Source organism: Onychomys torridus, chromosome 13 (genome assembly GCF_903995425.1).
Source record: "Onychomys torridus chromosome 13, mOncTor1.1, whole genome shotgun sequence".
Classification (NCBI taxonomy): Eukaryota; Metazoa; Chordata; class Mammalia; order Rodentia; family Cricetidae; genus Onychomys; species Onychomys torridus.
In genome coordinates, this window is record NC_050455.1 from 62,556,170 (window position 1) to 62,627,658 (window position 71,489).

At 44.5% G+C, this 71,489-nt stretch overlaps 2 protein-coding genes across 4 annotated transcripts; one reads left to right on the plus strand and one right to left on the minus strand.

The window, feature by feature from the left end:
• Nucleotides 1–17,497: 17,497 nt before the first annotated feature.
• Ska1 (spindle and kinetochore associated complex subunit 1) lies at nucleotides 17,498–28,476 on the minus strand. Its single transcript, XM_036205002.1, has 7 exons — nucleotides 28,298–28,476; nucleotides 27,701–27,796; nucleotides 24,231–24,355; nucleotides 22,508–22,605; nucleotides 19,974–20,111; nucleotides 18,908–19,077; nucleotides 17,498–18,405 (listed from the first exon to the last, which is right to left on the minus strand). Exons 2-7 carry the CDS (start codon nucleotides 27,783–27,785, stop codon nucleotides 18,257–18,259), a joined length of 765 nt encoding a protein of 254 aa, XP_036060895.1. The 5' UTR covers nucleotides 27,786–27,796; nucleotides 28,298–28,476; the 3' UTR covers nucleotides 17,498–18,256.
• A 28,692-nt stretch (nucleotides 28,477–57,168) lies between these two features.
• Cxxc1 (CXXC finger protein 1) lies at nucleotides 57,169–62,576 on the plus strand. 3 transcript variants are annotated; one of them, XM_036204793.1, is made up of 15 exons: nucleotides 57,169–57,483; nucleotides 58,181–58,299; nucleotides 58,402–58,502; nucleotides 58,798–59,033; nucleotides 59,125–59,331; nucleotides 59,699–59,725; nucleotides 59,803–60,048; nucleotides 60,207–60,326; nucleotides 60,473–60,657; nucleotides 60,888–61,095; nucleotides 61,172–61,282; nucleotides 61,410–61,459; nucleotides 61,600–61,696; nucleotides 61,899–62,051; nucleotides 62,136–62,576. In XM_036204793.1, the coding sequence occupies exons 1-15, from the start codon at nucleotides 57,481–57,483 to the stop codon at nucleotides 62,280–62,282; spliced, it is 2,010 nt and encodes a 669-aa protein (XP_036060686.1). In that variant the 5' UTR covers nucleotides 57,169–57,480; the 3' UTR covers nucleotides 62,283–62,576. The 3 variants fall into 3 exon arrangements, with proteins under 3 accessions (XP_036060686.1, XP_036060687.1, XP_036060688.1); XM_036204794.1 differs by having other exon boundaries at nucleotides 57,170–57,483; nucleotides 60,207–60,314; XM_036204795.1 differs by lacking the exons at nucleotides 57,169–57,483; nucleotides 58,181–58,299; nucleotides 58,402–58,502 and adding an exon at nucleotides 58,515–58,709.
• Nucleotides 62,577–71,489: the final 8,913 nt, after the last annotated feature.

The window sequence follows — 71,489 nt, forward strand, 5'->3', positions numbered from 1 at the left end:
TTTCTATTAATCTATACTTTGCCACGTGGCTTGTGGCTTACCAGTGTCTTTACACGTTGCTTCTCATGGCGGCACCTGGCAGTGTCTCCTCCCAGCCTTCCTGTTCTCCGCCTTCTCCTCTTCTTTGTCCCACCTACCCTATCCTTCCTGCCTGGCTACTAGCCAATCAGCACTTTATTTATACAGAGTGATATCCACAACACTTCCCCTTTTCTTTTTTGTTAAAAAAGGAGGGTTAACTTTTATATAGTAAAATTACAGATAACAAAACAACTATCAAGCAAGAATTACAGTTACAATATTAAAGAAGACATCCTATCTATCTTATATTTGTGAGTCTAAGCTTTTATATCTAACTTACCTTTTATCATAACTGAGAAAATTATAACTATCTAGTCTTCAACCACCTCAAAGACCTCAGAAGGATATAATATTACCTGAGAACCGGGAGAAGGATGTAAGCATTTTTCAGGAGTCGTGCAAGAGTAGACAGAGACAGCTGGCAGTCTGGACAGTCACCTAATGTTCCTTTGTAAAGTTGGGGCATTTGTCTTCAGCCCACAGGGCTAGAGTCTCTCGGTCACTTCTCTCAGTGTCCTGTAGAATGTCTGGTGATTTCCTCTGTGAAGCAGGAACATGAAGGACCATTTTGTCAAGCAAAGTTTAGTGGTCACCTTTCTGTGGGTCCTGTATGTCCAGTTGATCAAGCAGTCCAGGCAAGAACAGTTTCTTGTCCAAATGGCTGTTTTTGCCAAGGTGAAGATAAACTCCATATGAAGTGTCTTTAATGTCCATCCTCCTCTCTGAAGTAAATCGGTGCTGCTAGGAGCAGACATGTCTCACTGTCCAGAAAGTCTAAATTTTAAAAATATTTTAAATGCCATATTCTGTAGACCTTTGAAGTGTTTGAAGATTACCTATCTATCTAAAATATCTCTGTGTATACCTAGAAGACTTAACTAACATGGCTATGAGTATGATTATCATAGATGACCAGTTATTAATCTATTTTTAATTATCCATTACAATTTTAAATGAGCTGTACAAACATAATACCTTAAACAAGAGTAGAAATATACACACAGTATAACAAAATTAACTTTAAGTTTGTATCAATAGACTAAAATCTATACCAATGTAAAACATTTTAAACAAGTTGTTGCTCTTTAGAAGTAAATTCCTTAATCTACCTTTTCAGACTATTATATCTATATCATATCCTCTTTTCTTCTTTAGAAAGAGATCACATTTATAATCAATCTGTTTTAAATAAAAATATTGGTTTTTTTCTGTCCCACATCAGAGGGCCCTTCTGATTTGGGACATAAGAACCTCTTAACCCTTTTTTTTTAAAACAATATGCCTGGGTTTAGAGAAGGAGTGAGCCAATTTTATCTCCAAAGCCAGCTGGGAATTTGGGCGTAGTTTTTTCTTACTTCTTCCTGCTGGAAGGGGGCGCTGTATCTTATGGGGACATAAAGAAAATTTTAGGATTATGGAGTAGTCCATAAGGGTAAACCTCTGAGCCAGTTGTCTTAAAACCATTTTGGATGTTGGATCATCTGGGCCATTGTGTCATCAGAGACCTTTCAGGTGGTCTTGGCTGATCAAACCTGATGTATCTTAATCTGGAACAAATCCACAGCCTTTGCTTTCTGTGGAAACAAAATCAGAGACTTTTTTTCAAAGCAACATATCCTTATATCCAAATTTTGAAGTCAAGGTACCTTTAAAATTTACATATTTGTTTAACTCAACAGCTTTTACAATCAAATCTTTTTTTGCAGTTAAAAATCCCAAAGACAAGACAAACCAGATTCTCTGTGTAATATCCATCTTTGTAAGACTGAAACACCACTGTGGCTGCTGGCTCCACCCACCTCAGCTTTCCAACATGGCGGTGGTACAGTTTATCGCCAGCTCTGGCTCTGGGTCTGGAGCCATGTGTACCATCAACTCTCAGAAGCAGTTCTGTCAAAGCAGTGCATAGCCCAGAAACTTTTTTTTTTACTAGCAAAGGCGAACTCCACCATGTAGCAGAGTAAAGTGTCACTTGTAGACTCCTCATTCCCGCCACATGGCAGGTCAGACGCACATGCCAGGAACCCGCCATAGTAGCTCAAACCGGCAGGCTGCCGCTAACTTGAGAGAGACAGTTAGGAAGCTGTTTTTAGCTCCGTTTAGAATCTTTTTTCTCAGGTTTTAGGCGGAAACTCTTGCCCCACGTTGGGCGCCATTTGTAGCTGGAGAGCTTTTCTCCAGGTGCCACTAAGCCCCCGGCAGTCCCACAACCCACATATAAAGTAATCATACAGACACTTATATTATTTAAACTGCTTGGCCATTAGCTCAGGCCTACCATTGTCTAGCTCTTACTCTTATATTTAGCCCATTTCTGTTAGTCTATACTTTGCCACGTGGCTTGTGGCTTACCAGTGTCTTTACACGTTGCTTCTCATGGCGGCACCTGGCAGTGTCTCCTCCCAGCCTTCCCGTTCCCTGCCTTCTCCTTTTCTTTGTCCCGCCTACCCTATCCTTCCTGCCTGGCTACTAGCCAATCAGCACTTTATTTATACAGAGTGATATCCACAGCAGGTAGGCATAATACGTGCATCACAAAAACAGAGAGAAAGTTTAGGTATTGAACCCTACTGAACTGGAGGGGCTCCCAAACATCTTTGGCTTTTTATTAGAACACCAGAAAGATCTTAGATGTTAATAACATATGTCCCAGGAACTAATGGAACAGGTAGAGACATGTAGTGAGAACACCAGTAGGGAAAAAAGAATGGAATAGAAGAAATAGTTGATAAATAATTTGAGGCAATGTCTGAATACACCCCGCAGTCATATATTCAAGTTGTATGTATGTCTTTCTGTGTGTGTGTAAGAGAAAGAGAGAGAGAGAGAGAGAGAGAGAGAGAGAGAGAGAGAGAGAAAGAGGTGGAGAGAGGGAGGGAGAGATAATATTCAAATAAGTCAGTGGGGGCATATGTATGAACAGAAATATTATGATTTGAATCTGAACTGCCCCCCACAGGTTCAGGTTTTGAATTCTTAGACTCCAACTGGTGGCACATCTTTGGGAAGCTATGAATCTATTAGGAAGTGGTACCTCACTGAAGGAAGAATGCCTTTAGGGATAGAGCTTTGAAGACTCTAGCCTGGGCACTGGGTCTAGCCTGGCTCTCTGCTTCCTAGTCTGGCTTGATGGGAAAAGCCTCCATCATACACTCCCACCACCATGAACTGGGCTTCTTCCTCAAGCCTTCCTGCCAGAACAGCCTGAAACTGTGGCCCAAAACAACGCTTTCCTTTTTAGGTTGCTTCTGCTGGGTGTTTTGGTCACAGTGACACAACAGAATCTAATACAGAGGGACAAAGATAACAGTTTCATGAGACTCACCACCAGAAGCCATGTGGAGAGGAGAGTAGAATATTTAAGACATTAAAATGAATACATAATCTACAAATAGCCATCAAGAGTTAGACAGAGAGGAAGAGAGACCCTAGCAGGTTGGTTGGCTCGAGAAAGGAGCTGATGTATAATTACCTTTCTGGAGTGAATTTTATAAAGGGAAGACCACAGTCACCATGATCAAGCCCTTGAGATAGGTGAACATTTCAAAGGAACCATACATTATATTAGAAACAACATGAAATAGGGTCTTAAAGGGAAAGAGAGTCTTCCCTTTTAAACCTGGAGATGGGTTTCATTAAGAGAGGTAGCTTAGGGCTCAAGAGATGGTTTGGCAGTTAAGAGTACTGGCCAGAGTACTGAACCAGAGGACCCTGGTTCAAGAGGGATCACAACTGTCTGTATCCAGCTCCAAGGAATCTTTTGATTTGATTTTAGTAGGTCACTTGTGTCTAGAAATGTATCGAGTTCTTACTGCTTGGTGGTGGCACACACCTTTAATCCCAGCACTCAGAAGTCAAAGGCAGGTGGATCTCTGAGTTCAAGGCCACCCTGGTCTACAGAACAAGTTTCAAGACAGCCAAGACTATACAGTGAAACCATCTCTCATTAAACAAACAAACAAAACAAAAAAGAAAGAAAAATTAACTACTTAATTATTGATTTCTTCCAGATTGGAACATGAGTTTCCAAATTAATCCCTAATAATTCTATTTCATTGAAATCTGTAGTGACCTTCCACATTTCACCTTTAGTTTTATTAATCCAGGTTTCTCTCTCTCTCTCTCTCTTCCTTCTATTTTTCTTTGTTTGACTAAGGCTTTGTTACTATTACACATTTGAAAAACCAGCTCTCTGATTTTCTATGAATTATTCTTCCAATTTCCATCTCATCAATTTCTGTCCCTTATGTTTATTGTTTCTCACCATCTAATATTTTGAGGTTTGCCTTATTCTTGGTTTGTTTGTTTGATTTTTTTTCCCTTGGGACCTTGAGGTACATTAGATTATTTGAAATCTTGCTAATTTAATAACATACACATTCACAGCTCTCTTCTTAGAACTGCCTTAACTAGCCAGGCAGTGGTGGCGAGCCAAGCGGATCTTTGTGAGTTCGAGGCTAGCCTGGTCTACAGAACAAGTTACTGGAAAGGCACAAAGCTACACAGAGAAACTCTGTCTCAAAAAATCAAAAAAAAAAAAAAAAAAAAAAAAAAGAACTGCCTTAACTATAGTCCAAAGGTTCTGCTTGGTTGTATTTTTTTCATGCTTATGGGTTTTTTTTTTTCATTTTTCTTTATTAAGAACATTTCTACTCACTCCACATGCTATCCACAGACCTCCCTCCTCCCACTTGGTTGTATTTTCATTTTCATTTAACTCTATAAGTATTTTCATTTCCTCCTTGATTTCTTCAAAGACCCACTGGCCATTCAAAAGTGCTTGCCCTGCAAGCATGTGAACCTAAGTTGTTTAACCAGAATCCACATTAAGAAGTTGGGCATGGCTAAATGGTTCTGTGGGTAAGAGACTTGTCACAAAAACCTGACAACCTGAATTCAATTCCCTGAGCCCATATAAAAGTGAAAGGAGAAACCAACTTCACAAAATTGTCCTCCAACCTCCATATGCTTGCACAAACATGCCACCACCACAACAAAAAATGATAATAAATTTGAACAGAAGCTGAGTGTGGTGCTGTGCTTGTAATCCCAATGCTAAGGACTGTATAGACAGGCAGATCCTTGGGGTTTGCTGGCCACTTAGCCTAGCCAACATGATAAGTTCCAAGCAATGAGAAATTCTCTCTCTCTCTCTAAAAAAAAAAAGTGTACAACACCTGGTGGTGTCCTCTGGCCTACACACACACACACACACACACACACACACACACACACACACAAACATGGGTACATGTAGATGAATTTCAAAACAGTCTTAGTAAATAAACACAAAGCCAAATACAGAGAAAATAGCCAAAGAGATCAGAGCAATAGGTGGTTAACTTTAGCTTACCACCAGAAGTAGCTTCCCCAGAGAGAGCGCTTCTTCCTGTCTGACTTGTCTTTTTATTGTCTTTCTGTTCTTCCTTCTCATTGACTCTAAACCCAACTTCCTCATCACTGCCTGTCTATACAGACCTCCAGGTCTCTATGGTTGGTAGTGGGATTAAAGGTTCGTATCACCACGCTTGGCTGTGTCCTTGAGCACACAGAGACTCTGCCTGCCATGTGATTGGATTAAGGCCATGTGCTACCACTGCCTGACTCTGCTTATGGCTGGCTTTGACCTCTGATTTCCAGGCAACTTTATTTATTTAACATACAAATAAAATAACATTTCAGCACAAATAAAATATCACCATAGGTACACATAAAATATATTTTCTATAGGGAAGAAAAACTAACACTGAAGGCCATTTGAGGGGTCACATGGAAGCCTACTGCTATAGAAGCTTCTTAAAATATATACATATATAAATGGAGTCACAAAATAACAGGAGAGGTGATGCCACAACTAGATGTCTTTTGCCACCAAACTTTTAGTGCCAGGAATGGGTTACATATAAATGAATTGTTGGCCAAAGAAAGCCCATGGAAACAACCCCCCAAACCCCCAGGCTGTTGCCAAGGCTATTGATTGCACTCCACAAACTGATGGTAAGGCCCTGTTGCTCAAGACATCACTTACATATCTCATTGAACATGGAAAAGTCAAGCTTGGCCCTAGTTAGAGCTTTCACTAGTATTCACAATGCTACCATAGGAGAAAAGTAACCACCAACCCAGCTACAAACCCTGTGATCTACAACAGTGACCTGCTTGCTTATAGTTTATGTGGTAGTGGCACAAATGTTGTGGGAGTAACCAACCACTATCTGATTGGAGTTAAGGCCCACTCCACAAGATGGAACCCATTCTTGACACTGCTCAGGTGGCCAAGAACCTGAGACTAGATAGACCATGGGTCTAGAGCAGTAGTTTCTGACCTTCCTAATGCTACAACCCTTTAATACATTTCCTCATGTTGTGGTGACCCTCAACCATAAAATTGTTTTAGTTGCTACTTCAGAACTATAATTTTGCTATTGTTATAAATTATAATGTGAATATCTGATATGCAAGCACCAAATGGGTTGAGAACTGCTGGCCTAGAGGAAAATCAAATACCATTATTTTGTTAAAGGAACACAGCCATAAAATGGCTCCTAGTGACATTCTGATACACCTGTATGTCTTAGTTATGGTTTCTATTGCTGCAATGAAACACCATGACCAAGACAACTTGGGGAGGAAAGGGTTTATTCAGCTTACACTTCCACAGCATTGCTCATCATCAAAGGAAGTCAGGACCATGTGGTGTCCCACAGAGGTTCTCTAGTAAGACTTTACTCAAGGTCAGAGAATCTGAGCTTACTTTACTCAGCAGGGCTGCATAATGGGATGATTTGGGCAGGGGTGTGTTTAACCAGGTGTTTGGAAGGGCCTACACTTGGCTGTATGGTGTGTTTTAATCTTGAAACGGGGAGGTCTTTTGCCTTTCCCCTTGGCATATTATATAAAACCCTTTTGAATAAAGCTCTGGGCAGCTGGGTATTGACCCAGGGCCCTCCCAAAGCTGTCCTGTGTCTCTGTCTTTCTCCTGGTCGTCTAGGTCTATCTTTCTACCTATCATTTCTTCATTCCCCTCTCCTCTACCCAAGAACTCTTAGAAAGGTGGGAACAGGTCAGAGCTGGAATCCAGCAGACTCCCACAGGACCAGAACTCAAATAAGGCAGAAGCCTGGAGGCAGGAACTGATTCAGAGGCCATGGAAGGGTGCTGTTTACTGGCTTGCTCCTCAAGGTTTGTTCAGCCTGATTTCTTATAGGACCCAGAACCATCTGTCCAGGGATGGTCCCACTCATAGTGGGCTAAACCCTCCTACATCAGTCACTAATTAAGAAAATATCCTACAGGCTTGCCTATAGCTGGATCTAATGGAAGCATTTTTTCAATTGCCACTCCCTTCTTTCTGATAACTCTAGCTAGTGTCAAGTTGACATAAAACTAGCCAGTACACCATAGATCAGTGTCTCACTCAGCCATTATCACAGAAGCTTTCTCTTACAGGAAATGGGAACTAATACAGAGTCCCAAACTGAACAATGTAGAGACTGAGAGACCTTGAAACATTCAGTTCAAAATGGGACATCCTCAGGGCTCAAGGAACTCTCCAAAAGAGAGGACTGAAAAGCCAGAGGAGATAGATGATATCAATGAAACAATGTCTTCCAGTCACAATAGGACTTACGCACATAAGAACTCACAGAGACTGTAGCAGCATGCACGGGGTCTGCACAGGTTAAAGTCAGATAGGATCCCAGAGCTGAGAGGAGTGGACATGTACCCCCTTTCCTAACCAGGAAGCTATCTCTAACTGATAACCACTGACAAAGGAAAAAAAGCCAGTTTTCGACAATGGAGTCTCACTGGGATTTTGTGTTTCCATACATTTTGTTTGTATTTGTGTGTGTTTCTCATGATTTTTTAAATTAATAATTTATTTTTGGTTTTGGTTTGTTTTTGCCTGTTTTCTAAAAAAAGAGAAAGAAGTCGTAAAATCAGGAGATGGCAGAGAGGAAACCATGATCAGAATATATTATGTAAGTTTTCAATTTAAAAAATGTAAAAAAATATTGATAGGGGCAGAAAGGTGTTTGGTCTGGCTAATAAGAGCTTTGACGTTATTCTGATGTGTTTGTCTTATAGGTTTTTTTTTTCAGTGTTAAAACTTTTAATCACTTTTTTCCATATTATAATTTAATTACATCATTTTTATTTCCTTTTCCTCCTTCCAAGCACTCCCATATAGCCTCTCCTTGCTCTCTTTCAAATTCATGGCCTCTTTTGTGGGAGCCCATGTAAGAAAACTGGGAACTTACTGCACACTGTGAATGAGACCGAGTGCAAAATGCTCTGCCCACAAGATGTCCTTCTAGAAAGAATTGCATAAGCTAGGATAAGTATATGCACTTAACAAGGACACGAAGGGAATGCCCTGACTTGTCCATATTATCTTTGTGGGAAAGTCAAAGGCCTGGAATATCCTTGGCTCTTTCACATGACCAAAGAGAATATTCGTAAAACGTAACACTAGGTATATTCTTTCACTGTACTGTATTTACTTACGTTAACCGTAAACAGCACTTCATGCATCACTTGCTTTAGTCATAAAAATGAGAAGTGCTGTTTGCATTGCTCTTGTGTTCAAATTCCTCCAGCTCCAATGACCCCGTCCAGGACTTCCAGCATTTTCTTTGGTCTGTGGAGACTTAGCCTCACTGTCTGGGGTGAGTTGATGCTCCTTTTTACATTAATTGTTGTTGTATATACACACATAAATATATGTATCTAATATTCCTATATATGTGCTCTTGATATTTTGACTATTTTGTGAAGAACTCCTCTGGCTGCATCTATTTGGGGTTTTACCACCGCTTGTATTTGAATATGTATTCATTCTTATATTTGAAGATTTCTCTGCTGTAATTTCATGAGTAAATTCTTTTTGGCCTTAGTATTTATTAAATTCCTCCTACACCATGGCTTCTTAGTCTTGTTCTCTTTATATTCTAGGGTTTATGTCCTAGAGTTTCTTAGATATTGAGATGTTCAATATTATTGGATAATAATATCCTCATTTTTTTTTATTTGTTAAGGTAAGATCTATGGCCCTAGCTATGGTCTTTGGTTAGTATTCCATGTAAGTGTGAGAAGAATTTGTATGCTGCTGCTGTTGAATGGGGAATTCTGCAAGGGAAAGTTAATCTGATTGGTTGGCAGTGTTGTTCAGTCCATCTCTGTCCTCATTGATTCTTCCACTTGTGTATTGTCAATTACTGATTGAGGGGCTATTGAAGTTGCTACCTATATCAGTGAATGTATTGATAATTTATTGCAGTATTTTTTCAGCCTTGATCTTCATACCTTCTGGTCTTTCTTTTGCTTGGTCAAGTGTATCGGCCATAGAAACCCATTTTTAAGATGAAGACAAATAAGCTAATAGGAAGAAGCAAAAATACCACATAGACCCTGCTAACACTAGTCAACAAAGAGAGCTAGAGGGATCAGTACTATCCAGTCGGGAAACATGCTGCTGCTGACTGCAGCTCACTCCCAGGAGCATCTGTCCCTTTATTCCTGTCTGCCTCACCCTCTGCTCTGAGTGCTGTGATGCTCCCTAAAGAACAAAGCTGGAAAGTACTTCGTCAGGTTCTCAAATTTGATTTATAAAACTGCTGTCCTTGAGTATGAGCAGGCTTGAAAAACATGCCTTTGTGTTCTGGAAGGGTGAATTGCTTTTGCAGTCTGCCGGCATCGTTGGTATTTCTCATTAAGACTAAGTAAGCTGAAATAATTAAATAACACTTAAACTTCAGAGCAAGGAAAATTATCAAAGACAAAGGAGGCACTAGCAATAAAGGTGTCAATTCTCCGGGATGATGCAAAAATCTTTAAGATGTGTGTGTCTTGTAGCAGAAGATCTAAACACATGAGGCAGAAAAAAAAGATCTCCAGAAATAGACAAACTCACTCTTACAGTCACCAATACCACTCAATCAGTAAAGAACAGATTGAGAAAAACCAGTGTGAACAAAGTTGGGCTGAACAACACCATCAATCAGTTGGATTTAAGTGGCATTTAGAGAATACATCATCCCACAACAGCAGGATACAAATTCTTCTCAAGCATACCCGTAACGCTAACCAAGAGACCATACCCAGGGTCATAAATCATATATTGATAAATATAAAGCAGAAACCAGACAAAGTATACTCTTAGATCAACATGGAATTAAACTGAAAGTCAACAGGAAAATAGCTAGAAAACTCTCAAAACATTTGGACATTAAACAACATGCTTCTAAATAACATGTATGTAAAAGCACCAAAGAGGACCAGAGAGATGGCTCAGCACTGAATTGCTTCCAAGCAGGCCTAAAGATCTGAATTTGACCCCTAGAAAGTAAAAGGGGAGAACTGACTCCCAAAGTTGTCCCCTACATCCACATCCACACACAGAGTCGGACATGCACATGCCCTGCACTTACCTCTCTCTCCCCCTCTCCCTACCCTTCTTCCTCCCCCTCTCTCACACATGCACAAATAAAGTTTAAACTAAAAAAGAAAATTAAAAGTATTTCAAGAAAAGGAAAATGAAAATTTAACTTAACCAAACATGTAGATAAAAATAGCACAACTCTGGGAAGTGATTTGGCAATTAAAAAACAAACAACAAACACATGCAACTATGACAAGACTCAAGAATAGCTCTCTTGAGAATTACATGACCAGATAAGTAAAGGTTTATGACCATGAAAAACCTGGACTTGAATGAAGCTAAATTCATGATAGACACAAACTGGAATCAGGATTTATTCCAATAGGAGGAATGATTAATGACTTGGGACAACCATTGTTGGATTAGCTGGACCACAACCTGCAAGTCATTCTAATAAATCCCATATATCTATACGTGTGTGTTTATATATACTATAAATATACTGTGTGTATAAATATATGTTATATTTATACTCACACATATTTGTGTATGAGAGAGTGGGGGGGAGATTCATTCTATTAGTTCTGTTACTCTAGAGAACCTTGACTAATAGACCACATCTGTCAGGTGCCCCAGGAAGCTAGAAGAGTGTTTGAGCTGGAGTTAGTGTTTTGTGAGCCACCTGATATGGGTGCTGGGAACTGAACTCAGGTCCTCTCTCCAGCCCTATGTGGTCAACATTCACCAGTATGTATCCTTAGTCTGTCTTCCTCTGTAAGATGCTATCTCACTTTTTTCGCTGTTGTTGTTTTTTGTTTTTCAATACAGGGTTTCTCTGTGTAACCCCGGCTGTCCTGGAATTCACTTTGTAGACTGGACTGGCCTTAAATTCAGAGATCTGCTTATCTCTGCCTCTTGAGTGCTGGGATTAAAGATGTGTTCCACCACACCCAGTCCCTTTCTCACTTTCAAAAATGTGTGCCACTTAGCTGCCCAACTTACTACTTTTCAATACACAGGGCAAAAGACCATTCACAGTAAATAATGTGGTGGGAAGAGAGAATAAATAGGAGGAGAAATCCAGGCTTGAGAATGAAGAAGGAGAAGAGAATGAGGGAGAAAGAGAGGGACACACCCAGGGCCAGAGGCTAGGCAGCTACTAGCTAGATGTGAAGACAGCAGGAAAGTAAGATATACAGAAAGAAAGGTAAAAAGCCTTGAGGCAAAATGTAAAAAGAAAAAGATTAAATTAAGAGCTAAGATAAGGCCAAGCATTCATAACTAATAAGCAGTCTCCGTGTTGCTGTGGGATGTTCTGTATGTCAAATGTGTGGCTCTGATTGGTTAAAATAAATAAAGTGCTGATTGGCCAGTAGCCAGGCAGGAAGGATAGGGTAGGCGGGACAAGGAGGAGGAGAATTCTGGAAAGTGAAGGCTGGGGCTGAGATATACTGCCAGTGGCCGCCATGACAAGAAAGAGATAAGGTAAAGGTAAGCCACGTGGCAAAGTATAGATTAATAGAAATGGGCTAAATATAAGAGTAAGAGCTAGACAATGGTAGGCCTGAGCTAGTGGCCAAGCAGTTTAAATAATATGAATGTCTGTGTGTTTATTTTATAAGTGGGTTGTTGGACTAACAGGTCTTGGTGGGGGCTGGAGAGAAGCTCTCCAACTACACCATGTTATGATTTGGGAGCTAGTTGGTGGTCCAAAAGAAAGCCTGGTACAATCCTAAGACCATATCTAGTAAGCAAAATAAATTAGAGAACTAAAGTCAGTCAATGAAACCTTGCTCTAGTTATATAATTAATAACTTGGAATATCAGTATTTCTTGAAACAATAACTTAGATTCTTTGCTTAAAAGATGATTTTATAATGTAATAATGAGATTTTTTAAAGCATTTTTCATGATCTAATTGGAATATTCTTTAATTTTACAATAAATGCAACAAGTAAAAGAAACTAGGAATATTAGAGCACAGAATATTAAAAGTAGAGGGTCCTTAAGAAAATTGTGTGCAACCATTTCAACATACAGATGGTGAAACAGAGGCACAAAAGGGGAGGGATATCATTTGCCACAGTGTCTATCAACTGGTTTAGTTACTGTGCATTCAGTGAGTGTTATCCAGCGCCCTCTACTGTGGAGCCTTGTTAGAGGCTGCCAAGAAAAAGCACAAAACCACTGCTTGTATTTTGTAGGAGGGGGAAAGTTAAAGAAAGTAAGTAAAAACCTACTTGAGAGTTACTAACGCTCACGAGAGATACAGAGCCAGTGCCTAAAGCTTTATCTTGGTGTACGGTTTGCAGACGTAAGGCAGCCACTTTCTCTGGGAAAGGAAAAAGAAATAAGCAGAGAAGATGGGAAGAAAACACTAAGTGATAAACACATGCCGGGGGGTGGTGGCACACGCCTTTAATCCCAGCACTCGGGAGGCAGAGCCAGGCGGATCTCTGTGAGTTCAAGGCCAGCCTGGTCTCCAAAGCAAGTTCCAGGACAGGCTCCAAAGCTACACAGCTTTTTCTGTTTGTTTTGAAAAAACAAAAACAAAACAAACAAACAAACAGGTAAGCTGGCCGGGGCCCCACAAAGCAGAGAGAGAGAGCTGGCACTCAGCCACAGAGCATGTACCCAGGGAGATTAGGAAACAAACTCTCAAGTAGACACGGGAGTTTATCTGCCAGCTCCATCTGCTCTCTCTGGGAAAGGTACACCCAGTGGCCAAAGCCTCCCACCTACTCTGAAAGACAAAGCCCATATGCCCTGTGACCAGCTGCTTCTTCTGTTAAGTTTGGCAATGAGCCAGACTGCTACTGGTCCAGCTGAGTCAGGCCTGAGACCTGGCCCTGAGAGGTGAGAGGGAGACAAGCCTGATACTCACTCAGGAGAGCAGACAGCCAGCTGAGCTGGTACCTCTCCAGGAGTCAATGTAAAGGTCCCTCAGTTCCTGAGGAGATGGGTGTCCCTTCAGGCTGCTTTGGCCCCATCTGTCTCAGAACCTGGGCTGCTTGTTCATGCCAAGCCCTGATGAGCCTTGCCACAGGTACCACAACCAAAGAGCAAGTTGGGGAGGAAAGGGTTTATCTGGCTTACACTTCAGTAGTTCTGTTCCTCACTGAAGGAAGTCAGGACAGGAACTCCAACAGGGTTGGTTCTCAGAGGCAGGAGCTGATGCAGAGGCCATGGAAGGGAGCTGCTTATTGGCTTGCTTCCCCTGGCTTGCTCAGTCCACCTTCTTATAGAACCCAGGACCATCAGCCCAGGGACAGCACCACCCACCATGGGCTGGGCCCTCCCCCATCAATCACTAAATGAGAAAATGCCTTACAGCTGGATCTCATCGAGGCCTGTCCTCAACTGAGGCTCCTTCCTCTGATGACTCTAGCGTGTGTCAAGTTGACACACAAACCAGGCATGACAGCAACTACTTCCATTATCCTCTTCTAGTATGCCGATTCTGACTCCATGCAGATAACCCTGGGAAAAGCCCTTACCTGATCATCACAAGAACGGTGACCTGTCAATGTGTCAATGACCCGTGCTCACCATGTGCACTAACAGAGCTGTGATAACCACTTACTGCAGCTCCCTTCCTTTTTTTTTTTCAATAAAAACAGGCCCCCTGGATGCCATCTCACAGCACTTGTTTTAGGTAAATATAATACATGTCTCCCCAGGAGGTCATCCTCACGTTGGCTCAAATCAACTTAAGATAATTTTTAAAAAACACATTCATTACTGTGTGTGTACATACGTGTGGCTGAGCATGTGTGTGGAGCCAGAGGACAACGTGTGAGAGTCAGTTCCCTCTTTCCACTTTGTGACTGCTTCCCGTTCAGGCTTGTCAGAAAGCACCTTTACCCACTGAGCCATCCTGTCAGCCCCTCCGCTCAAACTCTGTGTGCCTCCCTACTTGCTTTTTAGACACACAAATACTAATATCTCCTAACTGGGAAGTTCCCGATGCCCATCACCCATGTTACAGGCGGTGGGGTAAGGTGAGTAAATCAGGCCCCAGGCTCTGCAGGCTGCTGCCGAACAAGCATACAGGGATGCATTCCTATGTGTTGTAGAACTCGCCTCTCCAGCCGTGATACAGCTGTTATCACCTTAATCAACACAGCTGTGATTACTGTGCAAGGCCCTCACAAGATCAGGGCAGATGCCATTCCCTCATAGACAAGGGGGCAGGGTCACCAGACCCTCACCTAAGATTGCTGCCACTTACCCCTCCTAGCCCCGGCCCCAGTTGCACATGGTATTGGGAGGTGCTAGGGTACACAAGAGATGGAAGGTCACAGAAGGAGGGACTGCAGCCTCCAGGAGGCTGGCACTCAGGCTACACTGGACCTTGTAAGTGATGCGGCTCTCCTGCAGTCTCCCATGCTCCCAAGACAAAGCCCGATAAAGCCATTGGTTCACCAAGCTCGACTTGGATGGAATGGTTCCTCTGGTCTGTTTTTGGTGCCCTATGGGGTGAAGAGACTGTGCACAGCTCCTCAAGAAAAGTTTACAGAATGCCATGAGTAGACAGATAGCAAAAAGGGTGAGAGATGGACCCGAGGGCAGAGCCAGGATGAAAATGTCTCTTAAAATTAAAGATGCCATTTACAAAACATGAGTAAGTAGTCTGTTGCTTTGCTTGAAAATGAAGGTGGGGGCTGGAGAGATGGCTCAGAGGTTAAGAGCACTGACTGCTCTTCCAGAGGTCCTGAGTTCAATTCCCAGCAACCACATGGTGGCTCACAACTATCTGTAATGAGATCTGGTGCCCTCTTCTGTATACATAGTAAATAAATAAATCTTAAAAGAAAAAAAGAAAATGAAGGTTAAGTGATATTTTCCTGTCGTCTTAGCAGCTGCGCAGGAATCTACTGATATCTTAATTATTGTCTGTGGTCTGTAGTCCTGGCTCTGCCACAGCCAGAATATGTAGTAGGCTTAAGTGAAGTATCTATTATTCTATGTAACCAAGAAGACTCAGGAGTCAAAGGCTGGGTTGAAAACCTGCTAGCTCAAAGAGGTTGAGTAGCAACTAGTTGACCTTGCCTTTTGGCAGAAGACACTGCAAGAGACATGTCTTTCCCTTAGTCCCAGAACCAAAAGGAAGCGCCAAACTCAAGTCCCCACCCTTTCCATCCTGTGCATCTTTTCTATCCAAATTGCTGGCTTCTCTATGGGCAATTCCAGTCAGCTAGTCACTGGCTCCGCCCCCAATTCAAGATTTAGCTTTAGTGGCAGCCTCAGGAGTACCAAAGTATGATCAAAATATCCCACAACAGTCAAGATTGGTGGTTTTAAAATCAATGCCTTCATTATGTTCTTTATACTTTATCAACTGCATACCTAAATGGACATAATTGGTCAAATAAATATAAAAATAAATAAATGGCTCGAGGGTTTCTTGCAATTGGCAGAGTGCTTGCTTCTCATGTGTAAGGCCCTGGGCTTGACCTCTAGAATTACAAAAATGAAAAATAAAAACATGCGTGCATTTGAATAAAGATGGTTAATAATGAATATGCAGAACCTATAATCCACTCTGTGGCCATCACAGTAATGGTACACATTTTTTCTCTACTGCAGGGATGAGCCTGGCAAGCAGATGGCACAGCTATTAATAGACCAGACAGCCTCCCCAGGTGCAGAAGAGGAACATGACAAGTTCTTAGAATCCAATTACCATTTTCTCCTGACCCTTTTCAACTTCTTCACACGTTATTATTTCCATCACACTAGGAAAAGCTGTTTCTTTCTATTATACAGCCACATATTGATCCCAAATGTGCAGGGCTTTTCCCCCAACAGGTATCATCTCTCCAGGAATATGGATAGCAGCTAGGCACTCCACAGTTCAATGCTAACACTACCTAGAGTTAGTGTAGCCCCCTGGTTAAGGTCTAAGTCCCACAAGACTGACTACTCCCGACTTCAGATCGCATCACCACTAGTGGGTCCCCAGACTACGCACACTTGCATCCTAGTTGGCTACAAATCAAAGTCCTATAACCTATCATGGTTACCTTTAATAGCAACTTGTCACAAATTAGAATCCACTTTAGAACTGTCCCATTGCCCTGACTGATGTGGGAAGGCCCACCCTGACTGTATTCTGCACCTTCTGCTGGCAGCCCAGATCTAGAGGGGCTGTCAGCAGGAAGACCATCTTGCCTCCTGCTAGGCTGGCCTTCCTTCTTGCCACCAAGTGATTTGTCCTGTTGCTGCTGCTGATTCTTCGCCTGCATTTCCAAGCTATCATCTTGGACTGGGGACCAGTGGTTCTCGGCAAGACTGACTTCTGAGGCCCTCTACCTTGTGGACGAAGTAACTACCCATTGCTGCCCTCTACTTGGATTATTGAGGCATCTAGCCTCAAGAAGTAAGTAATTACTGGGTTCACAGATTCTGTGGGGTTTAGCCGTTCTTGCTACTCTAAAACTAACTTAATAAATTCATGTATGTATTTTCATAGCATTGAATCTGTTCTTCTAGAGAACTCTAATATAACCCCCACTGTTAGGGGTTTGGTAATTTTGCTAGGACAACTTAAGAAATGCAGGAAAGCACTGGATTTGGCTTTAAGAAAACTAGCAGCTGAATGAAGAGGTGGCCTCAAAGGTCTCTGGCACATCAATGTGTTTTCCAACGAGGAAGCTCTCCAAACTTCACAGGCAAAGGATGCAGCACAGACACAGCCCATCGGCATGATCAGTAGTTAACCTCCAGCCCCAATTCCCCACGCCCACCCCGGGAGTGGAGATCAGCTCAAAATTGCAACTTTCTAGTCCCGGCTTTGTGTTTCTGGTAACCAGTTCCCACCTAGAAACCATCCAAGAATCAGCTCACTGTAATCAGAACAAGAGATGCTCTGATCAGAGGGAATTCAAAGGCACTTGAGAACTACAGTCAGGAGCTGGGGTCAATACAGATGCATCCTATCACGTAGGATACTACAAGGGTTTTAGAAACGCTGAACAAAGAACCAGAAGTGAAGATGTACTACATATTTATTATACAAAAACATTACAGCATCTCAACATACTTCATTACAGGTTGAAGCAGATAGGCTGGCTTACATTGAATGCATTTTAGGCAAGCTGTTCCCTAAGGGCACATGGAAACTCAGTAATCAAATTTTATACCTCAGAGGGCTTGGGTACCCTCATCTCCCTCAACATCAAATCTATGCTCATGACATCTACAGTACTGTTTACTTAACCAAACTAATGTGCTTTTCACTGCACAGCTCATACAGAGGCTGGAATGGCAGTGTTGACTATCTGCTACAAGGCAGTGATTTTTTTTTTTAATTAATTTTTAAGTTACCATACAAAGGAATGAATCCCATTACTACATTCTCAGACATTGTGTGTCATTATACCCCACCCTTCCCTGTGCTCGCTAATGCCCACCCCTGGGCTGGTTTCCAGATAATCCTCCTTTCTGCTTTCCCATTACAACATCTCATTATCTTCTGCTTCTCCCTTACCCTTCACCATCTCATGGTCTGCACTTATACACATAGCTCATTTCAATCTAGGTTACACATATGAGATCATCTGTTGTTCTGACTTTGGCTTATTTGCTTACTCTGAGCTCCAGCTTCATCCATGGAATGTTCCTAAAGGCAGTACATTTTGAAGATACACATGCTTTATCCAAACAAAGTTTTATTTCTGTAAGGAACAAGACCAAGAAATGCAGAAGCTACAAACGTTACATATGAAATTTCAAGACTATCCTCTACACCCTATATCCATCCTGCCAGTCAGTTTCAAGCCTGCAAAAGCCTCAGGTTAGGACATATCGGGTGAGTCCTCCCCCTCGAACCTCTGACAGTCTCTGGCAATGCCGCAGGATGTTCAAGATCACATACAACCTCTTGTCAGCTTTCAAAGCTGTGAATTCCTTTATGTCAGCTTCCACTATGAAGTAACGACCTGAAAAGAGAAACACCAGGGTCTAACTTTCACAAGCGCAATTCTCACAGAAGTTTTTATGGCATCACCTTGTGAATGGCTGAGTCCTTCTTACTGTCCCTATCCAAATATAAAACACAGTGGGACATGGTATTCCTGCTAAAATAATGTTCTGTCAAATGAGGCTACATGACATCGTTGCTGCACTTCTTCAGGGTAGCTCTGTTGTCATGAGCAGTGTTGGTATGCCTTAACAGCTCACTTCTCCAGAGACATTCTGTGGAAATGGCAAACAGAGAGGCGCCCACAGCAGCTCCTAACTAGAAGACCTTGGATGAGCTGAGAGCTCTTTGTCCAGTCTGAAAAATGGGACAAGGGTGCTTTGAGGACTAAGCAGGTGAGCATGCAGTGAAGTGTTAACACAATTGCAGATAATTAGCTCTCCAGATGCATCATTTCCTAGAGTTCACAGTTTGCTATCCTCCCAACAACTGACAGGTCCATATAGATTACATCACTTTACCTTTTGTATCCTTTGTTTCTTCATTAATAAACCTTTGGTAGAGATTTCTCTTCGCAGAATTCATAGATGCTTTTGGATGATGCATAATCTTGTATTTACTAATTACTGCCTTATTAATTTCTTTAATAACATCATTAATTTGACAATATGTTAAGCGGGATTTCATGTACCTGTTTTTTTAAAAAAAAAAGTATAGTTATTCTTTTTTACATTTTATTTTTTATATTTTATAATCTTTTTATATTTTCTTTATTATATATTTAAATATTTACTTCTACTACTTTTTTAAATAATAAAATAAAATAAGGTAAAACAAAAACTTAGCACATTGGAACTGGATAAACAGAAGGAAAAGAGCCCAAGAGAAGGCACAAGAATCAGAGACCTACTCATTCACACACTCAGGAATGAATCCCATAAAAACACGAAACTGGATAATAAACATACAGAGGACCTGGTGCAAGCCCATGCAGGCCCTGTGCATGCTGCCTCAGTCTGTGAGTTCAAATGCGCTTTGATCATGTTGGTGTAGAGGGCCTTGATTCTTTGATGTCTACCCCTGACTCTTATACTCTTTCTACCTCCTCTTCTGTAGGGCTCCCTGAGCCCTGAGGAGAGGGATTTGACTGACATCCTGTTGAGGGCCAAGTGTCCCAAAGTATGTAGTTATTCTTTAAATCATCACACCAACTTTTCCTTTCGATTATACTGTAATTACATCTCTCCCTTCCCTTGGTGATAGACTTCCTGCACATAGTGAGTGAATGTATCTAAAATGCTGGACTTCCTGCAAGGAAAGGGGCAGGCGGCCCCAAAGCACAGAGTGACACAGTGAAAGGCTGTGGTGGCTTGCGACTCTAATCTCAGTGCTTAGGAAGAGAGAGGGGCGGATCTCTGTGAGTTCAAAGCCAGCCTGGGCTACACAGTGAGATCCTGTCACAAACATTTCCTGGCCTTTTTACTTCAACATCGCTCATTACAATTCATGCAATCAAGTGTTACGACTTAAACAATCATGTATGTTGATTAGTAGTGCTGAACATTAGAATTTATGCTCAGTACTTACGCAGGAACACCATTGAATTCATCAGTAGTTATAAAGTGCATTTCCTTAATAACTTTCTGTTCTTTGGGAGGCTTCTTTGCCTGTACAGGCTCCTCAGCTTCAACCGGTTCTTTAGGATCCAGATCCGACTGGTTAACCCTACAGAGTAGAGATGAACACAGGCAATTGTTAGAATTAAGCAGCACACCAGATTTTTTTTTTTCAAGCTGGGGGGGGACTATAAATTGGTGACATATCCTAGTTTAATCATTTTATAGCCAACCTTTTCTTTCTAGCCCTACCCCTTGGTTATGAAGACCTAAATTGCAAGAGAAATTTTGAAAATTTAAGTTACTAAATCTTCAGAGTATGACTATTTTCATTTATATACCCAAAACATGTCACGCACAGAATATACACTACACACCTTCACCAATAATTCATATTTGCTTCTCAAAGTCAACATGTGTAGAGCTGAACTCAACTCCAAACAGCTAGCTCTCTTCTTCATTTCCCTAGTCTGAACCTGGAAACATCAGCCATGTTCATCTGTCCTAGTGCATTCTGTTAGTTGTTACTATTAGTCACTATCTATTCTGGCAAATAGAGTCTAGAAACGGGTTGTGGCTTTGAGGTTAACTGCCAAGACAGAAGAGACATCTGCACTCACAATGGCTGAAATGTTCCAAGAAAGATACCAGATCGGAAATCTGTAGATCCAACACAGAAACAAGCAAAGGACTTCCCCAGAAAGACAACAACAGGCGGCCAGACCCAGGCTGCAGCAAACGTGACTGGCTGCTGTGGACTGTCAATAAAATCTGAAATACTAGCTTGCCTGTGAAGTCAAGTTACGTAGGAATTACAATAAAAACAAATAGCGATGGTGCCATCCTTTTGTTAACGCTAACAGGACCTCCATCATTAAACTGGCTGACTCTCCCCTGTACCTGATTCTTAATTTTCTCTTCCTGATCATGTGCTAAGAATGTGCCTGAAAACTCACTCCTGCATGCCCAGCTCACTGTATCCACTGAAAATATCTTCAACCTATTCAAAACTGCTTTGACCTGACCTGGATAGTGGAAGCTGGGCTACAGCCATTCTGTTCTGCTGGCCACGTTCCTCGGATAGCCAGTGCCCACTCTATATTCCTGAATAATAACCATGAGGCCGCTTTTCCCCAAATATCCATGCGTGATTTTCCCTGGCAGTCTTCTCTTCTTACAGAGAAATCCTAAGCATTCTCAAGACCAGAATAGCCATTACCTCTACAGCAGAGGAATCATCTGTATCAGAAGTGTCTTAGGGTACTGGTAATATGTTCTAAGTTTAGCTTGTACAAACATGGATACTGACTAGTCTCGATTTTTACATACACTACTAAAAATAATCACTTTTCTATACATATGATACACTTCAAAAATTAAGTTAGCCATGGAATGTTTGTGCCTACTGAAAGCATCTTTTAGAAACACAATTTTGGTGTTAGGACTGGAGAGATTGGGGGCACAACACAGAGAGTCATATTATAAAGACAAAAAAAAATGATAGATCTTACTCAGAGTCAGGCAATGGGAACAAGGAAGAAGAACAAACACAAAACCTGAGAGACACATTGGACAGCTGGTAGCGAAGAGAGAACAAGAAACAGTGAAGACAGGGCAGTCTTGCCTAGGCAAAAAAAAAGCTAACAAAGGAACCACTGAGTTCAGCCTGCGAAGTTGGAGAGAAAACAGCTCCTCCCAGATTTCCAGCAGGTCCCAAGAACAGCATAACTAGACATCAAGACAAGAAGTGCACATTTCAGAGCATCAACGACTGGAGTCAGGGAAGCACACGAGAACTATCGTTTATGGAAGCGAGCGGGACAGGAGCGGCCACATCTGAGGAATGCAGGGCAGCATGGACACAGCACCTGGAAACAAAGTGGGTGAGCGAGGAACACAGACATGGAGCCGAGGAAGAACTCATCTCCCTGCAACCTTCAAGCCATCATTTTTACAAGAGCAGCGGCAGTGGCGGCAGCGGCAGGCCAGGCATGAGGGCCTCTGGGAAACTGGCAAGTGGAAAGCTGATGGCTTCTCCAGTTGTTTTTCAGGGTTCACTGAGCTTAGCTTACCCTAAGGCAGAGGTTTCCCTGGTTCCCAAGGGTCGATGGAGATGCTACACAGAGGTTAAAATCTGGCTGAGGTCCAGAGACCTTCACTGTCCATCTGGCCAGGAGGCATGAGACTGGTATATGGTGGAAAGAGACAATGAAGCTACTAACCACCCTATTCCCACAGCAAAGAATGTTCTGGCCAAAGCCTGAAAGTCTAAGGACAAGAGAAAGAGCATACAGGGGAGCCTTGCCCGGGGAAAGGGGCCATTTTCCTCAGAGGTGCAGAATGAGGAAACTTGAACGAGACAGGCGAAGTATGGTTCTATTGCAAGAGACAAGAAACTGAATGAACACTGGCAAAAAAAAAAAAATCCAAGCATGCGACAGAAAATGACTGAGGTATTTGTTTCCACAAATAACTCTTGACAGCAAGACTCAGAAATATACTTACAAGCTCTGGGTCGCTGTCACTTGAGGCAAATAGGAAGGAATGTGTTCTTTGAGATGCTCCACATCTTTAAAATCGTCTTCCAGAGATGCACAGAGCTCCTAAGTGTCAAAAATGCTTGTGAGTAGGACTTCCTCCTCTGCATGGGTGATGTGTATACACAGTCAGGATTGACTGTGAGCGACACTCACCATCCTTGGAAGTGCTGAGAATACAGAATGTACTGGGAAAGCACCAAAGGCGAGCTCAAATCAACAACAAAATAATATGGAGAACTTAAGGCTGGGGTGTAGCTCCATGGTGGAACACTTGCCTACCAAGTACAAGGCCCTGGGTCTGATCATCAACACACACACAAAGTGGGGGGCAGGAGAGGGGAGACCTATAACTTCTAGAGCTGCTTCTAGATGATACCTTCCTCCATTGGATTTTCTTTTTGTTTTTCAGAGAACAAGCACGATAATCAATCACATTATAATCATGAGATTTGGTTGAAGTTTAAGTCTTTCCCAGACACTTTAACCTTGGGAAGCAACTAAGAAACAGATGAAATATTGACATTTTCCAATCTAGCACACTGCTCTGTTGAGTTAGCAATGTTCCCAGTGCTGCCTAGGAAAAAGCACCAGAGCCATCAAGGTCAACCTAGGGAGGCAGTCATAGGTTTCTGGTTTTAAGTTTAGGGTTTTTGTTTGGTTGAGTGTCTCGGTGAGTGAGTGTGTGTGTGTGTGTGTGTGTGTGTGTGTGTGTGTGTGTGTATGTGTGTGTGCATATATATATATAGTGTGTGTGTGTGGGATGTGTACAGTGTTTGTCTATGTGTACAAGTTCCATGTCTACTAGAACTTGGGGCAATGAACTCATGTAAATTTCAATTCAGAAAATATTCTATACTTTGGGGTTCTTGACACCTGACTGTCAATCATGTGAACAGACTTCATGTCTCGGATGAACACAGTCTGGCCTCTCATGTAATTCTGCATGTTCCTGGACAGGTAGAAACTCATAGACCTATACTGTTTTCCATTTTGAGTCTATGACATCTTTCTTTTCAAGAACTCAATTACGCTCACGACCATGTTTTACTTTTGACTGGGGATTAGATTAAGTATGCCCATGTCTAGAGCTGAAAAGTCTTCTCAAACCATGAAGAGTGCAGGCTGACGGGGAGCCTGGAGGCGAGGCTACCTTCTCAACCTCATTGTTGCAGACTGTTTTCCTCATTAGGAATGTACACACCGCTCTCATTGACTGACGATAATCAAGAAGTCTTATTTAGAACAACAAGTGCACGAGAGTGAAGTTCAAGCTTTTCTCTAATGAGTCATCCTGATGTTTTATAGAAATGAAGAAACAGAAAGCCGCTGAGAAACAGTCCTCCACTATTCTTTAAATGAGGATCCTGAGCCCTCCAGGGTGAAATGGCTTTTCCAGCGTGGCAGAGAGTACCAAGGGAGACCAAGGTAAGGCCCTACATCCACTCAAGGCAGGTGTTTCAGCATTCCCCCAGGACACCATTTGTTTATATTAAACCTGCCGACAAAAATTCCTTAGAAACCATTAGCATAAACAGTTGGCATTCTGACCTTTCTACTGAGAACAAAACTATTTATAGACTAATTTACAAAGCCAAGAACATCACAAACATAAAGGATCCTTAGAAATGACCTGGTGATTAGGGAGTCTGTGTTTACTGTCTTCTGTTTAAAAGTTAGGGAAGCACTACCTTAAGTGATTTGTTGGTTTGTTCTTGATACAGAATTTCCAATTCAAACTTATTTAGGAGTTCATTTACTGTAATGATCTCATCTCCTATTTTACTTAAGGTGGTCTTCAAGGCAGGTGCTTGGCCTGTTATAAAGAAAGAGAAAATGGAAAACAAAGTATTTATCAAACCGAAACATAGAAGTCCCATGTAAACTTGGACCGACAGCTATGCCTTAGAAAACCACTAGGGTGAGAAAGGACGAGTTCTTCACTCTGAGACCTGTCTCCATAGGTAACTTTAAACTTCATCTGTCTTGTTTGTTGTTAATGTAGGACAGAGTCTTGCTATGCAGTAGCCCAGGCTGACCTCAGCTTCTTAAATCCTTCGCCCTCAGCTTCTCCAGTGCAGGACTATAAGTGTATGCCACCAGGCCTGGCCTAACTTTCATTTCAAAGGAGTAAGGAAGAGAAGGAGGAGACAGACAAGTACAAAGTGCTTCCTGCTGCTTTCTGGCAAATCTTCTCAATGTAACAAAACATCTGGAAATGATAAACACCTGTATAGAAGCATTCAAGAGGAAGAGGTCATTCTTCCTGGGCTGACATGAGGTGGGACACACAGACACCAAGTAGAGTGTATGAGCAGAGGTGAGAACAATCCAATTACATGTGGAAAAAGGCCAGAGAGGAGGTTTTCGGTCTCAATGACTGCCTACCCTTGACTTCACTGTGGCAAAGAGCCAATGACTTTGAGCCCTCAAACCACAGGATGCTAGAAAGGAAAAATCTCAAGTGAGGCTGTTACCGTGCTTCAGAGGACACACTGTTAAAGTGTAACCTGAAAAACTTCAAGTACTAGGGAGATAAACTCAGGTTGAGACTGCGCTTCAAGTGCGTTTGTATAGAGGGGCGGGGCTGAAGACAGGGGAGGCTCTCTTTGGGAGTTTGTAATATAAGCTTGGAATTCACATTTACACCATCCCCATTACTCAAAACCATAACCAGAAATAGAAACAACAACACCAACACAAATACAGACTGGGAACCGGGAACCTGGAAGAAACAAAGACAAGACAGGGTGTTTACACTTCTTGTACCACCTAGCACCTCTCTAAATCAGATTGGAAAGGCATTGGATAACCTGAAGTTCCGTCTTCCCTACAAACAGAAGGGATTTAGAACAAGCAAGACGGCTCAGTGGGTAAGGGAAGCTACTGTCAAGCCTCATTAACAACCTGGTTTTGATCACAGTGGAAGCAGAAAAGCCACTCCTACAAACATACACACCAAGGAAATAAAACACAAAATGGTGTTTTAAGAGGAACTTTAAAAGTTTTAAGGCCAGCCTGGTAGGATGTGCACTCCTTTAATCCCAGCACTCAGGAGGCAGAGGCAGGAGGATCTCTGAATTTCGAGCCCAGCCTAGTCTACAGAGTTCCAGGACTACATAGAGACCCTATCTCAAAAAAAGAATTTTTATATGTGCTTCAAACAACCAAACAATGAAATACAAAAAGTGAAGAACATTTTGACCATATTTATGGACTATGTAGAGGCACAGGAAATAGACAGAAGCTCCTGGCCTGAAGTCTGAGATAGCAGTACCTGTTACAGGGGGTTGCTGCAAAGGTTCCTACATGAGAGGACAACGATAACTTAACATTGCATCTGGGAATTAGCAAAACTCGTGTGAAATGCCACCTACAACATCTCTGTGAGGATCATGTGGTACTCTAGCTGTACAATGCTTATGCTACCTGACAATTCATAACTAAATGAACTGCTAAATTAATTTCAGGGGCTTTGTTTTTGCTTTTTTTGAGACAGGGCCTCACTACATAGCCCTAGCTGCTCTGTAATTCACTACATAGACTGAACTAGCCTTGAACTCAGAGATGTGCCTGCCTCTGCCTTCCAAGTGCTGGGTTTAGCCACCTGGCTCTGATAAGTTAATGTTAAAAGGGTACTGATATTGGTACTAAGAATAATTTCAGGAAGGTGAGTTAACCAGCTGGATATAGTATCTCTTCTGCACACTGGTATCTCAAAAAAAAAATAATAATAATAATAATTGTCATCTATACTTAAGAATCTTCTTTACTGATCTATAATAATACAATCACCTTAGCAAGTTCATACTTGATGTTAGGTATCTGGTAAGTTATAGCAGCCACAGTGGGAGAAATTACCAGACTTTATTCAACAGGTTGTGGAAACAAAGTATTATCCTCAACTACAAAATGACATCGGTCTAGTAGATCTCACTACTCCAGCCAGACTTTGGTGGGGTTGTTTGAATCCAACTTTATAGACCCCCCCCCCAAATTATATTTATCCAACTATAATCTAGAACTCATAAAGAGATCCTAAAGAAAGCTAATCATTAAAAATCCAACTTCTTTCTTGTATGTTTGTTTTGTTTAAAACAGTGTTTTACTATGTAGGCCTGTCCTGGAGCTCATTAAGTGGACCATGCTGGCCTCAAACTCACAGAGATTCACTTGTGCCTGCCTCTGCCTCCGAGTGTTAGGATCAGAGTGTGTGCTGCTATGTGTGACCAGATTTTTTCAATAAAAATGGTATATGGGTGGAAAGATATGCATAGGAGTTCAGACTGAGTACCATCACCCCACGGAGTGCTCAAGAGCTGGGTGACTTGGGCAAGCCTCTTCTGAGCTTGGTCTCCTTGAGAATAAAATGAGAGGACTTGCTATGTTGAGTTCCCAGACATTTTTGATTTAACTTGCTATAGCATGTGAACCATGAACCACAAAATAAACCGGTTCCTTTATCAGGAGTTCTCAAATAAGGACTGAAAATACCAAATTTCGAGGAGGGATGTTTCGTATTTCAAAGAAAATTAAAACTTTAAACTGCCAATCCACCTCACAAACTATAGCAAAATCTCCACAATCTTTCCAGAAGACAGAATTCAGTCTATTAAATAAGCTTTGAACTCCCCGGGACAAAGTCAGGAAACTAACTCGCTTTTTAAAATATCTTAGACTTGATAAGGCTTATCTGTTTCTTTGACCTTTATGCCTTAACAATTTCACTTTCAATGAGCTGTTTCACCCTGATAGATAAGCTTCCTCCACAAGATGAGAACTGGTTAAGGGATTCTTCACCCATAGTAGATCTTTTTTCACTTGAAGTTTTTATTTGTTTATTTGGTTGGTTGGTTTTGGTTCTGTTTGGTTGGTTTTTTTCTCTTTCGGAGTAGTAAATCCTTTAGCTCTAGAACCATGGATGTTACATCCCCTTCAAATCTTATTATTGGCTCTATGGCTAAGGAAAATGTAAGTAAATAAAGTTAAATATTCACCCATTACTTAACATCACCTCTGCATTATTTAAAACAGTTACACTAGAGTGTTTTGAAAAATCACTATTGAAAATCTAAAATAACCTTACTAAGAGACATTCATGGCAGAATAATAATCAAGATACACTGTGTGCACCCCAAAGCAGTGAGTCAATTTTGCTTACCAAGACTTCTTATTGACAGAATTTTCTTGATATTGCCAATCTTCTCATTAACATAAGAGCATAACTGTTCTAGATCTGATGCCATCCTTCAAGCGTCTGAATAAAACATATAGAAAAGCTTTAAAAAGAAAGTTATGTAAAGCCAAATTTCGGTTCACTTCCAAAATCTAAACATCGTAAACAACATGCTTTGAAAGGAAAAAACACAATTCGAGGGCATTCCCCGCCTCTCAGTTCTACAAAGTTCAGTGTCTAACAAACACAATGGCAACATGTCTTGGAGGCTTCTACCGGATATCCAGACACCTTAAACCAGAGCTACCATCTTCTGGGCTGGGTAGGAGTCCAGGCCTCACATTTGGGTGTAAAATGGGGCGAAAGATCCATAGCGGAACATCCTTGCAGGGGTGAGTGAAGAGATGCCGATCGGAGCAGGTGTCCAATCTTTTGACACTGCGCCACGACATCGTCAAGTTCATGATGCAGAACCGCACAATGCAGTTTACCAAGTACAAAATTTGCCCAGATCCAGGATGGCCGTGCCTGGCTGGAAACCGAAGTCTGAAAAGGGGGAAGCCGACCCTCCGCGACACCCACCTGCTAAGCGATGACTCCGGCGGCTTCCGGGCCAGGGACTTCGCGGAGTCTGGGAGCAAAGATCCTTCGCTGCGGCTGGGGCGTGAATGAACCTGCCAAAACGCTGATCAGATCTGCTTCCAGAACTAAAATTCAAACTGTGTGCCGGAACTGGCGCCGCAGTAGCGCGCAAGCGCACAAGCGCGTTTCCCCCAACTGCGCAGACTCTGTTAGCGAACCTGTTTCCGCTCAACTCCGCAGCGTCTGAGCCGGGCCTGGAGGCGGGGCCAGGAGGCGGGGCCAGGAGGCGGGGCCAGGAGGCGGGGCCTAGAGGCGGGGCCTGGAGGCGGGGCCTGGAGGCGGGGCCTGGAGGCGGGGCCTGGAGGCGGGGCCTGGAGGCGGGGCCTAGAGGCGGGGCCTAGAGGCGGGGCCTAGAGGCGGGGCCTAGAGGGCCAGGAGGCGGGGCCTGGAGGCGGGGCCTGGAGGCGGGGCCTGGAGGCGGGGCCTGGAGGCGGGACCCGAAGGAGGTGACGGAGGCGGGGCCGGAGGCGGGGCCTGGAGAGGCCGGAGGCGGGGACCGGAGGCGGTGCTGGGGCAGGATTGGCTAGCTTCCAGCGTGGAAAGGTTGCTCTTTTGAGCCCTGGGGCTCAAGGGTGAATTCATTGATCATCCTGCTGGGACCACAGCGCAGCCAGCTGCCCAGAGCTTGATATAAAAACAGCGGTTCTCGGAATCTCCTGCAGAGTTCATCAGGGGCAGCTTTTATAAACACCAGTGACTGCCGAAATTCTGAGCTAAGGCACTCAGGTCGTGTTTTAAAGATACTCCCATATGATTCTAAACAGCAGCCAGGTTGGTGAGCTTAAAGAGTCTGCCTTTATGGGGATTAAATACTCCATAAAGGGAAATACAAACACCATATTAAAAATTGCAAACATTTATGATATGAAAGTGAAAAGGGAATACTGAGAAGGCAAGGATTGAAGTGGGGATGGGGAGAGAGTGACAAGGGTCAATCGAAACCAAAAAGTATATATGAAATGACATAAGGAAATGTGCTACTTCACCTTTTAAAATTTTAATCTTCCCCGCTGAGAAAAGGGGGAAAGTGTTCCAGGGCCGGGATACTGGCTCCACAGTCATCAAATGCCCAAGTTCTTGCCATCCTTGCAAGACAACCACTTGTCTGTCATCAAGCCTTTGTCCCACCCTTTAGAGAGGGTGAGATGAGGATGAGCAACATCACTGTGGTTTGAATGAAAAATGTCCCCCATGTTCTCACGTGTTTAACCACTTAAACTACTACGGCACTGTTTGGGGAAGTATGGAACCCACCTTTAGCATCACTAGAGGAAGTGGGTGATTGGGGGCAGCCATTGAGGATTTATGATTTCTGCTTTCTGGTCTGTGGAGGTGTGAGGAGTCCCAGCCACTCCTGATATTCCTTTCTCCTTTAAGTGGCTTCTGTCAGGTATTATTCTTGTTACAGTAACAAGAAAAGGATCTAAAACAACCATCCAATAAATGGTGGTGGAGGGATGGGTGGCAGGGGATGGTGTGGTGGACCAGCATGGAGTGGGGAGCCTATTAGCTCATGTGCTCTTGCTCTCTCTCTCCTCCCTTCTTTCTCCTTCCAAGCTATCAGGAAGTAAGCAGCCTCTGCCACCCTGATGCCCTGTGGCAGACTACTGAAGTCTCAGAAACTGAGCCCAAATACCTTCTCTAATTTATGTTGTTTTTGATAAGTTTTTTTGTATCCTGATAAAGCCTCTCCACCAACACAGCAATCCAAATCAGACTAAATTAGAAAAAGGCCCGTTCTAATGGGTAAAGTGCTCCCAGGAGATTACCCAGCCCCTCAGAGAGGAGACAGGGATGAGAGACCGGAATGACCACATGACTGTTTTCTGGGATGCAGCTTATATGCCCTGTGGGGGTAGTCTTGAGCCTCTCTGGGGGAGGAGCTGTGTCTGGTGGGCTCTCGGGTGGGTTTAGGGAAAGAGATGGGGGAGGGGAGTTGAGATGGATCTTGCACCAGAACATTCCAGATTCTTTGGGTATAGGGATGCCAGGGTGCCAGGGGTCGAGGTGGAGCTCCCACACAAACAGTTTTCTCCAGTCTTTGGTCACAGGGACAAAAATGGAGAGAAAGGAACCCAGACAATGTGAAGAAATAATGGCAGAAAACTTCTCAAAACTTGTGTGGCGGTTTAAAAGAAAATGCCCCCAAAGAGATTGGCACTATTAAGAGGTGTGGCCTTGTTGGAGTAGGTGTGGTCTTGTTGAAGGAATTGTGTCACTGTGGAAGTGGGCTTTAAGGTCTCATATATGCTCAAGCCGTGCTCAGTGAGTCAGACCACTTCCTGTTGCCTGTGAGTTAAGATGTAGGAAACTCGGCTACCCTGTCTGGCCGCATGCTGCCTTGCTTCCCACCATGATGACAAAGGACTAAACCTCTGAACTGAAAGTGAACCATGACAATTAAATGTTTTCCTTTATAAGAGTTGCCCAGGGCATGGTGCCATTTCACAGCAATAAAAATCCTTCACAGCAATAAAAGATTCAAGAGGCCTGTATTAGTCAGGGTTCTCTAGAGGAACAGAGTTGATACAATGAATCTTGTCTGGCCTGGGTTTTTGAAATCTCAAATGCAGCCCACCCCCAGTGACACACTTACTCCAACAAGGCCACACCTCCTAATCCTTCTCAAATAGTACCACTATTTGACTAAGCATTCAGATATATGGCTGGGGGTATTCTTATTCAAACCACCACATTCCAATCACTGGCCTATAGTCGGACTTTCCTTTTGGCCACTAGCTCACAAATAAGGACACAGAGACATATTATTAATTATGAATGCTCAGCCTATAGTTTAGGCTTGTTCCTCACTAGCTCTTATAACTTAAATTAACCCATTTATATTGATCCATCACGTGGTGGTGTGCCCAGATTGCGACCCCCAGAGAGACCACCAAAGACGAGTGTGCCGGAATGAAAAAGTAGTTTTAATTCGGGATATCCAAGAGCAGTACAAGCCTAGGCAGGGACTTCATCCAACATATCCAACGCAGTGGAGGCTGGAGGAAGTGCCCAGCCTGAATTGTGCATCGCTTTTAAAGGCAAAACCCACAAAATTACAATAATAGGAGATTTCCATACATGTACATTTCTGATTGGCTCATGTCTGGGAACTTCTTGGAAATCATGGCTTAATCTTACATCTAAGGGGGGTGTATGCCTGTCACCATCCCTCATTGGCTGCCCTTGGGAAGGGACATTTCAGTGGTCAAGCAATCACCATGGAGACTAGGGTTGGAACACTCTGTGGTTGAACAGTTACCCTGGAAACCAGGGTTGGAGCATTCTGTGGTTAAACAGTCATTACCTAATGAATACCTTGTGACTCTGCACTTTGCATTTTTCTAATTCCTGGTTAACTGGTTAACTGGTTCCAGTAACTCAAGGCTTATACCTAAAATGGAGGAAGCTTAGGCCTTATTTTTAAGATTAAGGCCTTTTGGTCTCATTTTGGTCTCACAGTGGCTTTACCTTTCTTCCATCTTCTTCTTCTTCTTCTTCTTCTTCTTCTTCTTCTTCTTCTTCTTCTTTTTTTTTTTTTTTTTTTTGAGACGGGGTTTTTCTATGTAGCTTTGTGCCTTTCCTGGAACTTGCTTTGTAGACCAGGCTGGCCTCAAACTCACAGAGATCCGCCTGCCTCTGCCTCCTGAGTGCTGGGATTAAAGACGTGCGCCACCACTGCCTGGCTCCGTCCACCTTGCACCTCCTATTTCCTCTTCTTTCTCCTGGTGTCTCCCATGTGCCTAGATTCCTCCTCCTCTTCCTTTCTCTCCCTGGAAATTCCACCTGCACCTCCTGCTTAGCTACTGGTTGTTCAGCTTTTTATTATACCAATCACAGCAATACACCTTCACACAGAGTACAAAAGTCCCACAACACCAGCCTCCATAGGCTTGTGGCCATATCATAATGCAAATGTATTTAGTCCAACTTCAAAAGTCCCCATAGTCTATAACAGCCTTGACACTGTTTAAAAAGTCCAAAGTTCAAAGTGTCTGAGACACATGAACAATCGCCTAACTGTAACACCCCCCCATGTGAAATAAAAAAATAAAAAACAGATAATATACTTCTAACATACAATGTCACAGAATATGGATTACCATTTCAAAAGGTAGGAAGAGGTGCATATGAGGAAATACTAGACCAAAGCAATACCTAAAACCAGGGCAATGACAACTTATACATCTGATATCAAAGCACTCTTCAAATCTCCAACTCCTTTCAGCTTTGTTGACTATAACATACTTCTCTTTCTTGGGCTGGTTCAACACCTGCTCTACAGCTTTTTTTGGGGGGGGGGCAGGTATTCCGTGACTGTGGCATCTCCAACACTGTGGGGTCTCCCACACAATCCAGGCTTCACCTTTATAGCTTTGTACAATGGACCTCCCTGCAGGGACACCCCTGACAAACATCTGGCCTCAGCATCTTGTCTTAGTCACAGAGGGAGATTCCACAACCCCCTTCTTGTATCCTTGACTCTACAGGCAGAAACATGTGGCCCAAGCTTCCAAGTTTTTGTTTGCTGGGGCTAGAATTTGGTCCCCTCATTCAAATGCACTTTCATCAGCTTTCTCCTTTCTACGGTTTCCTTCACTGCTTAAATTTTTCTTTAACTTTCTTCATAAGTTGGAAGCTTAGCTGGGTAGGGCATGGCTCTGAGGGCACCAGTCCCTTTATTCCATTTAGCATCAGGTTTTTTCTTCAAGTTTTGAATCTCCTAGAGCACTGGACTTAGCTCCATTGCACTTCCTGGTGCTCCTTTTCTCCTCAAACTGGATATTTTGTATTTCTCTTTGTCCCTCTTGCTCCTTTTCATTATAGGACTGCATAAGAGTGATAATAACCATGTGACAGAGTCAATACTGGACTGTCTTGAAATCTCCTCTGTCAATACCATTAATCCAAAACTCTTCAGTTTAGCCTCAGGCAGATTTTTTTTTGTTTGTTTGTTTTGACAAGGACAAAAAGTAGCCCCATTATTTGCCAAAACATCACAAGAATGGTCTCCAGGCCATTTGCTAATATTCTCTCTCTCTGAAACTTCATGAGCAAGACCATCATAATCTACATCTCTCGTAGCATCGCTCTCTTCCATGCTCCGACTAGGATGTCTCCGTAAACCCAGCTTAAAGGGTTCAACTGATTTCCTAATTCAAAGTCCCAAAGTCTATAATCTGCCAACAAGCAGCATGGTCAGGCCTGCTCCCTGGCATCAACTTCTGTCTTTGTGACTATTCTGTTGCTGGGAATAGAAATCATGACCAAGGGGGCTGGAGAGATGGCTCAGTGGTTAAGAGCACTGGCTGCTCTTCCAGAGGACCTGAGTTCAATTCCCAGCCATCCACATTGAAGCTCACAACTGTCTGTAGTTCTACTTCCAGGGGATCCAACACCCTCACATGACATGGAGGCAGGCAAAACACCAATGCATATAAAATAAAAGATATCATGCCCAAGGTGTGGTGATATTTTGTTTGTGATCTAACAAATAAACGCTTGCCTGAAGATCAGAATGTGGAGCTAAGCCACTAGTTATCCATAGAGGCCAGGTGGTGGTAGCACACACCTTTAATCCCAGCACTCCAAAGACAGAGGCAGATGGAACTCTGTGAGTTCAAGGCCACCCTGGGCTACACAAGATTGATCTAGTCTAAAAGAAAAGCAGAGCCAGGCAGTGGTGGCACAAACATTTCATCCCAACTCTTGGGATCTCATGCCTTTAATCCCAGCACTAGGGAGGTTGAGACAGGAATTAATATGGCTGGATGGAGAGAGAGAAATATAAGACTGGAGGAGACAGGAGCTCAATCTTTTTTGACTAAGGAGTTGGTGAGGTGAGAAGTGGCTGTGGTTTGTTCCTTTGTCTCTCTGATCTTTCAGCATTTACCTGATATCTGGCCCTGGGTTTTTATTAAGACCAATTAGGATTTGTGCTACACCAAGGCATCTTGTGAGAGAAGGCATTTAATTGGGGACTTGCTTATAGCTTCAGATGTTTAGTCCATTATCATCATGAAAGAGAGCATGGTGGCACACAGGCCTAGCATGGGCTTTTGAAATCTCAAAAACCAACAGTGACACACTCCCTCCAACAAGGCCACACTATTCTCACAAGACCACACCTCCAAATCCTTCTCAAATAGTACCACTCCTTTATGACTAAGCATTTAAATATATGACCCTGTGGGGACTATTCTTATACAAACTACCATGAATTCATATATACATATTAAAAGGGGATTTATTAGAATAGCTTACAGATGTGATCTAGCTAGTCCAACAATGGCTATCTACCAATGGAAAGTCTAAGAATCCAGTAAGTATTCACTCCATGAGGCTGGGTGTCTCAGCTGGTCTTCAGTGTATGCTGGAATCCAAAAGAAGTAGTCTCTGATAGCAGTGGAAACCCTTTAAATAGCCAGCAACCAGAAAGTGTGGCCCAGATTAAAGGTGGGTCTTCCCATGTCAGATGATTTAATTAAGAAAAATCCTCTACAGGTGTACCCAGTTTGGATTTTAGTTAGTTCCAGATGTAGTTAAGTTGACAACCAAGAATAGCCACCACTAACCTAGTGGACTAAGTTATACAAAGTCAGAGATATCTATACCAAAACCCAATTAAACCTTTTTACATTTATTAATTTTTAAGTATGTTTCTGTGTCTGTGTGTGATTCTGTGTGGGGTATGTGCATGTGACTCCAGGTGCCTGGGAAGGCCAGCAGAGGATGTCAGTGCCTGTCTCATTTGGTGTTCTATTGCTGTGAAAAGATACCATGACCACAGCAACTCTCACAAAAGAAAGTATTTTTGGACTTGTTTACAGTTTCAGATGTTTAGTCGATTATCCTCAAAGCAGGGAGTGTTAGAATTCCTGGTCACTCCCCCAGCTGCATGACTGCACATGCACAGTTCAGTAGCCAAGTAAGGGGCCTTACACCTTAACATCATCTGTGCACAGCATGGTCACGCAATCTGAGTATGTGTGGCGTAGCTCCTTAGGCCCACATGCACATGTGCAGTGAAATCCTTAAAAAAAGCTGGTCACAGACTCCTCCTCTCTCTTCTTGTCTCTCCTCCCTCCCTCCCCACCATGTGTCTTTCACAGGCCTGGTCACTCTCTTCTGCTCTGCTTTCTCCTAACAAAACTCTGCTACTGGGTTTTGTCATGCCTCGTGACCTTTCTTGCACAGTAACAAGTGCCATATTTAAAACCAACAATGGTACCATAACTTGTGCTGTTAGTTTATGCTGGTCCACAGATTACCTGCTCTCAGGGGTGCCCAGATGGAAGTCTTGGATCCCATTTGTTATTTTAATTTTTTATTTATTTTTCTCTCAGCTGCAGTCATGGGACATAAAGACTTCCTCCTCTTGCTCCCTCCCCTCATCTGACAAATGCCTTAAATATCCCTATTTTATGTAAATATGGCTGTGTAATGGCTGATTGAACCCTGATATTTCACAGGAATTATCTAACTTCTGCCAGTGAATGGGCAAATGAAAAGAGATACCTTATCCCCACACTTTTACCTAAGCTCTAAATCCTCCTTTTCTGAGTCCTTCTCTCCTGCCCACATGCATTCCTGAACCTGAGGAATCTCTGACTCCAAAGAATCTCCACTTATCTGACCTCCGCTCTGCTCTCCTGTACTGGGCTTGCTGCTCCTGCCCAAATCTGGCTCCCACTTTCACTCTTATTGACATCTATTCTCAGCTGCCCTGAGAAGCATGGACTGGTCTGGAAGCAGGCTAGGATGCATGCAAACGAGTTTACAATCAGGATCCACATCGGGATCATAATAATCCGGATGGCTCTTTAGCCAGAGATCAGTTTACTGCCTGCCTCCTGGTGGGTCTTCCTAAAGCTGTCCTCATACCAGCAAACTATATATATGGGAATTCAAGACAGAATAAAATCTGTCTCATGTTTTCTAGAGCTTCCTGACAACAGGGCTAAACTTAAGCATCTGGAGAACAGAGTCCCCTAACCCCACAGGTGGAAGTTTCAGCTGTGGCATTTAAGGTACCATGGGGGAGATGAGAAAACCCATGAGCAGAATTGCCAGATGCTGGCACACGCTATCTAAGCAGCTGCATAAGGGCTTCCAGGTCCCTGTTTTAAATGTGTGGTAGAGATGGCCATGTGGGCTAGTACATGCCCTGCCCCTCAGGCCATCAATTGAGCCTTGTTCAAAATGCCACTTAGAGAGATGACTGGTCAGCTGACTTGTCATGCACCTCGAGGCATGAGGACATCAAACAAAGACCTCCAGCAGACCTCCTAGGCCTGGCCACGGGCTCAAATGGAAATCAGCATGCAGTATGGGGTGATTCATTTCCTTCCTGTTGGACACTGAGCCACTTACTCAGTCCTGAGGGAGTTTTGGGGTCCCATCTCTCCCTCTCATTTCCCTATTGTCAGGGAGACAGCCTTACCCACCTCATCAGAGCCCACCACTTAATTGTGCTTTCAGGAGTACCTAACGGGGAGAGATTTTCCAGCTAGGTAGGAGCTTTTGTTTCATTTGCTCCCTCCATGTGCCTCACTCCAGTCTGGTCAGTAATGCTTCTCCTCCTCATGCACAGGGACACAGACAGGGCCCTGCTCTCTCAAGTTCCAGAGGACATCAGGATCTACTGCCCTGTCACCAATTCCAGAAGAATGAGGTCTCACCCCACAAGCTTTCTCTTCCTGGTTCCCTGTTCTAATTAACTACTCAGCTAATTGTTACAGGATTACCATAGAGGTGGAGTCCAAGGACTATCAAATCAGGAACAGGAATATTCCAAAGGTATTTACACCCTCAGACCCACAAGTGTCTGGGATCTGCAAAAACAGACTTTAATATAATAATCTATTCCTGTTAAATGCTCTCAGCAATTGATCACCTGTGACTCCTGGATGCTAAACTAATAAAGGAAACAGGTGCCTTAAGATTATCTGCCTCTGATAAGGCTTATCTTGGGTAAAAATCAAAAGCATATTCCAAATATCCCCCCTCTCTTTCTCTCTCCCCCTTCTCCCTCTCCCTCTCTCTCTCTAACACTAACTAATACAGCAGAATACTAAAACATTACAATGATATAGTCACCAGCTCAAGATTTTAAATTTCCCATGGATGCTTCTTAGTATCTTTAATTTTTTTTCTAAGCTCCAGAGAATGCACCTGGATGGGTCAGTGAGCTCTAGAACCAGCTTGAATCCACCTGCACAGCATCTTGCCAGATAATTCCCAAAGTAGCAGATGACCCTAGGACAGCTGGCTACCCCAAAAGCCTCCTTCCCTACCAAGAGTCAACTGACACCCAGCAAGTCAGCTGGAAGTAGTTTTTTGGGAGAAACAACATCCCTATTTCTGTTCACCTACTTTTTTTATAATAAGCAAAAATTGTGGAATGTTAGAATTCCTGGTCACTCCCCCAGCTGCATGACTGCACATGCACAGTTCAATAGCCAAGTAAGGGGCCTTACATCTTACATCATCCATGCACAGCATGGTCACCCAATCTGAGCATGTGTGGCCTAGCTTCTTAAGCCCACATGTGCATATGCAAGGAAATCCTTAAAAAGCCGGTCACTCCTCTTCTCTCTTCTGCTCCCCCTCCCCCCTCCTTACATGTGTCTTTCACAGGACTGGTCACTCTCTTCCGTCCCCACCACCACCACCACCACAATAAAGCTCTGATACTGGGTTTTGTCATGCCTCATGACCTTTGTCGCAAGGTAACAAGCCCCACATTTAAAACCAACAGGGAGCCTGACAACACACAGGCAGACATGGTAGCTAAGAATTCTTTATCTAGATCTGCAAGTGGTAGGAAGGCAGAGAGTGGGCTTGGAATAGGCTTTTTTGAAAACTTGAAGCCCACCCCTAGTGACGTGCTTCTTCCAGCAAGGCCACACTTCCTAATACTCTCAAGTAGCGCCACTCCCTGGTGACCAAGTGTTCACATATATGAACCTGTGGAGGCCATTCTCTTTCAAACCATCACAGACCCCATGGAGATGGAATTTCAGGTTGTTGTAGGGAGTGCAGTGAATTTCCCAAACAAGACCACTCCTTGGGTAGAAAAAAAAGTTTGATGGGGACCAAACTGCTGGGCTAGCTCACAAGAGTGGAGAAGAGCAGCCCAGCAGGGGAAAGCACGTGGGTTTTATACGGTCTCTAAATGCTTGGGGCATATCCCACCTCTTAGGAGATTTTTTTTTCCTGTCTTGGGTGGATCAGAGTCCCCATGCAGAGCCTGCTGGGAGAGAGTCTCTGCCTGACCCAATCAAGCCAGGTTATTGTTATGCCCAGATCACAGGGACCCCCAAAAGACCACCACGGAGACTGAATCCCATATGTAAAAGCAAAGAGCCTTTATTTCAAGCTCCGAGCTTGGTTTCTCTGTCTGTCCAATGTAGCAGTGTGAGCAGGGAGCCCTGAGCCTAGGTGGGGTAGGGTTTTTATCATAGCAGAGGCTAGGGTGAGGGGATTCTTAGGGTTCAGGACCCTGATTGGCTGACATTTGTCTAGTGGTATCTGTAAAATGGAAACACGTGGGTATTAGATTCGGGGACATCTGTCCATCCTATCTAACCCTATCTAATGGTTGCAATGTTTGGGATGCCAGGTACTTCCCCTTAGATGTAGGTGCCTGGATGGGGTCAGCCTATGGCATTTCCTGGGTATAGGTGTTGCCTGCCAGTAAGCCTGTCACAGAAACTGTATCTGGGCCCCTAAACCTGTCATGACAGCTTTGTGGTCAAGCTGTTTTGGGCCTGCCACAATTACAGGTAGTAGATATCCTTTTGCCTGTAGCAGATTGCCCTTTAGGGAGGAATATGGAAGCATCAGTTATCTGATAAACAAGATCCCTGAGATATAGGGTGTCCTGGAAAGTTTTATGACAACTTGACACAAGGTAGAGTCATCTGAAAGGAGGGGACCTCAGTTGTGAAAATGCCTCCGTAAGATCCAGCTTTAAGATGTGAGGGCAATACAGACTCCTGCTATACTCAGTTCCAGGAGGACCTCAGGAATGTTCCATGACAACTGGAACAGATACAGGGCAGTAAGCTCTTACAGACATTCTGTCTGTGGTTTATGGCCCTTGAAAATATCCACATAATCCTGCTCAGCAAGTTGTAGTTCCCAGCCAAAAGTCCAACTCAAAAGTTTCAAATGTGTTTTTATGCAAAAAGTCTAGACCAATAGTTTCAAAAAAATCACCTTGTCCCACATCCCTTCTACCCAATCCCGAGATGCCAAAGCATGTAATTCCTGACTTGTGTTTTTTCCCTATAAAAACTCTTTACCCCAGGCCTGCCGCCACTGCTGCATTTCCCTCCATCTGCCAAGCAGTGGCCCAGGTTCAAACCTGACAATGAAAGGACCCTTATGTGCTTGCATCAGAAACCGGCTCCTTGGTGGTCTCTGGGGGTTTCATAAAGCATGTAAAACAAAAGCACTGTTGGGGATATTCAATCACACTGTGAGCCCCGAGTTTGTATTTGTGTTAATTAAATAAAAATTAACCTTGGGTCAGGTGGCTGAGTTAGCAACTAGTTGACAGAAAGTAATTGCAGAGCATTAGAAGGCATCTGGAAGAGATAGAGAGATGCACCAGAAGTAGTATGGAGGGATTTGTAGTGGTGTGGCTTTTTTTTGTTTGGGAGATCAGAAGGAAGCTTTCTTTTGGAGACACTAGCAAGGAGAGTTGGGTCCCTGTTTTAAGTGGGGGGTGGGGGGATAAAAGGCCACATGGGCTAGTGCATGCCCTGCCAGGCCATCAATTGAACCTTGTTCCAGAGTACTACCTAGAAAGACAACTGGTCAGTTGACTGCACCCAGGCACCAGGGGGCAGGGGTACAGGCAAAGACCTCCAGCAGACTTCTAGGCTTGGCCACAGGCTCATTCGCAGGGAACCCAGAATGCAGCATGGAAGTGATCCATTTCTTTCCTTCTGGACACCAGAGCCACTAACCCAGTCCTGGGAGTTTGGGGGTTTCACCTCTCCTCGTTTTCCTATTGTCGTGGTAGGGAGGACAACCTCACCAGATTTAATTGTACTTTTAGGGATACTTTATGAGAAAGATTTTCCAGCTAAGGTAGGAGATTTCATTTCATTGCTCCCTCCATGTGCTTCACTCCAGACCTTCAGAAGTGCTTCTCCTCCTCATGCACAGGGACACAGACATGGCCCTGATCACTGCCTTGTCCCTAATTCCAAAATAAATAAATAAATAAGTAAGTAAGTAAGTAAGTAAGTAAGTTCTCATGCACCACAAGCTTTTCTCTTCCCAGTACCCTCTTCTAATTGACTGCTCAGCTAATAGCTGCTTTGGACCACCACAGAGCTGGAGTCCAGGGATCATCAAATAAGAAACTATAACAGCTAAAAGGTATTTAGACCCCCAGACCCAAAAGTACCTGGGTTCTACAAAATCAGACTTTAATACAACCATCTATTATTGTTAAATGCTCTCAACAATTGATCACCTGTGTCTCCTGGATGCTAAACTAGTAAAGGAAACAGGTGCCTTAAAATAATCTGTCACTGATAAAGCTTATCTCAGGTTATAAAAATTAAAAACATGTTCCAATGTCTCTGTCTCTCTCATCAACACTAACCAATACAAGCAGAGTACTAAACACTACAATGGTCACTAATTTTCTCATGGCTGCTTTTTAACATGTTCAAATTTTTCCCCAAGCTCCAGAAACCAGCTTAAATCCATCTGGACAGATCGCATGTACTTCAGGCTTTTTCTGTCTTACAAGCATCCTGTCAGACACAAAAGTGGCCAGAGTGCCAAGCCAAGAGGGATGGATGGCTCCAGGGCAGCAGGACAGCCCACCATCCCAGGATGCCTATCTACCTTGGAAGGCTCCCTTACGAGCCAACCGATGCCCACCAAGTCAGCTGGAAGCAGTTTTTCTAGGAGAAATGATGTCCCTATTCCTATTCACTCACTTTTTTAGAATAAGCAAAAAGTCTAAAATGTTAGGATCCTGCCCTCACTTCTGCACATGCACAGCTCAGGGTCTTGTATCTTACATCATAGGGGGTGCTTGTGACTACGGACGCACCTTAAAAAGCTGCATGTAGACCCCATGCTCTCTCTCTGCTCTCTTTCCATTTCCTGCTCTTCTCCCTCCCCCCTCCCCACCATATTTCTCTTTCTCCACGCCTGGCTCTCTTGTTTCTCCTCCCCTTTCCCCTCCTAATAAACCTCTAGAAACTAACATTGGGTTCCAATGTGACCATGACCTTTCCACGTGGTAATCAGTGCCGTTCGTTTATCATCCTTTCAGAGAAAAGGTTAGCTAGTTACTATTCAACCTCTCTTAGCTAGTAGGTTTTCACACCAGCCATGGAATAGCAAGTCTTACCTATAAATAAAATGATTAAGATTTAGTTATAGCTACCTTTAGTGGCAGCAGCAGAGCTGGTGCCTGTGGGAACAGAATTCCCACCAGACTGTGGCCTGTGTGGCCAGGCTGCTGTCAAAGAAGCAAGCTGACAACTGCAGAGTTGCAATTGCTGGCTGAACTAGCAACATATTAAGGTACAGCCACTATGCTGAAGATGAAACAAGGCATTTTCTTAATTAATTATTGATGAGGGAGGGCCCATTCCGTGGTAGGCGGTGCTTTCCCTAGGCTGGTGGTCTTGCTGAGCAAGTCATGGGGACCATGTCACTAAGCAGCATCCCTCCATGGCCTCTGCATCTGCTCCTGCCTCCAGGTTGTGCCCTGAATTCTTTCAGTGATGGACTACAATATTGTAATAAAGCCCAATAAACCCTATCCTCCTCAACTTGCTTTTGGCCATAGTGTTTTGTTGCAGCAATAAAAACTCCAACTAAGTAAGTTTCTGAAAAATGCTGGGTGTTAGGTTTCTGTTTCTTCATGGTCATCAAACCTGGATAATCATTTGTAGCCATTCTAAGGTGCCATCTTAGGGGCTGGGTTTGTGACCTAACAGGTGCTGGAAATATGACTGGAGTCCGCTGCAAGAACAAGAAGCACTCATGACTGCTGAGCCACCTCTCCCACAACTAAATGTATAAAAAATAATCTTGAAAGAAAGAAAGAAAGAAACAAACAAACAAACAAAAAAGTTACCTTCTAAGCAGAAGAGCTGGAATACCTCACAGGTAATTCAGCATTTTACTTGCCATTAGAATAGCCATTCAGATGTTTTCTTACTTGGAATTGAACTGCTGTGGAACAATTCTTTTCTACACTATGAATATGTATTACTCTCATTGGTTAATAAAAAGCTGACAGGCTGGTAGCTGGGCAGGAAGTTAGGTGGGAAAGCCAAACTGAAAATGATGGGAAGAAGGGGGGCAGAGTCAGGAGAGACTCCAGCAAGCCACCCAGGAAGCAAAACATGCTAGAGGACAGTTAAAGCCACAAGCTATGTGGCAATACACAGATGAGTAGATATTTATTAATGTAAGTGTAAGAGTTAGCTAGTAGCAAGCCTGAGCTACCAGCCAAGCATTTATAATTAATATAAGCCTCTGTGTGGTAATTTGGGAAGCAGCTGCTAGGTATTTGGGAACAGGCAGTTGGGACAGGAAATATCTATTTACATTAAAAAATTTAAATAGCTTTTCAACTTTCAACATGTTATAAATTATTTAACAGAGCAGCTGAAATCTTACTAGGCCTTATGTGGGGTAGCCCTCATGTAGGCTGCATGGAAACCACACACTGTGCTGAAGAGGCACTTAAAACAAAACAACAATAACAACAAAACCATTGCAGTGGAGTTGGATTATCTAGCCCTGTCAGTGTTTCAAATAAATGTTTCACATCTTTTTCACAGAAAAAAGGAGCGGTTTTCTTTTTATATTTCTGTCAAAGATTATCTTTCTTTTTAGAAAATTACCTTGATTTCTGCTTGTCATTCTTTATTCTTGAGATAATGATAGCAATTTTTCACTAAAGTCACCTGTTGTGGGATATTGGTACACTGTGTGAAGGTGTTATGCTGTGCAATAATCCTTCTGTATAGTGTGAAGATGTGTTAATAAAAAGCTGACTGGCCAATGGCTAGGTGGGATAAGGTTAGGCAGAAGAACCAGACTAAGAGAATGCTGGGGAGAAGAAGGTGGAGTCTCTAGAGACACCAAGAGACTCAGATCGAGCAGGATGGGAAGTACATGCATGAGGTAAATGAGCCTCAGGGCAGCATATACATTAATAGAAAAGGGTTAATTTAAACTATAAGAGCTAGCTGAAAACAAATTTAGGCTACCAGCCAAGCATTTATAATTAATATTAAGTCTCTGTGTGGTTATTTGGGGAGCAGCTGGTGGGACTTGACCCATGGTCTACACAGAAAAGTCAGCCTATAGTGAATTGCTATGATTGGTGTAATAAAAAGCTGACTATCTAATAGCTAGGGAGCAGGTATAGGCAGGACTTCTAGGTAGAGAGAGAAAGTAGGAAGAGGAATCTAGGCATGCAGAAGAGACTCAAGGAGACATGGAGGAAGCAGGATGGGTAGGTAGTATGTGACAAAATGTAGATTAACAGAAATGGGTTAAATTAAGTTATATGTACTAGTTAAAAACAAGCCTAAGCTATAGGCTGAGCCTTCATAATTAATGTCTCCATGTCATTATTTGTGAGCTGGCACTTTGTAGGAAATGTGTCACCATGGAGGTGGACTTTGAGGTCTCATATATGCTAAAGCCATGCATAGTGTCTCAGTCTACTTCCTGTTGCCTGTATATCAACATGTAGCAGCTCCTTTTCCAGCACCATGTCTGCCTGCACCTCACCATGCTCCCTGCCATGATGATAATAATCTAAGCCTCTGAAAATGTAGGCCACCCCAATTAAATGTTTTTCTTTTATAAGAGTTGCCATGGTCATGGTGTCCCTTCATAGCAATAGAAACCTTAATTAGCACAAGGTCTTTGAGTTGAAGCAAACTATTTGGATTAATCAGGAACTAGATGCCCTTGATGGTAGTGGGTAACTCTGAGAGTGGATAGGGGAAGCAGTGGCTTTTCTGATACATAGAATACCTGCCTGTCAAGATTCCTGAGGAATGCTGAGTTTAGATTTTTGTTTGCCCAATAACAATCCATTTACCCACTCACTGGAGTCCTTCTGTTTAGGACATTGTCACCAGCACTCCCACTAAGGGTCTTCTTTAGACAAAAGAGTATCTTACTTTTTTGAGAGAAGTGGGGTTTGAGATATACAAAGATAGTGAGGGATGGAGGGAGATCATAAAGTTGGGTGGGGAAATTCTGCTTGGAGTTGGGGGGAGGAAAATATGATCAAAATACATCATATGCAAAATGTTTTAAATTAAAAAACAATATGTTGTGATAGAGCAAGACAGTGAAGATTTCCTTCATCTTGTATTCTTTCTGAGGCCATTTATATTTGACTTGTGAAAACCTCCCCCTCCTGCTAACTGCTTATCTTAGCTTCTGTTAGATTTCTTGCTTGGACAAAATCTTCCCCCTACAGCTGCCAAGTGAGATAACAAGAAGAGGTTTTGCCCTTAAAAGTCTCTTACTCTAAACACTTGGTGATACACTTGGGTCTGGAATACTGGAGTGTAAAAACAGCCAGCTGGAATAAAGATTATCACTTGGCTATAGTCTGTGTTTGAGCGGTCATCTCTAGTTGACTCCCTGTAAGAGTGTGTCACTTTGGCCTTTTTACCTGGATTTGGGGATGGAGTTTGCTACAGTCATCAAGCTTGTGCAGTTACTGCTTTTATTGTCTGAGTCATCTCTTTGAAGCCTCTTCTGGTTTACAATGGATGATGCTGCCCTCCATAGACTGAAAAAAACTGAGCAACCATTGTCATTGTAATCTATACAGTGGAGATTATCTACACCAAAATATATTGCTTAGGCCAAGCACTGTAGTGCATGCCTTTAATCTCAGCACTCAGGAAGTAGAGTTTGTGAGTTTGAAACCAGCCTGGTCCACATAGTAAGTTTCAGGACAGCCAGAGCTATGTAGAAAGACATTTATCTATCTATCTATCTATCTATCTATCTATCTATCTATCTATGTATGTATCTATCTATGTATCTGTTGTGGGATATTTGATAAACTGTGCAAAGATGTATTGCTGTGATTGGTGTAATAAAGAACTGAATTCCCAATAACTAGGCAGGAGAGGATAGATGGGATTTCTGGGGAGAGAGAGGAAGAGAAGAAGGAATCTAGGTGAGCAAGAGATGTCAGGAGACTGTAGTGTAAATTCCAATTGATCTTAATAATTGGAGTCAGATATTGGGGTAAATGCTACAAGATAAGAGAAGTAAAGGAGCTAGCCACTAGAGAGAATTTCTTACTTCTACTGAATCCTCAGACCAAAAAAGGGGCCAAGCTCCTGTCCCTGCTCACCTTATATTCCTTTCTCTGCCCAGCCATATCACTTCCTTTCTGTCTGTACAGACCTCCAGACCTTTATGGCTAACTAATGGCTATCTCTACCCTCTGATCTTCAGGCAAGCTTTATTTGTTAGAGCATAAATGAAATATTACCACAGGAGACACTAAAGAGTTTGGACATATGGTACAGAGTAGAGATAATCAAGTCATGTGGTAGCATGAAACTTAGAAAGTTCTTATTAATAAAATCAAACCAGGAGCCAGGTGTTGGAGTGAATGCTGGAAGATCAGAGAAGCAGAACAAGCCACAGTCACCTCACCTTGCCAATTCCTCAGTTGATCCTGTTTCCTCAGACTGGAAGCCTCTGTGTCCTTATCCAAATGGGTCTCAGCTGAACTAGTGCTCAAAAGCCTAAAAGTTTAACCAGCCAAATGCTTCTAGTTTCTAGTCCTCAGGCCTTATATACCTTTCTGCTTTCTGCCATCACTTCCTGGGATTAAAGGTGTGAGTCACCATGCCTGGCTATTTCCAATGTGGCCTTGAACTCACAGAGATCCAGAGGGATTCCTGTCTCTGAAATGCCAGGATTAAAGGTGTGTGTGCCACCATTTTCTAGCCTCTGTATCTAGTGGCTGTCTGTTCTCTGACTCCAGATAAATTTATTAGGGTGCACAATATTTTGGGGAATACAATACCACACCATGTGGTAGAACATAGATTAATATAAACAGGTTAATTTAAGTTATAAGAGTTAGTGGAACAAGCCTAAGCTATTGGCCAAGCTTTCATAATTAATAGGAAGTCTCCATGTCATTATTTTGCTGGCTGGCAGTCCTGATGAGAAAGTAAAACTACATCTATCTATCGGTCTATATTTGCTTCACTATGCAGTCTATAAAATTGGTAGTTAAAGCAAATAACTAAAAGCAATTCAATCTACAAAGTTTCTTCGGGTTTTTCTTTCTTTTTAAAATCATTTTTCCTCTTAATTTTACAACTCCCAGGAGGATTGTCAAGTCAGGAATAAGTACAAAGCTATGTTAATATTTGTTGCAGTTTTATTTAGAATATCATTTGAAAAGTTTCTCTCATCCTAAAACTCAGAGTCACATACAACTGTGTGCAGAAAAGAGTTTATTCAAGTCCACAGTTGTGAGATATTTGATTACACTGTATAAAGATATGTCACTGTGATTGGCCAATAGCTAGGCGGGATTTACAGACATAGAGGACACTGTGGAAAAGAAGAGCAGAGATGCCCTGAGATGCAGAGTGAGCAGGATGGGCAGTACATAGATGAGGTAAACAAGCCTCAGGGCAACACATAGATGAGGTAAACAAGCCTCAGGGCAACACATAGATGAATAGAAATGGGTTAATTTAAGTTGTAAAAGCTAGTTAGTAACAAGCCTAAGCTATCTGCCAAGCTTTCACAATTAATAAGAAGTGTTTGGGAGCTGGTAGGAAGGACAGAAACATCAGCCTACATGTAGTAAAGAGAGCAGCCTGGGAAACACCAATTTCAGTTGACCAGATTAAATACTGGGAAATGGCTGTGAAGGATCTAGTTTTATAGATACACACACACACACACACACACACACACACACACAAACACACACACACACACACACACAAAGAGAGAGAGGGGGGCACAGCAAATTTGTTGTTCCAAGAACAGACTGGGTCTTTGATTGGTCCTTGTTCAGCAAAGATGGCATGATAAGAAAGAAGGAGGCATTCTCTAGGCTATGTATTACTCTAATAGTTTCAAAGCTAGTTGAAAATTAAAAGTAATTAGATAATAAGAGTAGAATTCCATAGTACCTGTGTTTGCCAGTAACCAGCATGTTCCATGTCCAATAGGAAGGTACAGATAATTTTCCTTTAGTTTTATCTAGTTCTGAATGTTCAACATAAAAGATATGGAGGAGCTGGAGACACAGTTCAGTCTGTAGGCTGCTTGTCTGGAATGAGGAACCTGAAACCCCGGGTCCATTCCTCAGCATCTCAGCACATGCCTATTAACCTAGTACTCTGGGAATATAACAAGCCCCCAGACTTTAGTGCAACTGATAACAAGATAAAAGCAGCATTCAGCCTTGCAACCTAGCATGCCTAGAGTAGGCAGCAATGCTTGTCAAAACAGGAACAAGACCTAGTCAACATACCAAAACAGAAACAAAGGCTAAGTTCCAGGATTTGGCTAGGAAAGCCCCTAAATGTGATAACTTGCTTTTTGACTCTGTAGATCTGCTTCATGCTAACTATTCTTGCTGACTAAAGTGTATCAACCTAGGATGTAGTTTTTATGCTTTTAAAAGATTAAGAGCAGTAAGATCTGGGGCTACATGATTTAGTCAAGTTCCTCATGCAGCTACCAGCAGTAAATAAAGGCTTTCTATTATTATTATTATTATTATTATTATTATGATTATTATTATTATGTTTTTTTCAAGACAGGGGTTCTCTGTGTAGCTTTTTGCCTGTCCTGGAACTCACTTTGTAGCCCAGGCTGGTCTCAAACTCTCGGATATCTGCCTTCTGCCTCCCGAGTGCTGGGATTAAAGGCACGCGCCGCCGCCCGCCGCCGTCACCACCACCACCCGGCAGACTTTCTGTTTTTTAAGAATGTCTGTATATGTTTTCTGGTGGAGTTACTATACAACAGAGGTGGAAGGTTAATGTCAGCCTGGGCTAAATACTCTATCTCAAAAAGCCTAATGAAGCAGACAAAGAAATGGATAGAGAGTGGTATACTGTTAATACTCTATCTCAAAAAGCCTAATGAAGCAGACAAAGAAATGGATAGAGAGTGGTATACTGTTAATACTCTATCTCAAAAAGCCTAATGAAGCAGACAAAGAAATGGACATAGAGTGGTATACTGTTAACACTCTATCTCAAAAAGCCTAATGAAGCAGACAAAGAAATGGATATAGAGTGGTATACTGTTAAGCTATTGTGCAACTTATAGAGCTGGAGTAAAATTTGAAGTCCATTTCAGAATTATTATTTTTGAATTTATCTCTTTAACTAAGTGTATGTATAGGCACGTTCATGTGTGTGCAGTGCCCTTGGAGGCCAGAAGAGGGTGTAGGATTCCCCTGGAGCTGGAGTTAGAGTGTTGTGAGCTGCCTGATGTGGGTGCTGAGACTTGAACTCATATGCTCTGTAAGAGTGCTCTTAGACACTGAGCTATCTCTAGAGCTGCCACCCCCCACCCCCCGTGTGTGTGTGTGTGTGTGTGTGTGTGTGTGTGTGTGTGTGTGTGTGTGTGTGTTGAACAACCAAGGCCCCTCCATCTTGTAAGCCTCAGTATTGCTGACATAGATCCAGGAACCAGAAAGTACAAAGTCAGGATGTCAGGAACGGCCATCTGGCCATCTGGTAGCAACTGATTAACCACAGAATGTCCCAACCTGGAGACAGCTTAGGAAATGGGTTTAACAAATAACCGAGGTTAAACTGAACATGAGCTATCGGCAGAATTCTGGAAAGTCCCCAAGCACGAGCCAATCAGGATTGTACCTGTACTAAAACCCCCTTATGTGGTAACCTTGTGGGTTTTGCCTTTAAAAACCATGCATGCTCAGGGAGGGGCACCTCCTCTTGACTCTGCTATGATGGTTTCCTTTCCTTTTCTTTTCTTTTCTTTTCTTTTTCTTTCTTTCTTTTTGTTTGTTTGTTTGTTTTGTTTTGTTTTTCGAGACGAGGTTTCTCTGTGTAGCTTTGCACTTTTCCTGGAACTCACTTTGGAGACCAGGCTGGCCTTGAACTCACAGAGATCCGCCTGTCTCTGCCTCCCGAGTGCTGGGATTAAAGGTGTGCGCCGCGGCCGCCGCCGCCACCGCCACCGCCATCACCACCCGGCCAAGGTGGTTTTCTTGATCCACAAACATGAGCAGAAACTGGGGGCATGGGGCGAGCAAAACACAGACCCCCTATATATGTAGAAATTTGGGCAGGCACAGACCCAATTAAAGTCCACCAATATCCCATGCCCCTGGAAGCAAAGAAAGAGATAACTTCCCACATAATAAGATTGTTGACCCTTGGGATTCTAAGGCCAGTCTAGCCTGCGTGGAACACCCCACTGCTACCAGTTAGAAAGCCCCACACCAATGACTATAGGCCAGTACAGGGCCCAAGAAAAGTAAATAAAAAGGGTAACGGACATACAACCCACGGTGCCCAGTCCCTATACCCTACTCCCTATACCCTACTCAGCACATTGCCCCCAGACTGGCAATGGTACTCAGTCTTGGACTTGAAAGATGCCTTCTTCAGCCTGCCTCTGGCCCGCAAGAGTCAGAAGTACTTCGCCTTCAAGTGGCTTGACACAGAGATTGGAATCAGCGGTCAGCTAACCTGGACTAGATTACCCCAATGATCCGAGAATTCTCCAACCTTCTTTGATAAGGCTCTACATGAGGATCTGAGTAAGTATAGAGCCTAGAACTCTGATAGAAGCTTGTTGCAGTGTGTAGATGACTTGCTGATTGCAGCTGCCTACAGAGAGACCTGTCGAAAGGAAATTGAAGATCTGCTACAAGCCTTAGAAGATCTGGGGTATCGGGCCTCTGTCAAGAAAGACCAGATCTGTCAACCCAGGGTAATGTATCTGGGGTACGCCCTTGAAGGGGGTCAGAGATAGCTGTCAGACTCCCGTAAAGAGACAGTGCTAAAAATACCCACTCCCAAAACTACAAAACAAGTGCAGGAGTTCCTGGGTGTGGCAGGACTCTGCCACCTGTGGATCCCTGGATTTGCAGAGCTGACCAAACCTCTGTATGAAGCAACTAAGAACACCTTGGACTTTGTTTGGACAGAGGACAGGCAGGCAGATGGCATTCGTTGCCTTGAAACAAAAACTCCTAGAGGCTGCAGCCCTTGGCCTGCCAGATATAAATAAGTCCTTTGGTCTGTTCATACATGAAAATAAGGGGGTGGCAAAGGGAGTGCTAACCCAAACAACAGGACCGTGGAAGGGGCCAGTGTAATATCTTTCAAAAAAACTAGATCCAGGGGCAGCAGGATGGCCACCATGCCTCCGCATCATAGCAGCGGTGGCACTACTGGTCAGAGATGCCAATAAATTAACCTTAGGGCAGAACTTAATAATAACCACCTCACGTGCCCTGGAAGGGGTTCTCAAACAGCCACCTGACTGATGGCTGAGCAATGCCAGACTAACCCATTACCAAGCTTTGCTCCTCAACCCCGCCAGAATAACATTTCAAGTTCCAACTGCCCTTAACCTTGCTGCCCAACCCTGATCTCAAAGCACCACTACATGACTGTACTGGAATCCTGGCCCAGGTGCACTGTATCTGTCCAGATCTACAAGATATACCCCTACCAGATGCTGAGGACATCTGGTACATGGACAGGAGAAGCTTCATGCAAGATGGTCAGAGGTATGCTGGGGTGGTGGTGACCACATTCTCAGACATTGTATGGGCAGAGCCATTACCGGTTGGAACTTCCGCACAGACATCAGAATTAATTGCCCTAACAAAAGCCTTGAGACTGGGAAAAGAAAAAAAATTAAACATTTACATGTACAGTAGATACGCCTTTGCTACAGGACATGCTCATGGGGCAATCTACAGTGAAAGGGGCTTGCTCACAGCGGAGGGAAAGACAATAAAAAACAAGAAATTCTGGACCTCCTGCAAGCCCTTTGGGGGCCCACAAAGCTGGCAATCATATACTGTCCGGGGCATCAAAAAGGGACTGGACTGATCCAAAGAGGAAATAACCTAGCCAACCAAACAGCTAGGGAAGTAGCATCAGCCCCCCAAATAGTCCTGGTATACCCTGGAGTGAGAAGACTGCCACTGGTCCCCAGTACACTCCTGCATATCGTGCTTGGATCCATGGCTTGCCCATGGTACAAATAACAGAGGACTGGTGGAGGACGGCAGATGGACGGATCATTCTGCCATGAGAATGGGTCTGACAAAGCTCAGGAAAATCCATCGATCCTCCCACATGGGAATCCCGAGGATGCAAGACCTACTGAGACAGGCCAATGTGAAAATACAGAACAGTAGTCAGGCGATTGGAGAAATAGTTTCCAAGTGCCAAGCCTATAAAATGGCTAATGCCATCTCAACTGTCTCCAACCCTGGTTCCAGATAGAGAGGGACCAGACCAGGTGCGTACTGGGAGGTAAACTTCACTAAAATAAAGTCAAAAAATTTAAATATAAATGTTAGTGTTTCTAGATACCTGCTCTGGATGGACGGAAGCATATCCCACCAAACATGAGATGGCAGATGTGGTGGCGAAGAAACTGATAGAGGAAATTCTACCTGGGTATGGCTTTCCAGCTGTAATAGGGTCCGACAACAGCCTAGCCTTTATCTCCCAGGTAAGCCAGGGAATAGCCACCACACTGGGAACAGATTGGAAGCTTCATTATGCATAGAGACCCCAGAGCTCAGGACAGGTAGGAAAAAATAAATAAAACGCTAAAAGAGACCCTAACCAAATTAGTCCTGGAGACTGGCATGGACTGGGTGACTCTCCTTCCCTTTGCCCTGTTTAGGGTGAGAAATTCGCCCCGTCAAATGGGACTGACGCCCTTTGAGATCATGTATGGCAATCCCCCACCTGTGATACTGAGCCTACAGACTGAATTAATTGCCTCAATAGATGACAAGGACCTCCTCCTGGTTGCCATCCACAGACTCTGGCTTACCCACTGAGATATCTGGTCCAAGCTGCAGACCATTTATGAGGCTGCATCCACCACTACCCCCCATAGGTTTAGACCCAGAGACTGGGTCCTGATCCCAAGGCATCACTGCAAATCCCTGGAGCCATGATGGAAAGGGTCTTACATTGTCATCCTAACAATGCCCACTGCCCTCAAAGTGGACAGCATCACAACCTAAGTTCACTACTCCCATGGTCAACTGGTGGACCCATTCACCCTTCCAGAGAGGTACTGTGGGGAAGCCGGAGAAGCCAGGGAAGCCTCTAAGCATCCTTCCAACCCACTGAAGCTCAAGCTATGCAGAAAAGAACAACCCAGCCCATGCTACATTTCTGGTGCTATTGCTGCCCCTGATTTCTATGATACCAGGAGTTGGTGTCCATCTACCTTGGAACCCCCATTGACCCATGCACCTTACCTGGCTCATCATCAATGCCGAAATGGGTAACATAATCAATAGCACCTTGTCCATGGCACTCAGGGCCACTTGGTTCCCCAATCTGTATGTGGTCCTCTGTGACTTGGGAGGGGCTGATTGGGAGCCTCTTCATATGAGGTAGAAAAAGTCTCTGCCAAGGCTGCAGTACTCCCCCCCGGGGGGGGGGCGGCAAGCCAAGATAAGGAGCAAGAGATTCTGTTTGCCCTGGCCACTTCTGGACAAAGACACAGAGTGACAAATGTCGGGGTCCACATGTAGCATGTTTTGGTAGCTGGGGATGTGAGTCCACTGGGTGGATGGACTGGACACTTAGGTGAAGGGAGACCTAATCACGGTACAGTGGGTAGGGATATGGGGACTAGGGCATTTGGATTCTGTGGGGACCCCCAGCCTCTGCCTGACCATGTGGGTTATGTTATGACAGAGAACTCTTCCCATACCATCCCTTGGCTATTCCTGGAGGGCGATGCAATCCACTGGTTATTAGGTTTACTGAAGAGGGAAAGAGAACAGAACAGGACTGGACTAGGGGCAAAACCTGGGGTTTGAGATTATACCTATCCAGGGCATACCCCCAGCTGACGTTCACCATCCAGCTGCAAGAGACCACCCCCACTGTAGCCCTAAAACCCAAACACATGGTTACCCCAACTAGGACAGCCCCAGCCTCAAAGCAGTCCACCCCTCTCACAGCAGCTCAGACTCCCTTGAATGATGTAACACAGATTGCTCTGAAGAACACCTGATTACTTTTTGCAGCAACTGCTTGACCAAACTTATCAGGTCTTGAACGAGACAGACTACATAAAAGCTTCTGCTTGCTGGCTCTGCTAAAATCCACTCCCTGATTCTATGAGCGGATTGCAGTTTCAGCCAAGGTCACTCTGACTGGCCACCCATCATACTGCAGATGGCAGATCCGAGGAGTAGGGCTTACCCTGGAACAGGTCTCGCCCAGGGTATATGTGTGGGGAAGGTCCCAAAAGAAAAGCAGTTTCTTTGTAATTCCACTTCTGTAATTCCACAGACCAGGAGGGGCATTTCTCCTGCTAGCTACCTAGTCCCACATGGGGACACTTGGTGGGCTTGTTCTATAGGACTCACCCCCTCCATATGTTAGTTATTTGCAAGGAAATGTCCCGAAACACAACAAATCCACAGAGGAGTTTTATTAAGATAGGAGAGAAAGAGATAGATGTAAACAGGCCTGCGGGAAACACACGTGGTCAAGAGAGAAAGGAGAGGCCAGTACAAAATAAAGGGTGGGCCACGCGTGCGTACAGGAACTCATGTGGCTACTCCACGCACGCGTGTAGATCACATGGCTGCGCGTGCTTTACGCAACCGTGCAAAGCCACGGAGTCCTAGTCGCACGAGATGTTTGGACCCGGAAATGGCTATTTTGAACCGGAAATAACTAGGTGAAGTGTCTAGGTCTGCCAGGCATGCCCAACTATGGGGGCATGTGAATTCATATCAGCATACACTTCCAAGTGCTTAGTCAGGTACAGGAGTATTACATATTGGTCAAACTTGTCCCGAGAATAATGTACCATACTAATGAGGTTTTTGGGTTTTTTTTTTTTCAGATTTACTGGAGGCCGGCTCATACTCCCCTTAGGTTAAAAAGGGGGGAAAAACATCTCCCTTACACTTAGTGTCTTTTTTTGTTTTTTTTTTTTTTTTTTCAAGACAGGGTTTCTCTGTGTAGCTTTGCACCTTTCCTGGATCTCGCTCAGTAGACCAGGCTGGCCTCGAACTCACTAAGATCCGCCTGCCTCTGCCTCCCGAGTGCTGGGATTAAAGGCGTGCGCCACCACCGCCCGGCACACTTAGTGTCTTAATTGGAGCCAGTATAGCGGCCGGTGTGGGAACGGGCTCATCTTCCAACACCAGCAGTATTCAGCCCTTAGAGAAAATATAGATCGGGATCTGCAAGGGCAGAAGAATCCGTCACTCACATGCAGAAGTAGTGCTGCAGAACAGAAGGGGACTGGACCTCTGATTGTTACACCAAGGGGGGCTTTGTGTGGCACTTAAATAAGAATGCTGTTTCTTCAGGGAACCATTCAGGAGAGGTAAAAGATAACATGGCTATTATTAGAGAAGGACTTGAGAAAGGACAGCAAGACCGAGAAACCAGCCAGGGTGGTTGAGTCCTGGTTCAGCAGCTTCCCCTGGTTAACTACTTTAATTTCCACCTTGATAGTGTTAGTTATTTGGTGCTCTTACCCTGCGAGGAAACATCCCGAACATGACAAATCCGTAGAAGAGCTGTTTATTAATATAGGATAGGAAAGAGACATGACAGGCCTGTGGGAAACACACACATGTTCAAGAGAAGAAGGGGAGAAGAGAAGAGGAGAAGAGACCGGTGCAAAAATGGTGCCGGCTTTATAAAGGGTGGGACGCGCATGCGTACATGACCGCATGTGGCTACTCCACGCATGCATAGATTACATGGCTGTGTGTGCTTTACACAACCATGCAAAGCCATGGAGTCCTAGTCACTCGAGATGTTTTAACCTGGAAATGGCTATTTTGAACCGGAAATAACTAGGCGGTCCGCCAGGCAAGCCCAACAGTGTGGGCATGTTGTGACTTCATATCATATAGGACCATTGATAGTCCTGCTGCTGGTACTAACTAACCCTTGGGCCTTGTATCCTCAACCAGTTGCTCCAATACGTAAGACAGAGGCTGGGTACAATTCAGCTCATGGTACAGAAAACACAAGAGTACATGCTGCCCATAGAGACAAGGGACACCTACAAGCTGGCCATCAGGAATCCATGATTGGGTTTCTACAAGGCACATAAGAAGGAAATGAAGAACCAAGGCCCCTCCATCTTGTAAGCCTCTCCATTTTGCAACAGGGCTTATGTTTCGAGTTCTCAGTATTGCTGACATAGATCTAGGAACCAGAAAGTACGAAGTCAGGATGTCAGGAACCTGGCCATCTGGTAGCAACTGATTAACCACAGAATGCCCCAACCCAGAGACAGCCCAGGAAAAGGGTTTAACAAATAACCGGGGTTAAACTGGACATGAGATATCAGCAGAATTCTGGAAAGTCCCTAAGCACGAGCCAATCAAGATTGTACCCATACTGAAACCCCCCTAATGTTATAACCTTGTGGTTTTTGCCTTTAAAAACCATGCATGCTCAGGGGAGGACACCTCCTCTAGCCTCTGCTTCATTGGTGTGCTTGACGAGGTCCCTGCTGCAATTTGAATTGCTCCAATAAACCTTGCTTTTGCATTTCAGTGAGTTCATGTCTTTGGTGGTCTCTTGGGGAGAGGGGGGGGGGTCTCTTGACTTGGGCACAACATGTTTATGTTACACACAGGCACAAGCACACCAGCAATAGCTTTAGTGTGGATTTGCATCCTCTAACCCCAGCTCCCTTAACCCCCTCCCACTGAGATTACCAGCATGTGCCACCACACCTACGAAATTTTAAAACCAAAATATATAGCCGGGTATGACGACTAATCCCAGCACCTGAGAGGCAAAAGCAAGTGGGTATCTGTGAGTTGGAGGCGAGCCTGATCTACATAGTGAGTGAGTTGAAAGACTGCCAGAGCTACAGAGATCTTGTCTCAAAAATAAAACAAACGGAAGCTGGGTGGTGGTGGCGCACGCCTTTAATCCCAGCACTCAGGAGGCAGAGCCAGGGGGGATCTCTGTAAATTCAAGGCCAGCCTGGTCTTCAAAGCGAGTTCCAGGAAAGGCGCAAAGCTACACAGAGAAACCCTGTCTCAAAAAACAAAAACAAACAAACAAAAAACCCAAACAAACAAAAAATCAAATAAATAAATAAATAAATAAATAAATAAATAAATAAAACTAAACTAAACTAAAAGAAAACGAAGCCAGATCTGGCTGGAAAACGTGAGGGGCGAGGCGGGTAAAAAGTGGATAAACAACTGGGGAGGTACGACACATTCATCTCTTCTGTGGAACTCTGGCAGCTCATTGATAAACATCGAAGGGTAAAATGATTGGACGAAGGCATGAATGAGACGTGATCTAGGCAGTAACAGGATTATCCTGTCTGCAGCAGCAGCCGTCAGTGTACGGAGTCAACAATCAAGATGGCCACGCCCTTTGGAAGCCGTGAACCGGAAGCTACCATTTGTTGCCTAGGAACGAACGGAGTCCGCCCGATGAGGCGTAAACAGATGACGACATCGGCGTCGCAATCGCGAAGCAAGTGCGGCCATATTGCCCTCTGGCGGCCACCGTACGGACTTGACGGACAAGGTGGCGGCGCGCTGGGAGGGCCGGCCTTGGAGGCGCGGCCATAGCTCCCGGAACGTACGGCGTCGGCGACCTTACGGACTCGATGGTTAAGATGGCCGCGCCTGGGCGACATTGGCGGCTGTAGGTGGGCGACCTATTTGTTTGCGGCTAAGCGCTCGTCCCGGGCGTGAGGAGTAAGAGTGCCGTGCCGCGGAGGCGGGACCAGGAGCGGAAGTGGTTGCGGGCGCCTTTGCCACCGCCGCCGAGGGGCTTGTTCAGGTTCGCGGGTTGCTGCCAGGGATCCAGAGCCGGTGCGCTGTGAGCGGGGAAATGGTGAGTGCCCGCTCGGAGCGGGGGCTCCGAGGCAGAGGGCGGTGGGGTTGGCGGCTGCTGCCTGTTGGCAGGCGAGCTGGGGTGCGGGGGCTGGGGGCGGATGGGGGAAAGGTGTGTGATGGGGTCGGAGGGGAACCATCTGTGAGCGGTTCTTTGATGAACCGTCGTAGGGGCTCCGTAGTGGAACTTGAGTCGAGACTCCCGGAGGCAGTTTTGTGGGAAACCTTCACCCGAGGTCCCCTGGTCAGGGAGATAAGGACTTGGCCATGAGTATTATTTACACGGGCTCTGGAGAGCCGTCATCGGGGGTGGGGGGTGTCTGTGAGCTAAGTTATGGAGACTTTGTGGGAGGGAAGCCGGGATGGGACGACAGCAGGATAAATGAAGTGGTATCCGGGTAGAACTCTTGAAGGAGACGGGGTGGTTAAGTGTGTGTGATGAGCAGTTAGAGTGACAGACAGGATGCTTGTCAGTGGGGTGTGTGATGGGAGGGAGGTCCGGGGCAGAGGGATGGAGAGAAGTGTAAGTCGTGAGGCCCAGGGCTGAGTGATGAGGGTCCGGGTGAACTGTGATGGAGAGGCGAATTGGAAGCTGGGAGGGGAAGTCCAAAGACCCAGTAGGACTCTGTGGTGAGCCGTGGGGGAGTTGTAAGGGAGAATTAAGGAGTCATCTTGGGGTGGGGGTTGGATTCTCGCAGGAAGGAGACGGTTCAGACCTGGAACCTCCAGATGCCGGGGAGGACAGCAAGTCTGAGAATGGGGAGAACGCTCCCATCTACTGCATCTGCCGCAAGCCGGACATCAATTGCTTCATGATGTGAGCTAGGGAGAGGCAGGTGGGCTGCTGCCTGGCTGGGTTGGGGGAACGCTGATGGAAGCATACCCCTCATGTCTCTACCGCTTGCTCCATTATATGCAGTGGATGTGACAACTGCAATGAGTGGTTCCATGGGGACTGCATCCGGATCACTGAGAAGATGGCCAAGGCCATCCGGGAGTGGTACTGTCGGGAGTGCCGAGGTGAGGCCTGTGCATGGGTGGGGAAGGCAGGTGGGCTCCACGAGATGAAGAAGAGCCATAATGGGAGGGATCCTGGATAATCGTGGTGTCCTCTGTGGACAGAGTGATTGTTGGTCTCTGGTGGATTGGAATGCCAGCCCCCATGTGCGCAATACTGGAGGATCCTAAAGGAAGGGTCAGCCTTCTCCTATAGCATGAGCCAGACAAGTAGGTGGGGTGGGAACAGAGAAGGGACTTCTGGGGTCATTCAGATCCTTCCTGCAAACCCACTTTGGTCCCACTCTTTGCCTCACAGAGAAGGACCCGAAGCTGGAGATTCGTTATCGGCACAAAAAGTCCCGTGAGCGGGATGGCAGTGAGCGGGACGGCAGTGAGCCCCGGGATGAGGGAGGAGGGCGCAAGAGGCCTGCTTCAGATCCAGAACTGCAGCGCCGGGCAGGGTCAGGGACAGGGGTTGGGACCGTGCTTGCTCGGGGCTCCGCTTCGCCCCACAAATCTTCTCCACAGCCTTTGGTGGCTACACCTAGCCAGGTGAGTGACTGTGGTGGTTGGGGAAGGTGAAGTTCCGCTTTGGGCCCCATTTGGGTTCCTGATCTCTACCCTGGGCATCGTTTCCTACCAGCACCAGCAGCAGCACCAGCACCAGCACCAGCAGCAGCAGCAGCAGCAGCAGATCAAACGGTCAGCCCGAATGTGCGGCGAGTGTGAGGCATGCCGGCGCACTGAAGACTGTGGCCACTGTGACTTCTGCCGTGACATGAAGAAGTTCGGCGGCCCCAACAAGATCCGGCAGAAGTGCAGGCTGCGCCAGTGTCAGCTGCGGGCACGGGTGAGCATGGACAGAGCTGGGCAGGATCAGGTGGGAGGGCATGGCTAGGAGCCCCAGTAGGGCTGCTTGAGCCACAAATGAGCAAGTGCAGATGGGGTGGAGCTGATTATGTCCAGACGAGTGGGAGGGGCCCAGCATGTTCAGGTGAATGCCACATGCCATAACCAGCTGGCAGGGACTGTGTATTTGTAAGTGGTCAGGCGTGCCAGGTCACAACAGGTAGAAGCCAGCATATCTTTGAGGTGAGGGGAGGGAGGGATAAAACCACTTTTGGTGAGACCAGGCAAGGATGAGGAAGTAGTCGGGGCTAGGACAGGGTGCCCCTCCGTTTTCCTGGGGCTGACCTAGGCCTTCCTCCTGCGCACAGGAATCCTACAAGTACTTCCCTTCCTCGGTGAGTCCAGCCCCCCAGGGCGGGGCAGGGCATGCGGGCAGGGCGGGCAGGGCCAGTCCTGAGATTCTGCCCCGCAGCTCTCGCCGGTGACGCCCTCAGAGGCCCTGCCAAGGCCCCGCCGGCCACCACCCACTCAACAGCAGCCACAGCCATCCCAGAAGCTGGGGCGTATCCGTGAAGATGAGGGGACAGTGTTGTCATCCGTGGCTAAGGAGCTACCGGAGGCCACAGCGACACCCGAGCCACTTTCCGATGAGGACCTAGCCTTGGACCCTGATCTGTACCAGGACTTCTGTGCTGGGGCCTTCGATGACCATGGCCTAGTGAGTAGCAGGAGCATCCTGTGGTGGGGGAGCAAGGGGAGAGGGTGAAGTTACAGGATGGGAGGCGGCAGCGGGCACACAAGGCTGCTTTGGGCAATGAGGAGGTAGGTGGTGGTGTCGTGAGGCGGTCAGGTGGTCAGCGCATGCCCTGCTTGCAGCCCTGGATGAGTGACACAGAAGAGTCCCCGTTCCTGGACCCGGCCCTGAGGAAACGGGCGGTAAAAGTGAAGCATGTGAAGCGTCGAGAGAAGAAGTCTGAGAAGAAGGTGATGGAGAGGGTAAAACAGGCGTCAAAGGGAGAGGATGGGGCAGGGAGGGAGCGGATGGGGCCGCTGGGGAAAGGCTGGGAAGCTGGAGTGCAGAGGCGGAGGAGGCCTGAGGCCGACCTCTGTCGCGCCTTGACATGACATGCCTTGCCCCTCAGAAGGAGGAGAGATACAAACGGCATCGACAGAAGCAGAAACATAAAGACAAATGGAAACACCCAGAGAGGGCTGAGGCCAAGGACCCTGCATCACTACCGCAGTGCCTGGGGCCCGGCTGTGTGCGTGCCGCCCAGCCTGGCTCCAAGTATTGTTCCGATGACTGTGGCATGAAGCTGGCAGCCAAGTGAGTCTTTGCTGGGGCCCTGAAGAGAGTCAGGAAGTAAAGACTAGGCATGACCAGAGCTTCCCCTCCAGACATCTACAGATAGTTGTCTGTGTACTGTCAGTCAAACCAACCCCCATTGCCCCTCCCCCTCCCTCCCCTCCCGTCACGTCTGCCCCTTCACTGTCCCTGGATCACCCCACTTACCGCTTTTGGTGTTTCTCTGCCTGCATTTCACTGTCTCCCCGCAGCCGAATCTATGAGATCCTCCCCCAGCGCATCCAGCAGTGGCAGCAAAGCCCCTGCATTGCCGAAGAGCACGGCAAGAAGCTACTAGAACGCATCCGCCGTGAGCAGCAGAGTGCCCGCACCCGTCTCCAAGAAATGGAGCGCAGATTCCATGAGCTCGAGGCCATCATTCTTCGAGCTAAGCAGCAGGCTGTGCGTGAGGACGAGGAGGTAAAGAAGCAGTGTGGCTGGGCGGGACCCCGCGCCTTGTCCTGCCTGGCCTCACCTTCCTTTCCACCCGCTACAGAACAATGACAACGACAGTGATGACACAGATCTGCAGATCTTCTGTGTCTCCTGTGGGCATCCCATCAACCCACGCGTTGCCTTGCGCCACATGGAGCGTTGCTATGCCAAGGTCAGGGGCAGTTCTAAGGGAGGGGATGGGATGGGGAGATCAGTGGCCCCCAGGGCCCACAGATTCGTTGTATGGTGGTATCTCAAGAGGGCACCCACAGTCCTTTTATTTCTGCTCATCCTTCCAGTATGAGAGCCAGACATCCTTTGGGTCCATGTACCCCACACGCATTGAAGGGTGAGTAAGGGTGCCATGTGGAGTGAAGAGAAGGGTAGTTACGGCTGGGGTTATGCATGGAATTGGGGCTGGAGACGGGTATGGGCCTCTGAAGTGGTCCAGGAGCTACTCAAGGCTGCTCTCCTGCTAACCTCTACCAGGGCTACCCGCCTCTTCTGCGATGTCTACAATCCCCAGAGCAAAACGTACTGTAAGCGGCTCCAGGTGCTATGTCCTGAGCACTCTCGGGACCCCAAAGTAAGGTTTTCCTTCAGTTACCTGCATCTTGCCCCACCCTGCCCCTCCCTGCCGAGCCTCATGTCTCACGTCCGTTTGTTCCCTTCTCTCTCGCTCCCTGTTAGTCATCTCTATTTCCTCCCCCTTTGCCTCCTTTTCACACTCCCTCAGCTTCTCCATTCCTCCCCTTTCCTCATCACCTCTGTCCTCGGTGTCCCTGCAGGTGCCAGCTGATGAGGTCTGTGGGTGTCCACTGGTCCGGGATGTCTTTGAGCTCACAGGTGACTTCTGCCGCCTGCCCAAGCGCCAATGCAATCGTCATTATTGCTGGGAGAAGCTTCGGCGCGCAGAAGTGGACTTGGAGCGGGTTCGGGTGGTAGGTTTTAATGCTGGGTGTGAGCGGGCAGCCGGGCCGGGCCCCGGGGGCTGCTTCTCACGCGGCCTTCCACTTCCTCGGCAGTGGTACAAGCTGGACGAGCTGTTTGAGCAGGAACGAAATGTTCGCACAGCCATGACCAACCGAGCAGGCTTACTTGCCCTGATGCTGCACCAGACCATCCAGCACGACCCACTCACTACCGACCTTCGATCCAGTGCCGACCGCTGACCTCCACCAGCCCAGAGCCCCTCAGCCCTGCATTCCAGCTAGGGGAGTGGTCCTGCATCGCCAGCTTTCTGTTCCCCCAGTCATCCGTTTCTTCCACCACTCCTTAGTTTTATCCCTCTGCCCATCTACTTTTTGGCTTCCATTGACCCTTATTAAAGGGCCTCTGACTTCCCGTTGTCACTGTCTGTCCCTCTCCATATTCAGTGCTGGGGTGAGACCGTGGAGTTTACTCACCCTTGCCTGTACCCTCCCCGTAAACAAACTGGTTTTGTTAATAAAATTTTGAACAACCAATAAGGGTATCTGGAGGCTTCATCCTTTTATTTTCAGTTGTGGTCCCAACGCCTGACAAGATAGAGGTGGCATATCTATACTCGGGAGGGGCTGTGGTAAAGGCGCAGGCTGGGATATCCAGCTGACTCGTCTTGTGTTGCCTTATGCTGTGAGAGTGTGACTTATTTGAGGAGATTCCAGCGATCTGTACTCAGGCCCCTGTCTTGGTACAGTGGTATCCTGTCAAAATAACTGTGATTGTGTGTGTGTGTGTGTGTGTGTGTGTGTGTGTGTGTGTGTGTGTGTATGGATGGACCTGGACCGCCTTTGTACCAGGGTACATCTCTAGACCAGAAGTCATGTACTCAGGTTGCCTTCTCCCAAAGACCAAGGGGATGCTTTTTCACCAGGAGATCTACCCAGTCTGTCCTGCCCAAAAGAGACACAGAAGAATGCCATTTAACAATGATTAAGAATTGATTAAGAGTCTTTTATTTGTAGGAAGTTGAGAGCATGCTCATACCAAAGAGACTGTTCAACCCCAGAGAGAGGCCGGATAGGGCTTATAAAGCCCAAACCACAATTGCATTAGACCAAGGCCAGGTGGCAGAAGTTTCATCAATTCCTGTTAAAAGATTGCAAATGCTCTAGGTGATTAAAACAACAGTCTTCCTGAAATTAGAGGTATGGCTATAGTGTTCTAAAGCAACTTGTGGTTAGTCAGGCTTGGAGGTGGTTGTGTGAGGCACACAAAATGGGATTCCCTTGGTTAGTTTATTCTCCACTGGTCTTAGCAGAGTCAGCACTGACTTGTTATCTTCCAGTGGCATGGAGTTGTACTGGGCCCTTATGAGTGTTAATCTGACAAAGGCTATTCATTGTTTAATGAAGTTTAAGAACCAGTTGATTAAACAAAGCCTAATCGTCAGTCCTAGGAGGAGAAAAACAAGGAGACTTTGAGACCCATATTTAAGGTAGTCAGCCATGGATTCCAACCAAACCAGCAATGGAACCAGGAACTGTTGGCCTCTTTCCTTTTGGTGTTTACTTAAATTTTCCTTGACCAATTTGTAAGGTGTTTTTAATAAGGACTGATATATTTGCATAGGAACAGCTAGCTTTTCTTAAGGATACACATAGATCTCACCATGAACAGTAAATCTAGCCCTTCCCCCAATTCTGTAGAACTCTCTCAGCCAAAGATTTCAACCTGATTGAGAAGCATTTCAATGGAAGTCAGTAGGTGTTCTATATCCCCATGGATTTGTGGGTCATCTGGGATATTCCAACTTCACCTCTTGAGATAGTCATTAGGGCTGCTGTTTCATCTGGGCTAAGTCTTCTGATGCTAGAGATCAGCAAGAGCCTCCAGCATGGACCTGGAAGCAAGGAGGGAATGTGCTCTGAGCACCCTTGGGCCATTGTAAGCACATACTTTAAGAAAACATGGATGGTAACACACAAGGTTAGATTCCTAAAGTCTGTCAGACTCATCTAGTATTTCCTGTTATACTTCAGAGGAAGAAACTTGAGGCTGGCCTTGAATAAGACTGTGTTCTTGGAGATAGGTTCAGTTGAGACTGGGAAGACCTACCCAGCAGTGAGTGAGATGAGTCAGAACAAAGGACATGACATGGCCACGTTTCAAGAGTCTTATGATTGGGGGTGTTAGCTTGACAGGGTCTTGTTGGGGAGTGGTGGTCCATTCTTGATTTTGTTCTGGGGCTAGCTTGACTCAGGAATGATGGATCCAGGCAAGAATTCCAGCTACCTTGATGATGGTTGGTATGGTGAGATTAACAGTGTAAAGTCCCCTCCATGTAGGGGTTAAGCCTTCTTTTTGGAATTTTTGATATATACCAGATCTCCAGCAAGGACTTGAGGAGGGAGTTAGGAGGCTGTCTTGGATGTTAGAATGGGGCATACCTCAACTATGCTGGAGGCTGCAGACACTATAAGGAGACTTTGTTTTGGGATATTTGATCACACAGATGTCTCTGTTTCACCTTACCTGCCTAAGGCACCTTAGTTTAATAAAGAGCTGAATGGCCAATAGCGAGGCAGGGGAGAATAGGCGGGATTTCTGAACAGAGATACAAACACTGGGAAGAATGAGAGGCATGGGGATTCACCAGTGAGACAAAGAGGAAGTTGTACATAACAGTATGAAGAAGAGGTAACAAGCCATGTGGCAGAACATAGATTAATATAAAAGGGTTCATCTAAGTTTTAAGAGCTAGTTGGGAATACACCTAAGCTAAGGTAAAACTTTCATAATTAATAATAAATCTTGTGTCATTATTTGGGAGCTGGCAGTCCAAAGAAAAACCTGTTACAAGACTTAATGGCAATTTCCTCTAAAACAGAGTCCTTTAATCTAGGTAGCACAGGAAGTGACCTCCAGAAAATAATTTCACAGGAGGTGAGTCCTACCTTATAGGAAATCCACCTAACTGGAAGGCAGACCAGGGGTAGGTGGTTGGGCTGCCTTGCTGAACAGTTGGGCTATAGATGATGTGAAAGAAAATCATTTATCTGAGCTGATTGATAGGCAACTGGAACCTGGGAATTATTTCCTGTAGGTGTTGTGGAATATTAGTTGAAGATTTGTTACATTTGTTTATGCTTGTGAAACATTTGTTGAATGATGCAAAGATGTGTTACAATCTTTTATGTCTATCTATTGACCATTTAGCTTTTTATTAAACTAATCACAGTGATGCATCTTTATGGTGATATTTTATTTGTGCTGAAATGTGATTTTATTTGTATATTAATAAATAAAGTTGCCTGGGGGTCAAGCCATTTAGCAGAAGTCTGGTTGTGGTAGCATACGCCCTTAATCTGATCACATGGCAGGAAGAGTCTGTGTGTTCAAGGACATAGCCATCTTTGAGATACACACCTTTAATCTCAATACCAACTATAGAGACCTGGAAGTCGGTATAGACAGGCAGTGATGAGGAGGTCATGTGGTTGGGTTTACAACCAATGAGAAGGCAGAACAGAAAGCCAATAAAAATGCAGATGAACAGGAAGTAGGTCTCTTTCTCAGGGGAAGCATGACAATGACAGCAAGGGGGTAAGAAGGCGGTCTTAGCTCTTGGCTGCTGCTTGATCTCTGGGCTTTTCACTCTGCATTTGGTTCTGTGTTTCTTATTTCATAAGACCATTCAGAATTACATCTACACATCTTCACACAGTGTAATCAGATATCTCACAACATTTCCCCCTTTTGGTCTAAATAAAAAGGAAAAAGTTTTAACTCTAACTTAGTAAAAAACTATATTCAATAAGAACAGTTATCAGGTAAGAATACAATGTCCAGTCCATTTGCTTCAGGTAAAGTCAGAGAAAATATTCCATTAACTATCCTACCTTACCCCAAAGTTTTATACTTAAATCATTTTTGTCAGAACGTGTATTACCATCTTAAAATATCTTTTTAGATAAAAACTTAAGATTTTATGTTTTTCAACCTTATATACTTTATACTTCTTTTGTGAGTTTCTTTTCTGAATTTGCTAACAAGAAAAACTGTAACAATAACTATCTAGTCTTCAACTCCGTCAGAGAAATGAGAAGGATATAATATTACCTGAGTAAACAGGAAGTACAGAGCAAACGAATTCCACAACTATAGAAATGACAGAAACAGCTGGCTACCTGGATAATCACCCAGAATTCTTCAGTAATATTGGGGCATCTATCTTCAGCTTACAGGCCTGGAATATCTAACAGATTTTTCTTCCAGGCAGAAATTTTGAAGGACTGTCCTGCCTTGTCTTGGAAAAGTTCAACTTTCACATTCTTTTCTGTCTTGCTTGTCCAATTTGGACAGCATACTGTCAATAGTCAAGGCTAGGGCAGTTTCTTGTCTAGTGGCTAACTTTTGCCACAAAGAAAGAAAACTCCATATGGAGGATCTTCAATGATCATCATCTTCCCTGAAGTAGATTGATGCAGCCAGGATCAGTTGTGTCTCATTATCATGAAAGCCTTATGTTATTAAAACATCTTAAATGCCATATTCTGTAGGTCTCTGAAGTGTTTGAAAACCATCCAACTATTTAAAATACATCTCTAGTTGACCTTAAAAATATATCTAACATGACAATAATTTTGATTGTTATAGATGACTAACTACTAACCTGTATTTCTTTATTATTCTAAATAGTTTTCCAAGACTAGAACTTTACATTTTTAAATTAAATTTGTACAATACCTTAAACAAGAAACAGAAACATATAATACAGTATAACAAAAGTAACCTTAAATTTGTATGAATATACAAAAATCCATATCAATGTAAAGTATTTGAGAGCAGATTGTTAAAAAGTAGACTAAACAGTCTAACCTTTTTATCACATCACTTCTATACTATATTCTCCATTTTTCCTTCAGAAAGAGATACTTGAATCTAATTTCCTTTGTTCAGATTCTTTCCTGATCATCACCAGTAACAACTTGTAATGCCCCTAAATAATGGCAAACATCCATAACCCACTGAGTGACCAAAAACCATCCACCCCACCTCTTGGAAATGTGGATGTCCTATTCTCTAGACTGCTTCCCATTGTCTGGGGGTGATGGCATCTTTAGGGGACCCTGAGAAAATTGGGATAGTGGTCAAGTCCTGAGAGAGCTAGCTGTATCATTTGTTGTGTAACCTCTATGTAATGGGAAAGTGCAGGGCTCATCTGACATCTTGGCTAGAATAGTTTCTGAGGCTGGGCCATCTTAGCTGGCATCCTTGAAATTTTTCTGGATACAGAGCTCTGAGGAAACTGCATCAGAGGCATTTTGAGAGGCTGGATCACTTGGGCCACCCATTTTCATTGGTGTTTGGTCCCCTTGCTCTGGAAACACACAAACTTTCAAAGCTAAAATACACACCAGTATTAACGCAAGTATGGGTTGTATGTTGTACACAAGCCATTCAAAGATGATTTTTTTTTGTTTTGTTTTATGTTTGAGCAGGTAAAATATAGCCACCTGTCTTGTAGTTTTCTTAGGTTTATTTCTTTATGTCTGTAGCCAGGATTTTCAGGGGTCTCCCCTGATCAAATCTGATCTTTATCAACCTTGAATTAATCCACAGCTGCTGTGGAGTATTACTTTACACTGTGTGAAGATGTGTCACTGTGATTGGTTTAAAAAAAAGCTAAATGGCCAAATGGCCAATAGCTAGGCAGGAGGCCTAGGCAGGACTTCCAGACAGAAAGAGCTCTGGGAAGAAGAAAAGAGTTGCAAGCTGTACAGTAGGAGAGCAAGACATGCAGGAGGAGAATTAAAAGCCATGAGTCACATGGCAACACATAGATGAATAGAATTGGGTTAACTTAGGGTATACAAGCAAGTTGGACAATCCTAAGAAGTCTCTGTGTCATTTTTGTGAGCTGGCAGCCCAAAGAAAACTCCACCTACATATGGCACTCAACATGGGGTGGCATTTGTTGTTGGACTTCTTTCTCAGGATTGTCAGCTCCCCAATAATGACATGGAAGCTTATTATTAATTATGAAAACTCCACTGATAGCTTAGGCTTGCTTTTAACTAACTTTTATAAATTAAAATAACCCATTTCTATTAATTTACTTCCTGCCTTGTGGCTTTATGACCTCATCTCTATACCACCCATCCTGCTTGTTCTGCATCTCCTGGAATCTCCAACCTTCTTCCCATCATCCTCTGTGCCTGGAAATCCTGCCTAGCTATTGGCTGTTCAGTTCAGTTCTTTATTAAATCAATCAGGTTGACACATCTTCACAGTGCACAAAAAGATTATTTCACTATATTTCCCTCTTTAAAGTCTCTCTGTGTCTCTTCCCCTTCCTCTCCCTCTCCCTCCCCCTCCCTCTGACTGTGAGAGAGCTGGCAGCCCAAATTAAAATATGCCTACAAACAGCCTTTTGTTTTCTGTGAAAGAAAAGCATAACCTCTTCCCCAACTCAACATAATTTTTGACTTCCATTTTGAAATTAAGGCATTTAAAAATATATAGGTTGGTTTAATTTAGCAGTTTCCACAATCCAATGTCTCTCAGCAGCTGTTTTTCACACATCACCAATTAAAAAATTTAAGTCTACAAGACACCATATAGGATCCAGATTCTGTATGTTTTCCATCTTTACAGGTCTTATTCTTTTTATAATATTTTATTCTTTCGTTAAAGACTATCTTATTATCTATAAACTATTTATTTTTTCCATGCTGTCTATACCCATTTTCTTTTCTTTTTTAAGCCTACATATATTTTAAAAACACACTGTAACTTGTTTAGAGGGTTTTTTTTTTCCTTCTGAATCTGTCTTTATTGAGCATCAACAATGCTCTCTGATTGCATGAGTGTGGAGGCCCACAAATATTTTCTAGTGATATCTGAGCTTGCTTTACCCGGAAGAGTTGCAATAGATGATTGCTTGACCATGTGCATGGTTTCTAGGTGATTGGAAGGGTCTACATTTGGCTGAGCTAGGGGGGAGGTCTTTTGCTCCACACCTTGGCATTCCTATAAATAGCCCTTTAGAAGAGACAGGAGGGACCAGTGGATAGGAGCCAGGACCTCCCAAGGCCATCCTGTGTTCTATCTGTTTTTCTCCCCTCCATCCGTCTATCTAAATCTCTTATCCCTTACTTCTCAAGAGGACCCTGGGATAAAATGTGGAAGCTGGCCTCCCATACATGAGACAAGTCAGGTGCTATGCAGCTCAGCTTAGCACATGGTGCTTGCACATGGTGCTACCAGCTGGCTCCAGTCCACAAGCAATGGCCAGTAGCCATATCCCTGAACATCACTGAGCCTACCTGGAAGACTGTGGTCACTAGGAAACCATGTTTGACTTCATGTTCCAAACTTAAAAACAAACTTTTCTCAGTCCTTATGTGGATATATGTAGCCCCATATTGGATACCATTTGTAGACAGATTTTTCTTTGGGATTTCAGCTTAAAAAAAAAAATGACATGGAGACCTATTATTAATTATAAAAGTTCAGCGTATAGCTTAGGTTTCTTTCTAAATAGCTCTTATAACTTAAATTAATCCATTTCTATTAATCTTTGTGTTGCTACATGGCTCCTGGCTTTTACCACTCCTCCTGAATGTCTGCTTCCTTCTGTGTCCAGTTGGTGACTCCCCCTTTCTTCTTCCCAGAGCTTGTTCTATCAAGAAGTCCCACCTATACCTCCTGCCCATCTATTGGCTATTTAGCTTTTTATTAAACCAATCACAGTGACATGTCATTTCACAGTGTAGTCAAATATCTCGTACCAGAGAATGGCCTGCATACCATTTGAATCCTTTGAATCCTTGTTTAGGGTTGACCTGACCATATGAGAGGCAGAGAAAGACTGGTTAGTTTTTGAACCTGGCAGATCTGTTATTTAAAAGATAGTGACTCAGTCAGTTTGGTGGCACCTAGGTGGGTCCTCTGGTGTAGTTGGTGTTAGTTATTTGGCGATGCTCTTATCCTGCAAGGAAATATCATGAAACACAACAGAATCCACTAACAAGAGTTTTATTAAGATAGGAAAGAAAGAGACAGATGTGAAGAGGCCTGTGGGAAACACACCTGGATCAAGAGAGGAAGTGAAGCCGGGAAATATGGCATTGGCTTATAAAGGCTGGGCTGCGCCTGCATACATGGGCTCATGTGGCTACTCCATGAATGCGCATAGATCACATGGTTGCGCTGCGAGCTTTCTGCAACCACGCAAAGCCACAAGGTCTTGGTCACGCTAGACGTTTTGACCTGGAAATGGCTGTTTTGAACCAGAAATAGCTAGGCAGAAGTGTCTAGGTCTGCCGGGCATGCCCAACTGTGGGGGCATGTTGTGAATTTATATCAATTGGTCCACAAAGAGATGTCTGAGGGCTGTAGGAAGGAAGAATGATCCTGTACTCCAGCATGGTCCACCATTGCACATGGTTCATTTGTGTTCCCTAGGAATGAGCATTGTCTTCTCTCTCTGTGTGTATGTTGGCCGACGGGAACACTAGGTCAGAAAAGGTTATGGGCAGAACAGTGCATGGCTCAATGCAGAGTTTGGCAGCCTGCTAGGGCCCCTTGGTCTGTCAATGTCAGCCTTTTGATGATCTCTGCAGTGTATGACCGTTCTTTCCTTGGGGAGCCAGATAGCCTCGAGGAGAGCTAGACTTTCCTTTTTGTTTTTGATGGTTTTCCCTCCACAACTAGAAGCCCCCTTACCCTCTAGATTGTGGCATTGGCACAAAGGCTGGTGAATGAATACCTGCTGTCTTTGAAGATGTTTACTCAATTATCCTTTCCCAAGTGAAGCCTAGGCAAGAGCAATCAGCTCAGCCTTTTGTGTGAAGGTGCCCAGAGGCAGGTCCTGGACCAAAATGATACCCTTTTTGGTGGTCATAGCAGCTCTTGCCCCTTGAACTCTATTCATTATGAGGCTGCTTCCACATGTAAACAGGTCAATGTCTGCCTCAGAGAGGTGGAGGTCTGGGAAGCTAATCTGAGGAAGATGTCTAATGGATCCTCCCAATTCTTTAAGAGTACTTTCAGGCTGGGTGGTGGTCCCACGCCTTTAATCCCAGCACTCGGGAGGCACAGCCAGGCAGATCTCTGTGAGTTCAAGGCCAGCCTGGTCTACAGAGTGAGATCCAGGACAGGTACCAAAACAATACAGAGAAACGCTGTCTTGAAAAACAAACAAACAAACAAACAAACAAACAGAATACTTTCAGGTTTCTGTCTGGCATCACTGTTGCTGGGCTGAGGCTCTGAACATGGGGCTAATGGAGAAACAGGCTCTAGTATTGGGAAATGTGGCCATTTGGCATCCATCAGGCATTTGATCCCTGGAACAGTATCTCCATAAGGGGTAAGTCCTGGACTAAGGTGAGCTTGTCAGCCTCCTTCACCAACAGGGCTGATAGCAGCTATGACACAATCAGGGTGGC

What these genes read in the sequence shown, in the direction of transcription:
- Ska1 (XM_036205002.1), bottom strand. Translation starts at nt 27,785, where the DNA reads ATGGCATCAGATCTAGAACAGTTATGCTCTTATGTTAATGAGAAGATT. An exon ending in GTGACAGCGACCCAGAGCTT is followed by an intron (nt 20,112 to 22,507) that starts GTAAGTATATTT and finishes TCTACTCTGTAG; the next exon opens with GGTTAACCAGTCGGATCTGG. An exon ending in GAATTCAATGGTGTTCCTGC is followed by an intron (nt 19,078 to 19,973) that starts GTAAGTACTGAG and finishes TTAAAAAAACAG; the next exon opens with GTACATGAAATCCCGCTTAA.
- Cxxc1 (XM_036204793.1), top strand. An exon ending in AGCACTCTCGGGACCCCAAA is followed by an intron (nt 61,697 to 61,898) that starts GTAAGGTTTTCC and finishes GTGTCCCTGCAG; the next exon opens with GTGCCAGCTGATGAGGTCTG. An exon ending in ACTTGGAGCGGGTTCGGGTG is followed by an intron (nt 62,052 to 62,135) that starts GTAGGTTTTAAT and finishes CTTCCTCGGCAG; the next exon opens with TGGTACAAGCTGGACGAGCT.